We start from the raw sequence: 65101 nt of genomic DNA, 5'->3' as shown, positions 1-65101 counted from the left end.
AACAACACAGTTACACATGGAATAAACAATAAACAAGTCAATAACATAGTAGAGAAAAAAATAATCTATATACATTGTGTGCAAAAGGCATGAGGAGGTACGCAATAAATAGGCCATAGGAGTGAATAATTACAATTTAGCCGATTAACACTCGAGTGATAAATGATCTGATGAACATGTGCAGGTAGAGATACTGGTGTGCAAAAGAGCAGAAGAGTAAATAAAATAAAAACAGTATGGGGCTGAGGTAGGTCAATTGGGTCAATTGGGTAGGCTATATACCGATGGACAGCTGCAGCGATCGATTAGCTGCTCAGATAGCAGATGTTTAAAGTTGGTGAGGGAGATAAAAGTCTCCAACTGCAGAGATTTTTGCAATTCATTCGAGTTGCAGGCAGTAGAGAACTGGAAGGAAAGGCGGCCAAATTAAGTTTTGGCTTTATGGATGATCAGTGAGATACACCTGCTGGAGCGCGTGCTACAGGTGCGTGTTGCCATCGTGACCAGTGAACTGAGATAAGGCGGAGCTTTACCTAGCATAGACTTGTAGATGACCTGGAGCCAGTGGGTCTGGCAACGAACATGTAGCGAGGGCCAGCCGACTAGAGCATACAGGTCGCAATGGTGGGTGGTATAAGGTGCTTTAGTAACAAAACAGATGGCACTGTGATAGACTGCATCCAGTTTGCTGAGTAGAGTATTGGAAGCTATTTTGTAGATGACATCGCCGAAGTCGAGGATCGGTAGGATAGTCCGTTTTACTAGGGTAAGTTTTGCGGCGTGAGTGAAGGAGGCTTTGTTGCGAAATAGAAAGCTGACTCTAGATTTGATTTTGGATTGGAGATGTTTGATATGAGTCTGGAAGGAGAGTTTGCAGTCGAAAGCCTTGGCCAGGTCGATGAAGATGGCTGCACAGTACAGTCTTTTATCGATGGCGGTTATGATATCGTTTAGTACCTTGAGCGTGGCTGAGGAAACCGGATTGCACAGCGGAGAAGGTAGTGATCTGTTTGTTGACTTGGCTTTCAAAGACCTTAGATAGGCAGGGCAGGATGGATATAGGTCTGTAACAGTTTGGGTCCAGGGTGTCTCCCCCTTTGAAGAGGGGGATGACCACGGCAGCTTTCCAATCCTTGGGGATCTCAGATGATACGAAGGAGAGGTTGAACAGGCTGGTAATAGGGGTTGCGACAATGGCGGCGGACAGTTTCAGAAATAGAGGGTCCAGATTGTCAAGCCCAGCTGATTTGTATGGGTCCAGGTTTTGCAGCTCTTTCAGAACATCTGCTATCTGGATTTAGGTAAAGGAGAAGCTGGTGAGGCGTGGGCGAGTAGCTGCGGGGGGGGTGGGAGGGGGAGCTGTTGGCCGAGGTTGGAGTAGCCAGGAGGAAGGCATTGCCAGCCGTTGAGAAATGATTGTTGAAGTTTTCGATTATCACAGATTTATCGGTGGTGACCGTGTTACCTAGCCTCAGTGCAGTGGGCAGCTGGGAGGAGGGGCTCTTGTTCTCCATGGACTTTACAGTGTCCCAGAACTGTTTGGAGTTAGAGCTACAGGATGCAAATGTCTGCTTGAAAAAGCTGGCCTTTGCTTTCCTGACTGACTGCGTGTATTGGTTCTTGACTTCCCTGAACAGTTGCATATCGCGGGGACTATTTGATGCTATTGCAGTCTGTCACAGGAAGTTTTTGTGCTGGTCGAGGGCAGTCAGGTCTGGAGTGAACCAATGGCTATATCTGCTCTTAGTTCTGCATTTTTTGAACGGAGCATGCTTGTCTAAGATGGTGAGGAAGTTACTTTTAAAGAATGACCAGGCATCCTCAACTGAGGGGATGAGGTCAATATCCTTCCAGGATACCCGGGCCAGGTCGATTAGAAAGGCCTGCTCGAAGAAGTCTTTTAGGGGGCGTTTGACAGTGATGTCCCGTTTGACCGCGGGAGCAGATACAGGCAATGAGGCAGTGATCGCTGAGATTCTGATTGAAGACAGCAGAGGTGTATTTGGAGGGCAAGTTGGTCAGGATAATGTCAAACAGGGTGCCCATGTTTACGGATTTAGGGTTGTACCTGATGGGTTCCTTGATGATTTGTGTGAGATTGAGGGCATCTAGCTTAGATTGTAGGACTTTCGGCGTGTTAAGCATATCCCAGTTTAGGTCACCTAACAGAACTAACTCTGAAGCTAGATGGGGGCAATTAATTCACAGATGGTGTCCAGGGCAAAGCTGGGAGCTGAGGGGGGTCGGTAGCAGGCGGCAAGAGTGGGAGACTTATTTCTGGAGAGATTCATTTTTAAAATTAGAAGTTCGCATTGTTTTAGCATAGACCTGGAAAGTATGACAGAACTTTGCAGGCTATCTCTGCAGTAGATTGCAACTCCTCCCCCTTTGGCAGTTCTATCTTGACGGAAAGTGTTATAGTTGGGTATGGAAATCTCAGAATTTTTGGTGGCCTTCCTAAGCCAGGATTCAGACACGGCAAGGACATCAGGGTTGGCAGAGTGTGCTAAAGCAGTGAGTAAAACAAACTTAGGGAGGAGGCTTCTGATGTTGACATGCATGAAACCAAGGATTTTTCGATCACAGAAGTCAACAAATGAGGGTGCCTGGGGACATGCAGGGCCTGGGTTTACCTCCACATCACCCGAGGAACAGAGGAGGAGTAGGATGAGGGTGCAGCTAAAGACTATCAAAACTGGTTACCTAAAGCGTTGGGGACAAGGAATAAAAGGAGCAGATTTGTGGGCGTGGTAGAATATATTCAGGGCATAATGTGCAGACAGGGGTATGGTGGGGTGCGGGTACAGCGGAGGTAAGCCCAGGCACTGGGTGATGATAAGAGAGGTTGTATCTCTGGACATACTGGTTATAATGGGTGAGGTCACCGCATGTGTGGGAGGTGGGACAAAGGAGGTATCAGAGGTGTGAGGAGTGGAACTAGGGGCTCCATTGTAAACTAAAACAATGATAACTAACCTGAACAACAGTATACAAGGCATATTGATATTTGAGAGAGACAACCAGCAAGGCATAAAGTAATCGCAGGTCTTGATTGGGAGAGCTTGCTAAAACAACAGGTGAGACAACAACAGCTAGTCAGCTAACACAACAACAGCAGGTAAAATTGTGATGACCAGGCAGAGGGGGTCGGATTAACTACACACAGAGCCTGAGTTTGCGGCTGGGGCCGACAGATAAAAAATAAATAAACAGAATGGAGTACCGTGATTAATGGACAGTCCAGCAGGCATCAGCTATGTAGCCAAGTGATCATAGTGTCCAGGGGGCAGTAGTAGATGGAACAGGGAAGCCGCCACTACGCTAGCACGCGGGCAACAGTTTTACTGTGGATATACATACTTTTGTACCTGTTTCCTCTAGCATCTTCACAAGGTCCTTTGCTGTTGTTTTGGGATTGATTTGCACTTTCCGCACAAAAGTACATTCATGTCTAGGAGAGAGAACGTGTCTCCTCCCTGAGCGGTATGACGGCTGTGTGGTCCCATGGTGTTTATACTTGTGTGCTATTGTTTGTGCAGATGATCGTAGTACCTTCAGGCATTTGGAAATTGCACCCAAGGATGAACCATACTTGTGGAGGTCTACATTTTTTTTCCTGAGGTCTTGGCTGATTTCCTTTTATTTTCCCATCATGTCAAGCAGAGTTTGAAGGTAGGCCTTGAAATACATCCACAGGTACACCTCCAATTGACTCAAATTATGTCAAATAGCCTATCAGAAGCTTCTAAAGCCTTGACATAATTTTCTGGAATTTTCCAAGCTGTTTAAAGTGTTACAGGAATTGTATTCCTATATGTTCATCAAACAATTCAATTAAAACAAATTTCTAAGAATTTGTAAGATACTTATTTGCATAAAATGGACAGAGACCAGTCTCCAAATCAATCAATAGCGTTTATTCTCGAGAGTACTGATCATAATACAATGTACATTGGTTTATATCACATTTCCTCATAGCGTTTTGAATGCTGCTCCTCCTTCTCTCCGATACAATGGCAATATAGTCCACAAGCCTTCCCACATTGTCTGCCACTTGTTAAACAATCTACTACAAGCCCAAGGTCTCTCCCCTCTCTGGGTAGAGACAGGATGTCCTGTAAGGAACACAGCATTCCAGCCCGTCTGACAATAGCTCCATTTGTTTCTAACCAGGAACAGAAAGTCCTTCTAATTCTTGATGAAAACTACACACATTACATTCAGTATTATGATTATGATAAGATTCATACATCCATACAGTAACATAGTAGTATTCTGTTTAGTTATAGTTCTGATTGAAATGTATTCATAATTTAGTCATTATTCACAAAATCCCTTAACATAAAGGCACAGTCAATTTAGTGTATGTAAACTTCTGACCCACTGGAGTTGTGATACAATGAATTATAAATTAAATAATCTGTCTGTAAACATTTGTTGGAAAAATTACTTGCGTCATGCACAAAGTAGATGTCCTAACCGACTGGCCAAAACGAAAGTTTGCTAACAAGAAATTTGAGGAGTGGTTGAAAAACGAGTTTTAATTACTCCAACCTAAGTGTATGTAAATTTCTGAGTACAACTGTGTCAATTTAGGTGTAGGAATGCAGCTCGTGCTTTCAGAGTTTATAGTGGATATCAAGGCGGATTTAGGCGGTCCATAGCAACCTAGTGACCTGAGTTTTGCTGAGCGCATTATTTGACTGCAAATAGCCTTACATGACATATTATGGAATTTCTACATTTTGAATATGACTAGGCCTATAGTTAACTTTATTTCACATTCATTAATTTGCAAGTATGTATTTATGGTAGGCTATTTAAAGCTCTGAGTACATCATGGACACCAATAGAAAATGGCAGGAGATGACTTTCAGCAGAATGCCTACTACAACTATACTTGAAAGGGCACGCACCTCAAACTGTGACAGCAGCGCGCTAAATGAAACTATTTTGACAGGTACGTTTCTACTACATCTGAATTATCGAAGTGTGCCTATTCGAGATTATTAGACTATGCTACTTTAAATATGTACATTCCTTTTTGCGGCGTTCAATGTGTTTGCATCACATTTTCAACTCTACGGATAGTTTTTTAAAATTAATTAATTAATTATTTCATTAATAAACTGCATGGTTTCCCAAGTCGTAGAGGGAGGACCACACAATATATCATAGCGTGACCTCAATTTTACTTCGATATTATGGTTATTATATCAATATATGCTCATAAAGGCGTTTCCCCCGCCGTTGGTTGCATAATTAATTTTACCGATAGCAAAAGATCTCCGCATTTCGAACGAACAAACATAGTCGCAGCCGTCATGTTTTTTGTGTTTTTTTAACATATGGGATGACTTCACTCGCATAAAAACTGGATGGATAAGTGGTTATTGAGCCGATATTGGACAAAGAACTTTCTCTCCTGTCACACTGTAAGATAATACTTATTTTATTTTATTTTATCTTGATTAACAATTGATCAACTAAATTTGACCAGTTGTTTAAACATTGACAACGACTATTATTACAATAAGATTAAATTGCATGTTTTGTACCATTATGCCTATACGCGTGTGTTTGAGTGTAGATAGGCCAACATTTAAGTGTTATATTTGGGTGCATACTGACTCTCTTCTAGTCCACTATACAAACTACATGTCTTATCTGTAATAGCCTACGGCACAGCTCTCGTTTGAATCTTAATGTCACGTTGACACTGCCAATGTCATACTATATATGTAATTTCAAGTCCTATCATTCCCTGTAAAATATGATGACCCTTTCCCATTAGAAGTGACAACACCAGTGACATTTTATTTCTGATACAAATATTAGTGACCGTTAATGTCAGGTGTCATTATTTCTGAGAAGACAATGTCTGTGTAATCCACAGATCTTTATTCAGTCAAGCTCTAAGACAGAATATAATAACATAGCAAATTAACTGAACAGAGTGGGCACATGCAGGTAAAACAGTATTTAGGCTAAGCTCTATTTAAGCATTTAAGTAAGTAGCCTTGAGCCGGAACGGCTCATAGGTATGGGTACCAGTCTGTTTAGCTATCATGCCACTCCTTGCTACCCCTGTCACGCTAAACATCTTTGTTATGTGACAAAGAGTACAAGGAGTGGAATGTTAGCTATATCCTGTTTCTGTATGGTTGATTTTGCAAAGACGCGCACTTTTGGATGTTCAATGTTTTGTTCAATGTTCTATCTGAATATGTTATTTACTCTGTCCGGAAACAAGATCTAATAGTGGCTGAGACCATACTATTTAAGAATATCAAGATTTTTTATCGGTTTCCTCAAATACCTGAGGGGAAATGTCATTACCACCAAGTCATAAAATTAGCTTTTTTTTATTTTTAAAGGAAATTACAGAAATGTAACATTATATAACATTTAACATATTTTTTTTTACTATTTCGAATTTTTCTTAATTATATGCATTCATCATTGTCATGTCTAAATGTCCATAAATGCCTTGATGATGCTCAGAAACATGTATTTACCACATCAAAATCGTAATATGTTACATTACTTTAGACATTATCTTAAGAACTAGCATATAAGGTTCACATGGGAAAAATCATCAATATCAATTGTAATTTAATACACCTTTGCCTCAAAAATAAACATTTTAATGTCATTGTTGTACATGTTGAATTTTTATTGAAGATATAGAACAGACCATTCCTTCCAATTCATCCCAAAGGTGTTCAATGGGGTTGAGGTCATTGCTCTGTGCAGGCCAGTCATGTTCTTCCACACTGATCTCAACAAACCATTTCTGTATGGATCTGGCTTTGTGCATGGGGGTATTGTCATGCTGAAACAGTAAAGGGCCTTCCCCAAAACTGTTGCTACAAAGTTGGAAGCACAGAATCATCTAGAATGTCATTGTAAGCTGTAGCGTTAAGATTTCCCTACACTAGAACTAATAGGCCCGAACCATGAAATTACAGCCCCAGACCATTATTCCTTCTCTACGAAATGTAGGACAGATGATTTTTATGCACTACACACTTCAGCACTCAGCAGTTCCGTTCTGTGAACTTGTGTGGCCTACCACTTAGTGGATGAGCCGTTGTTGCTCCTAGACGTTTCCACTTCACAATAACAGCACTTACAGTTGACCGGGGCAGGTTTAGCAGGGCAGAAATTTGACGAACTGACTTTGGAAAGATGGCATCCTATGACGGTGCCACGTTGAAAGTCACTGAGCTTTTCAGTGTGGACCATTCTACTGCCAATGTTTCTCTATGGAGATTGCATAGCTGTGTGCTCGATTTTATACACCTTTCAGCAACGGTGTGGCTGAAATAGCCGAATCCGCTAATATGATCCACTAATTTGAAGGGGTATCCACATACTTTTGTATATGTAGTGTATATCCTTGTCCTCTCCTTGGTTGATTTATGGAGCATCTTATAGAAACATTTCAAATAAATAATTAAAGTCAGTACTAATCATTGTAAGTCACATAAATAGACATCAAAATCACTCAATCACCTGAACATAATACAACATTTAATGGTCTTATTTAGCAAATAAGTGTTCATTTTGTAATTTGTTTTCAGGTCCTAAGGTAAGTAAAAATGTATAAACTAATACATTTTGTCATTACCACCACATTCTGTCCTTAGCATTACAGTTCGTTATGTGGTGGTAATGATGTGTAGTGGGAATGACATTTTAACAGTATTTGGTCATAAATAGCAGGGATTATAGCATGCTAACTCCAGTTGAACAGCTAGAATACAATGTATCCTAAATACACACAATTAAACATAATTTTAAAAAATCGAATTATTATAGCCTATTTGGTATTGAAGTACAATAAATAAATAAATATTTGTTTTCTATCATTTCCTGACAAAATTGGAATTCCCCTCCATGTGCTCCACTGTCACTATTCATAGCCATGGTGACCAAGTACACTAACTTTTGAAAATGTTACTATTATGTCATTTGCTTGTCATGATGGTAAATACATTGAGACGGCTGTATTTTGTGTACAAAAAGTATCAAATAGAAAATGGCTTATGCACATCTAATATTTATATAGTTTCCATTTATTTGACTCTTTTTTTAAACAGGTGCATTCAACATTTTGTAATAATCAAGACTTTTGTAAGAAGATTGTCAAAAGTCTGGATGTGAGACAGGACAAAAACAGTGAAAAACAGTTCAATCCAGACATGAAATGCTTTAGACAATAACAAATAAAAACATTTTGAAAGCTGAAAAAACAATTTAAGGTTATTTTAGTCTCTACATAATGAAATAAAACATCTAAATTAAAATGTTATCTTAAAAATCTAACCCTGAGACACAAAAAGGCCCGTGTTCGCAAAATCTCCCATATACTGTGTGAAGAAAAATAAACTGAATGTCAAACCAATATCAAATCATGTGAAACAAGTGTAACATAGTAGCCTAAGGAAGTAAATATTATTATTATTATATATTTTTAATCACAGTAGATGAATATTGGAATGTAGGCTTATTTTGAAACACACTTAAAGTATTAGCATATATTTGAAAATACATTGCCTGTTTTGGTATTTGAAATAATCTATTTGAACATATTTTCAAATAGAAGGCCATCATAGGAAGTTATTTGAAAATACTTTCAAATACTTCCAATAGAAGCAGTGGTTTTGTGTCACATTATTTGAAATGACTCAAATACATAGAAAATAAGTATTTCAAAAGCTAATAATAATAAAATACCCATGTATTTGAACCCAGGTCTGAAACACATGGCTGACTAGTGTCTTATTGGTCCGATCTGTCCTTTAGTGCCATCGATCTGTGTCTGACTGTGTCCATGATGCGCTGCCTCGTTCAGAAGAAAACATACCTCGTCATTTTATCTCCACTGCTACTATTCGCCCTCCTCTGCTACTGGACTCGAAGGGCCACCACCACTGTTGACGTGGGACCAGGCCAGAGCTACAAGGCACAGAAGGTTCTGAAGGAGAGGCTGCAAAATGTCCAGAATGGTTATGACAATATCCCATATGTCCTGAAGGAAAGTGTGGCAGGGTGAGTTCATATGTGCAAATGGTATAACACATGTATAACACATTCATAAATGGAAAAAATGATAGTTACAAAGTAACAAATACAAAACAATGTTTGGAAGTGTGTCCTAAATCTAGGAGATAAGAGAACTCGGGAAATAAATACATAAATAAATATATATGCATTTTTAATTTTTTACACATATTTAACCAATTTTTGGGGGGTAGACAAAAAAAACTACATTCATACTTCCATTATTTGTTTTAAACGGGTACTGGTTTCCTTCAGAGTCGTGTGACACTTATGGGGGTCATAAAACGTTACAGACGTTTTCGCGAGAGGACTGATTTTCAAAAACCCTCTAGCGCTGCCACCTTTCATCGCAGACGCGGAGGTGTGACATTGGTGGATGTGGTAGATTGAGACGTATCCAATGCAAAGAATATAAAAACAGATATCTCTAGATAAAATGGATGTATTTTTGTACATATTCCATTTCGCAATTCCATTTGAATTCGGTCAAACTGAAATTCAAGGTCCAATTACAATTTTCTTCATTACGTTTCAAATTTCGAACTACTTCCTGATTCGACTCAATCAAATCAACCTGCATGGTTTTCATTGCACTAATAGTGACTTATTTTGTCCCATACTCTTACCAACCGTGCACAACGCTCTTCATTAATCTCATTCAGGCGTCTGGCAATGAACGTGTGTGTGTGTGAGGCAGATAAGAAGCCTGCCATCGACCTGCCTTTTGCCCAAGTGCTGTTCCCCCGTGTCTGGGCCCAGGATGACTTCCACACAGCCTTCCAGGAGGCAGAGCTGGCTCAGGTGAAAAGTCGCAGGCAGCAGGAGTACAACAGCTTCCAGCAGAGGTGACTGTACAGTACACTGAAGTGTTGTGCTGTGCTTTGCAGTGCATTGGAATTTAATGATTTGCTTTGCTGTGCACCTTGCAACTATATACTGCAACTCCCCACTGTTTTCAAGTTATGGGCCCACCCTTCTTTGCCTTCTCTCCTTCCATTGAAAATATGTGACGTACATGACATGTTTACAATGCTGCTTTTAGTTTTAATGCAGCATGATGCTGGAACAAAATTCAAAACACATTTCAACTTGATGTTCTCTCTCTCTGTGTGTGTGTGTGTGTGTGTGTGTGTGTGTGTGTGTGTGTGTGTGTGTGTGTGTGTGTGTGTGTGTGTGTGTGTGTGTGTGTGTGTGTGTGTGTGTGTGTGTGTGTGTGTGTGTGTGTGTGTGTGTGTGTGTGTGTGTATTTATGTTGTGTATACAGGGTGCATTTGTAAAAGAGACCTAGGTCTCAATATGTCTTCCTGTTAAAAATAAAAAAAAGTACATTACATCAACATACTTTAGCTTCAGCTTATTTCTAGTCTGCCTAACCTCTCCATGTTGGCTGCAGATACCAGACTCCCGCAGACCTCCTTGTTATAGCAGAAGCCAACAGTCCCCTACAGTACCCTACCCAGGGGGTGGAGGTTCGCCCTCTCAAGACTATCGTTATCCCTGGTAAGATCACTGAAAAGATTTACACTCTAGACAGAGGGGATTTTTGCAGCTTTGTTGTAAATATCTCCTTTGCCCCAACCATAACTGTAGAACAGTACAAACAAAACTAACCTGACCTTATGACTGAAGATGGAATTCTCTTCTCTTTTTTAAGGGTTGGGTCTGAAAGAAAAGCATAGACAGCTTTATACAGTAAGTTTATCTCCATTTATGATACTACATTGAACAAAAACATAAACGCAACATGCAAAAATTACAAAGATCTCACAGACTTACAGTTCATATAAGGAAATCAGTCAATTTGAATAAATACATTAGGCCCTAATCTATGGATCTCACATGACTGGGAATACAGATATGCAACAGTTAGTCACAGATACCTTGAAAAAAAGGTAGGGTGTGTGGAACAGAAAACCAGTCCGTATCTGATCAGACTACAATTGTGACTCACCACCTGGATGTGGTCCTATATAGCAACATTTGAAATGTTTATTTTTACATTGGATTAAATTAGGGACTCAGAGCTGCAAAATGGTATATCATACACTCCATTTTTAAGGAACAATGGGAAAGTAATTCTGCTTTGAAAGTTGATGAACTTGTGAACTCACTTTTGAGAAAATGGCCTTTGGATGTTTTGGTATCTAGTGAAGAGCTCTTCTATGTTCATACCCTATTAAGCTCTAGCCCCACTCATTACGTTTCTCTCTCGGAAGCTTAACCAGCTCTGCTGCCAACAATTTCATTATGCTTTTTTGCCAACGTTTATTGACACTGGCCATATTCAACAGGTGTTGTACACTTTATCTTAACTTCTTGCGACTAGCAATCCCGGATCCGGGAGCGTAATCATAGCCTCAAACGAATTAGCATAATGCAGCGGACCCCTAGAAACTTTTCCTATTCATGAAAATCGCAAATTAAATATATTCAAACACAAGTTTAGCCTTTTGTTAATCACACTGTCATCTCAGATTTTCAAAATAAGCGTTACAGCCAACGCTAGACAAGCATTTGTGTAAGTTTATCATGGCATAATGCTATGCTAGGCTCTGCTGGCAGCAGGCAACATTTTCACGAAAATAAGAAAAGCAACCAAAATAAATAATTTACTTTTGAAGAACTTCGGATGTTTTCACTTAGGAGACTCCCAGTTAGATAGCAAATGTTGCTTTTTTCCAAAAATATTATTTTTGTAGGCGAAATAGCTCCCGTTTGTTCATCATGCTTGGCTGAGAAATCGACCGGAAAATGAGCTAACCAACCAGGTTCAATGTTAACTAGCTAACATTAGGCTCTAACTAGCCAAGCAAACGGTTATGGGACACGAATAATAATGTCATACACATAACGTTAGCTAGGGAGCCAGTTAGCTTGAAATGAAACAACTTTCTGCCACAATTAGAAATGTGTAATATCTGAAAATGTAGCTAGGTTAGACTATCTTACCCGTATACATCATCATGCATGATGGACTCGTCTCCCTGTCACGGATGCCATGCCACTGATGCTTTTAGTTTGAAGATGTAATCCGGAGACAGGTGTTTTCTCCATCTCTTTAGCTATCAAACTCTAATTCCACTGATTTCGATCCTCCAGAAAGTGCAGAGCAACACTTATGCAGCTCCACTACACTATACATAAAAAAAACTGTGTTCTACAGGATTACCAACACAGACTGACCAACTCAAATAGACAGAAGCCTTCTTTATGGCAGACCAATCTGAACTCCTCTCTCGGCATATCTAGCCCACTGATTATCTCAGCCAATCATGGCTAGCGGGAAGGTTGCTGGCTTTTTCTGTGACTTAACCAATAAGGCTTGTAATTGAACACTATTATTTGTATTTTCAGATGGCATACAAGTTTGTTATTAAGGCACATGAAACTTCACATGTTCCAGAAGGCATGGTTTGCTAACTATCTGTATGATAGAACTCAGTGCACTCAATTTGATGGGCTTATGTCTGTTAAATTGTCTGTCTTGAATGGTGTGCCCCAAGGCTCTGTACTTGGTCCTCTCTTATTCACTATTTATATAAATGATTTAGACAAAAAGGTCCAAAATGCACAACTTAATTTTTATGCTGATGATACTGTTATTTACTGTTGTGCCTCGTCTCTTACAAAAGCTTTCCAGAACATGCAAACTGCTTTTTATACTGTTCAACATACCTTGTGTCAATTTAAGCTTATCCTCAATACTGACAAAACTAAACTAATGGTGTTTTCTAATGCAAGAAATATACCTCTGAACCTTTCACCTATTACTACCTGTCAGGGCAAGGAGATTGAGGTTGTAACCTCATATAAATATATTGGAATTTTAATTTATGACGGCCTCTCTTTTAAATTGCATATTCAACAACTTACAAAAAAATTGAAGCTGAAATTGGGATTTTATTTTAGGAATAAGGCCTGTTTTTCTTTTGAAGTCAGAAGGAGGCTAGTATCAGCTACATTTATGCCTTTACTAGACTATGGGGATATTTTAAATATGAATGCTTCATCTCAGTGTTTGAGATCAATTGACACTCTTTACCATGGCACTTTGAGATTTATTTTAAACTGCAAAACCCTTACGCACCACTGTACTTTGTATAGCAGGGTTGGCTGGTCTTTTCTAGTTACTCGTAGGCTCAGTCACTGGTATACTTTGATTTACATTTTGGGTTTACTACCTTTTTATCTGTGCGTTTTTATTGTTCAGAAATGTGGTGGGTCGTCTCTTCGTTCGCTGGACTTTATCCTGCTAACTGTTCCAAATGTCCAAACTGAATTTGGTAAAAGGGCTTTTATGTACTCTGCGCCATCGTCTTGGAACGCCTTACAAAATACTTTTAAACTGGAAGAACTTGTCCCGATTGGTGTTTTTAAATCTCTGATGAAGGATTTTGAGGCTGATTCCCTGATCTGTCAATGTTTTTAATTTGCTGATTTATACTATTGTGAATTCAATGTTTTTTACTAGATTACTTGTAGTTTTTCATGTTTACTTTTGTAATGACTTGGTGCTGCCTATCTTGGCCAGGGTGCTCTTGAAAAAGAGATTCTAATCTCAATGAGCCCTTCCTGGTTAAATAAAGGTTAATAAATAAAAATAAATACACATAAATACACATTTCTGCCAAAAAATCTATTTTGATAAAAAATAAACGTTCAAATGGCTCTCCTGGAAAATCGGGGCTTGCGACATATGCCTAGTTTCATGAAATTGGAAACAATTTGCCTCTTGCACCACGACACTTCTCCTTTACATAGAGTTGATCAATCTGTTGATTGTGGCCTGCGGAATGTTGCCCCACTTCTCTTCAATGTCTGTGCGAAGTTGCCGAATATTGGCGGGAACTGGAACATGCTGTCGTACATGTTGACCCAGAGCATCCCAAACATGCTCAATAGGTACCATCATGTCTGGTGAGTATTCAGGCCAATGAAGAACTGGGACATTTTCAGCTTCCACGACTTGTATACAGATCTTTTCTACATGTGGCCGTGCATTACCATGCTGAAACATGAGGTGAGAATGACACGACAATGTGCCTCAGGATATCGTTACGCTATCTCTGTGCATTCAAATTTACATCGATAAAATGAAACTTTGTCCACATGGAACATTTCTGGGATGTTTTATTTCAGCTCATGCAACACGGGACCAACACTTTACATGTTGCGTTTATGTGTTTGTTTCAGTATATGTTTGTTGTAGTGGCAGGTAATCTAGCGGTTAGAGCGTTTAGCCAGTAACCGAAAGGTTGTTTGCTCACCTTGTCGGCTCAGGGAGTTGAACCATTTGTCTATGTACCCTTGAGCAAGGCACTTAACCTATAAGTCGCTCTGAACAAGAGTGTCTGCTAAAATATAAAATGTTGATTCATGTTTAACATAAAGTGATCTACAGTCATGTTGTTACCGTTGTAATTGCCCCAAACAGACTAGTTATTTGAATTAAACTGAATCCTCCCTATCATGTCCTTTAGGTGAATCTGACTGCTACCCTGGGGACATTTGATGTGTTAGCCACCGTAGACGGGGTCTCCATTAGAGGACAGGGAGTGATGCACATGACTTTGTCCAGTAGACTCCTCTCCACTCTGAACAGACAGCTACAGTTTGTCACCTACACCAACACCTTGTTCCACCCTAGGACGGCTGATGCAGGTTGGTCAGACCCTCAGTGTGTGTCTAGTCCTGAGTTCTGATACTGCAATACAGGGTTTTGAAAACTAACTTTTTAGTGCCTGCAGCTGTACAGGAGCTGTATGCCATACTATACAATACGACTTTATTGTCCATTTAGTAACAGCAAACAACAGAAATGTGTCTTTTGTTCCGTTCTCAACTCCCACCACCCAATACCCCATTATCATGCTACTCCCTGTCATTCCACTCCCTGTCATTCCACTCCCTGTCATTCCACTCCCTGTCACTTTTTACTTCAGTACGACAACACAGAGATAGAAACACAACACATCATTTCCTGCATGTCTCAAATTCTTTATAAACCTGTCTATTGTTCCCTGGAAGGGGCACACAACTAGCCTACACTATAATTACACAGTCCGTGTTTAGGGAAGAGATCATTCCGCAACTGGAGAAAAAGCAGTTGATGTGGTATTTGACATTCCATGTTGCAATGTAGGTGTGGTAGACTATAGATTACAGCTTGTTTGCTGAACGAGACTTTGAGTGTAGAGAGCGATTCTAAGTGAGCTGTTTGGTGAAACAGATGTTAGAGAGAGACTAGGGGAAGCAGTGTTTTGTGTACAACAATAAATGTGTTGTGTACAACAATAAATGTCTTGTGTACAACAATAACTGTCTTGTGTACAACAATAACTGTGTTGTCACTAATCATTTCCATATGTTAACGTGGATGTTACAAATATAACAAGTATCTGTAGACCTACTGTTAAACAAGCTTGATCTCTTATTGACCATTAGGTATTGAATGTGAAGTGAAGTACATTTTTTGTTTTGTTCAATTGATTATATTTAACTACTAACAAACTATACTGTAATGTGATACACTTGAGATATTAGAGTGATGAGATATGTTTCTCTGCTCTATTCCAGTGCAGTTTGAGACTGATGGACACCAGTCCGTTTTTACCATAAAGGTTGGACATGCTGTTATTCCCAAGCTCTATCACTCAGGTTACACTGGAGGTATGTACTGTATGGGTTGTTCATTTGGCATTTGACCACTGTATAGTTATTTGTATCTGTACAGTTATCGTAGGGATCCAAGGTCCTAAATGTTGCAATGTTGTTTAAGGTCCAGTGAAGTCAAAATTCAGTTTTTCCTGTGTTTTGTATCAAATTGTATAACAGCTGATGAAAGTGTTAACGAATTTGATCAGTCTTATTTCTTGATAGTTGCTGGTTGAAAATGCAATCTACACAGGGCCATCTAGGAGTTTTAGGCTTTCCATGGTGACATCACCATGCTGTAAATTGGTTAAAAGAATTCCAAATCTTTCTACCAATGACAGATAGTGTTCAGTTTTGCTCTCCCCACTCAGACCACTCACAGACAGTTCTAGCAAAATTCTTGCTTGAGAATTTTTGTTGTTGTTGCTAAATAAGCTATTTTGGCCCATTTGATGGGAAATCTATTACATTAAAGTACTTATAGGACAATTCCACCCCAAAACTATCTTTTGGTTTTTGTTTTATTAGTCCATTGTTGACATAGTCCCAAAATGTTTTGCTTGTCAGCAATCAAGTTTTCAAGACATGTAACTTTCAAAATATAGACGTCATCACGTAGGTATCCCGAGTGGCGCAGCGGTCTAAGGCACTGCATCTCAGTGCTAGAGGCGTCACTACAAACCTTGGTGCAAGGCTGTATCATAACCGGCCATGATTGGGAGTTCCATAGGGCGGCGCACAATAGGCCCAGCATCGTCCAGGTTAGGGTTTGGTTGGGGTAGGCCGTCATTGTAAATAATAATTTGTTATTGACTGACTTGCCTAGTTAAATAAAACAATTATGCATTTTGCATCATATGGGGGATGATTTCTGTATTATGAAAATAACTGAAGATAAATATAAGTACGAATATTCATAATTTGGTACAAACACGCCTTTCCCTTTTCCTCAGAATACAACATAAGCTCACTTGTCACCATAGCTACCAAGACATTTCTGCGTTATGACAAACTGCAGGATCTGATTGACAGCATACGGGAGTTCTATCCCACTGTCACCATAGTGATAGCAGATGACAACGAGCACCCCCAGCCAGTGATGGGTCCACACATTGAACATTACATTATGCCGTTTGGGAAGGTAAGCAAACTTTATTTTGGGAAGTGTAGCTCCTGTTTCATCACAGCAATCTCTCAGTTATGGTCTTGTGGTACCCACAAGTTGTCCTTTTGTTCCAACCCAGTATTTAATGTACTTGTGATTCCCTCCTGGTACTCTGAGGGTCTCCATGTCCAGGATTTAAGAACAGCTTGGCTATCAAATGTTTGGCTATTGCCAAATTGGTAATTAAGTCTTTGTCCTGTCTGTCCACCTCTGTGCAGGGTTGGTTTGCAGGGAGAAATCTGGCTGTCTCTCAGGCGACCACCAAGTATGTGCTGTGGGTGGACGACGATTTCCTCTTCACCTCCAACACCAGACTGGAGAATATGGTGGAGATCCTGGAGAAGACCACCCTGGACATGGTGTGTGTTTGTGTGTGTTTGTGTGTGCGTGCTCATAGATCTGGACCTGGTGAGTAATGAGGGTGAGGCCTCTCTGAGATTAATGATTAAAACCAGGGTAGAACCATAGTAGAACCTGGGGTGGAATTGGGGAAGGGGGCGCGCATGGGAACCGAGTTCTCAAAGTGAAAGTCATATTGGCATGTACGTATGTTTTTTGGGCTGGATAAAACTGTTTGTGGTGAGTTCCCAAAGGGGTTTCATACAGTAGGTTAGGCTACGGGGTGACTTTCTATCCACTCCAAACCTGGAGCAAAACCACACCCACAAGTAACCTAGCAACATTCATAACTGCATGAGAGCTGAGAGCGGTGATTGGTTAGTCAAAGAGCCTCATCCTGGCAGGTGAAAATGTGATCGAAGTCCAAAGTTATTTATGATGTCTTAGCTTTGAATTTGGCCCAATATTACTGGATAAAGTACAAGCATAATTCATGTGTGGTAACTGTTGTTTACTGACTTGATTTTAGCAATACTAGTTTGAAAGGCTTGCATGCAAAACATGATTTTAGGAGATAAAATATCTACATTTTAAATTCAGGCTGTAACACAACAAAATAAGAAACAAATCTAAGGGTGTGAATTAATACTTTCTGAAGGTACTATTCTTTTAATAATTATTCAAGTTCTGTCAAATTGGTTGTTGATCATTGCTAGACAACCATTTTCAGGTGTTGCCATAGAATTAGATTTTAAGTCAAAACTGTAACTCGGCCACTCAGGAACATTCAGTGTCTTCTTTGTAAGAAACTCCAGTGTCGATTTGGCCTTGTGATTTAGATTATTGCCCTGCTGAAAGGTGAATTCATGTCCCAGTGTCTGGTGGAAAGCAGACTGAACAAGGTTTTTCTCTAAGATTTTGCCTGTGCTTAGCTACATTCCGTTTATTTTTTATCCTGAAAAACTCCCAAGTTCTTAACGATTACTAGCATACCCATAACATGAGGCAGCCACCACTTTGCTTGAAAATATTAAGAGTACTACTCAGTGATATGTTTGGGGCAAATCCAATAAAACAAACACTTTGTATTCAGGACAAAAAGTTGATTACTTTAGTTAATGGCTTGTTGCGAACAGGATGCATGTTTTAGAATATATTTTATTCTGTACAGATTTCTTCTTTTCACTCCGTCAATTACTTTTGTATTGTGGTGAAATCCCTGAGCAGTTTCCTTCCTCTCTGGCTATTGAGTTAGGAAGGATGCCTGTAACTTTGTAGTGACCTGGGTATATTGATACACCATACACAGTGTAATTAATAACTTCATCATGCTCAAAGGGACATTCAATGTCTGCTTTTTATTTTTTACCCATCTACCAATAGGTGCCCTTTGCGAGGCGTTGGAAAACCTCCCTGGGCTTTGTGGTTGAATCAATGTTTGTAATTCACTGCTCGACAGAGGGACCTTACAGATAAGTGTTTGTGTGGGATACAGAGATGATTGAATTGTTCAAAAATCATGTTAAACAGTCCATGCAACTTATTATGTGACATGTTAAGCACATTTTTACTCCTGAACTATTTAGACTGGCCATAACAAAGGGGTTGAATACTTATTGACTCAAGCTTTTCATTTTTTATTCATTTGTAAAAATGTTGCATAAAAACAAAACTCCACTTTGACATTATGGGGTATTGTGTGTTGGCCAGTGACAAAACAAAACTCCACTTTGACATTATGGGGTATTGTGTGTAGGCCAGGGACAAAACAAAACTCTACTTTGACATTATGGGGTATTGTGTGTAGGCCAGTGACAAAACAAAACTCCACTTTGACATTATGGGGTATTGTGTGTAGGCCAGGGACAAAACAAAACTCCACTTTGACATTATGGGGTATTGTGTGTAGGCCAGGGACAAAACAAAACTCCACTTTGACATTATGGGGTATTGTGTGTAGGCCAGGGACAAAACAAAACTCCACTTTGACATTATGGGGTATTGTGTGTAGGCCAGTAACAAAACAAAACTCCACTTTGACATTATGGGGTATTGTGTGTAGGCCAGTGACAAAACAAAACTCCACTTTGACATTATGGGGTATTGTGTGTAGGCCAGGGACAATATATTCAGGCTGTAACACAACAAAATGAGAAAACAGTCTCATGGCTGTAACTGTCATGCAGGTGAAAGAGGACCCAAAAGCGACTTGGCGAAAACAGAGTCTTTAATCCAGTAAAGTAAATACAAACAAAAAACACAACTTTCACTCGAAATGACGAGGACAAACTGGAGACTCGATCTTGAACAGCAGGTGAACAGCAGGTTGCCTCGGGAAGGCACTTGAACCAGACAGACTCAGACACCTGCTCACCACGCAGCATCTGAGGAAAACACGACACGACAGGGCGATACACAAACACAGCACGGTGAATTCTAGACAAGGAACCGACAGGACAGGAACGGAACACAAAGGAAGAAATAGGGACTCTAATCAGGGGAAAGGATCGGGAACAGGTGTGGGAAGACTAAATGATTGATTAGGGGAATAGGAACAGCTGGGAGCAGGAACGGAACGATAGAGAGAAGAGAGAGCGAGAGAGTGAGAGAGGGAGGGGAGAGAGAGGGATAGAAAAAGGGAAAGAACCTAATAAGACCAGCAGAGGGAAACGAATAGAATGGGAAGCACAGGGACAAGACAAGATAATAAATGACAAAACATGACAGTACCCCCCACTCACCGAGCGCCTCCTGGCGCACTCGAGGAGGAATCCTGGCGGCAACGGAGGAAATCATCAATGAGTGAACGGTCCAGCACGTCCCGAGACGGAACCCAACTCCTCTCCTCAGGACCGTAACCCTCCCAATCCACTAAGTATTGGTGACCCCGTCCCCGAGAACGCATGTCCATGATCTTATGTACCTTGTAAATAGGTGCGCTCTCGACAAGGACGGGGGGGGAGGGAAGACGAACGGGGTGCGAAGAAAGGGCTTGACACAGGAGACATGGAAGACAGGATGGACGCGACGAAGATGTCGCGGAAGAAGCAGTCGCACAGCGACAGGATTGACGACCTGGGAGACACGGAACGGACCAATGAACCGCGGAGTCAACTTACGAGAAGCTGTCGTAAGAGGAAGGTTGCGAGTGGAAAGCCACACTCTCTGGCCGCAACAATACCTTGGACTCTTTATCCTGCGTTTATTGGCGGCTCTCACAGTCTGTGCCCTGTAACGGCAAAGTGCAGACCTCACCCTCCTCCAGGTGCGCTCACAACGTTGGACAAACGCTTGAGCGGAGGGAACGCTGGACTCGGCAAGCTGGGATGAGAACAGAGGAGGCTGGTAACCCAGACTACTCTGAAACGGAGATAACCCGGTAGCAGACGAAGGAAGCGAATTGTGAGCGTATTCTGCCCAGGGGAGCTGTTCTGCCCAAGACGCAGGGTTTCTGAAAGAAAGGCTGCGTAGTATGCGACCAATCGTCTGATTGGCCCTCTCTGCTTGACCGTTAGACTGGGGATGAAACCCGGAAGAGAGACTGACGGACGCACCAATCAAACGACAGAACTCCCTCCAAAACTGTGACGTGAATTGCGGGCCTCTGTCTGAAACGGCGTCTAACGGGAGGCCATGAATTCTGAATACATTCTCGATAATGATTTGTGCCGTCTCCTTAGCGGAAGGAAGTTTAGCGAGGGGAATGAAATGTGCCGCCTTAGAGAACCTATCGACAACCGTAAGAATCACAGTCTTCCCCGCAGACAAAGGCAGACCGGTAATGAAGTCTAGGGCGATGTGAGACCATGGTCGAGAAGGAATGGGGAGCGGTCTGAGACGACCGGCAGGAGGAGAGTTACCCGACTTAGTCTGCGCGCAGTCCGAACAAGCAGCCACGAAACGGCGCGTGTCACGCTCCTGAGTCGGCCACCAAAAGCGCTGGCGAATAGACGCAAGAGTGCCTCGAACACCGGGATGACCAGCTAACTTGGCAGAGTGAGCCCACTGAAGAACAGCCAGACGAGTGGAAACAGGAACGAAAAGGAGGTTACTAGGACAAGCGCGCGGCGGACGCAGTGTGCGTGAGTGCTTGCTTAACCTGTCTTTCAATTCCCCAGACTGTTAACCCGACAACACGCCCATAAGGAAGAATCCCCTCGGGATCAGTAGAAGCCACAGAAGAACTAAACAGACGGGATAAGGCATCAGGCTTGGTGTTCTTGCTACCCGGACGGTAAGAAATCACAAACTCGAAACGAGCGAAAAACAACGCCCAACGAGCTTGACGGGCATTAAGTCGTTTGGCAGAACGGATGTACTCAAGGTTCTTATGGTCTGTCCAAACGACAAAAGGAACGGTCGCCCCCTCCAACCACTGTCGCCATTCGCCTAGGGCTAAGCGGATGGCGAGCAGTTCACGGTTACCCACATCATAGTTGCGCTCAGATGGCGACAGGCGATGAGAAAAATAAGCGCAAGGATGAACCTTATCGTCAGACTGGAAGCGCTGGGATAGAATGGCTCCCACGCCTACCTCTGAAGCGTCAACCTCGACAATGAATTGTCTAGTGACGTCAGGAGTAACGAGGATAGGAGCGGACGTAAAACGTTCTTTTAGAAGATCAAAAGCTCCCTGGGCGGAACCGGACCACTTAAAACACGTCTTGACAGAAGTAAGAGCTGTGAGAGGGGCAGCAACTTGACCGAAATTACGAATGAAACGCCGATAGAAATTAGCGAAACCTAAAAAGCGCTGCAACTCGACACGTGACCTTGGAACGGGCCAATCACTGACAGCTTGGACCTTAGCGGAATCCATCTGAATGCCTTCAGCGGAAATAACGGAACCGAGAAAAGTAACGGAGGAGACATGAAAAGAGCACTTCTCAGACTTTACGTAGAGACAATTCTCTAAAGGCGCTGTAGAACACGTCGAACGTGCTGAACATGAATCTCGAGTGACGGAGAAAAAATCAGGATATCGTCAAGATAGACAAAAACAAAGATGTTCAGCATGTCTCTCAGAACATCATTAACTAATGCCTGAAAAACAGCTGGCGCATTGGCGAGACCAAACGGCAGAACCCGGTACTCAAAATGCCCTAACGGAGTGTTAAACGCCGTTTTCCACTCGTCCCCCTCTCTGATGCGCACGAGATGGTAAGCGTTACGAAGGTCCAACTTAGTAAAGCACCTGGCTCCCTGCAGAATCTCGAAGGCTGATGACATAAGGGGAAGCGGATAACGATTCTTAACCGTTATGTCATTCAGCCCTCGATAATCCACGCAGGGGCGCAGAGTACCGTCCTTCTTCTTAACAAAAAGAACCCCGCCCCGGCCGGAGAGGAAGAAGGCACTATGGTACCGGCGTCAAGAGACACAGACAAATAATCCTCGAGAGCCTTACGTTCGGGAGCCGACAGAGAGTATAGTCTACCCCGAGGAGGAATGGTCCCCGGAAGGAGATCAATACTACAATCATACGACCGGTGAGGAGGAAGGGAGTTGGCTCGGGACCGACTGAAGACCGTGCGCAGATCATGATATTCCTCCGGCACTCCTGTCAAATCGCCAGGTTCCTCCTGAGAAGTAGGGACAGAAGAAACGGGAGGGATGGCAGACATTAAACACTTCACATGACAAGAAACGTTCCAGGATAGGATAGAATTACTAGACCAATTAATAGAAGGATTATGACATACTAGCCAGGGATGACCCAAAACAACAGGTGTAAACGGTGAACGAAAAATCAAAAAAGAAATAGTCTCACTGTGGTTACCAGATACTGTGAGGGTTAAAGGTAGTGTCTCAAATCTGATACTGGGAAGATGACTACCATCTAAGGCGAACATGGGCGTAGGCTTCTCTAACTCTCTGAAAGGAATGTCATGTTTCCGAACCCATGCTTCGTCCATGAAACAACCCTCAGCCCCAGAGTCTATCAAGGCACTACATGTAGCACCCGAACCGGTCCAGCGTAGATGGACCGACAAAGTAGTACAGGATCTTGATGGAGAGACTTGAGTAGTTGCGCTCACCTGTAGCCCTCCGCTTACAGATGAGCTCTGGCTTTTACTGGACATGAATTAACAAAATGTCCAGCAACTCCGCAATAGAGGCACAGGCGGTTGGTGATCCTCCGTTCCCTCTCCTTAGTCGAGATGCGAATCCCTCCCAGCTGCATGGGCTCAGACTCTGAGCCAGAGGAGGGAGATGGTTGCGATGCGGAGCAGGGAAACACCGTTGATGCGAGCTCTCTTCCACGAGCCCGGTGACGAAGATCTACCCGTCGTTCTATGCGGATGGCGAGAGCAATCAAAGAGTCCACATCTGAAGGAACCTCCCGGGAGAGAATCTCATCCTTAACCACTGCGTGGAGTCCCTCCAGAAAACGAGCGAGCAGCGCCGGCTCGTTCCACTCACTAGAGGCAGCAAGAGTGCGAAACTCAATAGAATAATCCGTTATGGACCGTTCACCTTGGCATAAGGAAGCCAGGGCCCTAGAAGCCTCCCTACCAAAAACTGAACGGTCAAAAACCCGAATCATCTCCTCTTTAAAGTTCTGGAACTTGTTAGAGCAATCAGCCCTTGCCTCCCAGATAGCTGTGCCCCATTCTCGAGCCCGGCCAGTAAGGAGTGAAATGACGTAAGCAACCCGAGCTCTCTCTCTAGAGTATGTGTTGGGTTGGAGAGAGAACACAATCTCACACTGCGTGAGAAAGGAGCGGCACTCAGTGGGCTGCCCGGAGTAGCAAGGTGGGTTATTAACCCTAGGTTCTGGAGGCTCGGCAGGCCAGGAAGTAACAGGTGGCACGAGACGTAGACTCTGGAACTGTCCAGAGAGGTCGGAAACCTGAGCGGCCAGGTTCTCCACGGCATGGCGAGCAGCAGACAATTCCTGCTCGTGTCTGCCGAGCATGGCTCCTTGGATCTTGACGGCAGTGTAACGAGCGTCTGAAGTCGCTGGGTCCATTCCTTGGTCGGTTCCTTCTGTCATGCAGGTGAAAGAGGACCCAAAAGCGACTTGGCGAAAACAGAGTCTTTAATCCAGTAAAGTAAATACAAACAAAAAACACAACTTTCACTCGAAATGACGAGGACAAACTGGAGACTCGATCTTGAACAGCAGGTGAACAGCAGGTTGCCTCGGGAAGGCACTTGAACCAGACAGACTCAGACACCTGCTCACCACGCAGCATCTGAGGAAAACACGACACGACAGGGCGATACACAAACACAGCACGGTGAATTCTAGACAAGGAACCGACAGGACAGGAACGGAACACAAAGGAAGAAATAGGGACTCTAATCAGGGGAAAGGATCGGGAACAGGTGTGGGAAGACTAAATGATTGATTAGGGGAATAGGAACAGCTGGGAGCAGGAACGGAACGATAGAGAGAAGAGAGAGCGAGAGAGTGAGAGAGGGAGGGGGAGAGAGAGGGATAGAAAAAAGGGAAAGAACCTAATAAGACCAGCAGAGGGAAACGAATAGAATGGGAAGCACAGGGACAAGACAAGATAATAAATGACAAAACATGACAGTAACACAACAAAATGAGAAAACAGTCTCATGGCTGTAACACAACAAAATGAGAAAACAGTCTCATGGCTGTAACACAACAAAATGAGAAAACAGTCTCACGGCTGTAACACAACAAAATGAGAAAACAGTCTCATGGCTGTAACACAACAAAATGAGAAAACAGTCTCATGGCTGTAACACAACAAAATGAGAAAAAAATCTAAGGTTGTGAAAACTTTCTGAAAGATCAGTTTGTCAGGAAATACTGCTTTTGAGCCGGAAGTGTTGTAATGAAATAGAGCTGTGCTAACCTAAGTGACTTGTTTTGTCTGTTTTTTGACAACTTGCCAGTTGTGGTTTAGTTTTCCACTGTGACATTAAAAGAGGGTTTGCTACCGACTCAGTACCTGTACCTGTGGAATGTACATCCTCTGGTTTTGAAGTGGTTATACAAACTAAGAGTTCTGCTTGGTTATATCAGGTCAACGGTCTATGATGGGTGTACCGGCTGTGTGTGTGTGTGTGTGTGTGTGTGTGTGTGTGTGTGTGTGTGTGTGTGTGTGTGTGTGTGTGTGTGTGTGTGTGTGTGTGTGTGTGTGTGTGTGTGTGTGTGTGTGTGTGTGTGTGTGTGTGTGTGTGTGTGTGTGTGTGTGTGTGTGATCACAGGTGTCTGGTGCTGTGAGGGAAGCTTGTGGCAACTCATTTGTGGTGACTCGTATTATCTTTCCACTCATTTTGTTATTTTTGTGTCTGTTACCCCAGGTGGGTGGTGCTGTGAGAGAAGCTACAGGCTACACTGCTACTTACCGCCACACCATCTCAGTGGAGGAAGGGGGTGAGGAGGGGGACTGTATACACATCAGAAATGGATACCATCATGTCATTGAGGGCTTTCCTAACTGTGTCCTAGCCGACGCTGTTATCAACTTCTTCATGGGGAGGACAGACAAGATGCAGCAAGTGGGATTCGATCCTCGTCTGAACCGTGTGGCTCATCTAGGTGAGTGTCTTTGTCTCATCACTAGAGCCCAGAGGTTTTCCTTATTTCTGATCAAAATATTGCCTTTATTTTAATTGTGTTAACACAAATCAAAAGGAACAGCAAAAGACCAACATACTTTGGGTGTAATACCCCCAGGGGTGTGTGCTTAGTCCCCTCCTGTGCTCCCTGTTCACCTATAACATCCTGGCCACGCACAACTCCAACACCATCATTATGTTTGCTGAAAACAAAACTGCATTAGGCCTGATCACAGACGACGATGAAACCACCTATAGAGAGGAGGTCAGAGACCTGTCAGTGTGGTGCCAGGACAACAATCTCTCCCTCAATGTCAGCAAGACAATGGAGCTTTTCGTGGACTACAGGAAAAAGAGGGCCGAGCACTCCCCCATCCACATCAACAGGTCTGTAGTGGAACGGGTCGAGAGCTTCATGTTCCTCAGTTTCCACATCACTGAAGAATTAACATGGTCCACACACAGACACACACCAACACTGTCGTGAAAGAAGGCACGACAACAACTCTGCCCCCTCAGAAATCTGAAAAGATTTGGAATGGGCCCTCTTATCATCAAAAAGTTCTACAGCTGCACCATTGAGAACACCTTGACTGCCTGCATCACCACTAGGTATATATCAATGATGTCGCTCTTGCTGCTGGTAATTCTCTGATCCACCTCTACGCAGACGACACCATTCTGTTACATCTGGCCCTTCTTTGGACACTGTGTTAACAAACATCCAAACGAGCTTCAATGCCATACAACACATCCTTCCGTGGCCTCCAACTGCTCTTAAATGCTAGTAAAACTAAATGCATGCTCTTCAACTGATCGCTGCCCGCACCCACATGCCCGACAAGCATCACTGCTCTGGACGGTTCCGACTTAGAATATGTGGACAACTACAAATACCTAGGTGTCTGGTTAGACTTTAACCTCTCCTTCCAGACTCACATTAAGAATCTCCCATTCAAAATGAAATCTAGAATCGGCTTCCTATTTTACAACAAAGCCTCCTTCACTCATGCTGCCAAACATACCGTTGTAAAACTGACTATCCTACCGATCCTTGACTTCGGCGATGTCATTTACAAAATAGCCTCCAACACTACTCAGCAAATTGGATGTAGTCTATCACAGTGCCATCTGTTTTGTCACTAAAGCACCAAATACAAAATGTCAGAATAATAGTAGAGAGAATAATAAAAAGCTTGAACACGCTTTTTCAGTTCTGCCCACAAATGTTCTATAGGGTTAGTGGTCATCAGCAAACTTGATGATGGTGTTGGAGTCGTGTGTGGCCGAGCAGTCGTGGGTGAACAGGGAGTACTGGGGCCGAGCTCCCTGCCATCCAGGACCTCTATACCAGGCGGTGTCAGAAGGCCCTAAAAATTGTCAAAGACTCCAGCCATAGACTGTTCTCTCTGCTACCGCACTACAAGCGGTACCGATGGAAGCAATAGAACCCTGAACAGGTTCTATCCCCAAACCATAAATCTACTAAATAGATAACCAAATAACTACCCGGACTATCTACATTGACCCTCTTTGCACTAACTCTTTTCACTTATCCCATACAGTGCCTTCAAAAAGTGTTCACTCACACCCCTTCACTTTCCCACATTATATTGTGTTACAGCCAGAATTTAAAATGTATTCAATTTAGATTTTGTGTCACTGATCTACACACAATACTCCATAATGTCAAAGTGGCATTTGTTTTGAGAACATTTTCTAAATTAATAAAAAATTAAAAGCTCAAATTTGGTGGTGGAAAAAGTACCCAATTGTCATACTTGAGTAAAAGTATAGATACCTTAATAGAAAGTTGCTCATGTGAAAGTCAGCCAGTAAAATACTGTTTGAGTAAATGTCTCAAAGTATTTGGTTTTATATATACTTAAGTATCAAAAGTAAATGTAATTACCTTTTTCAAACCTCGCCCTTTTCTTTTCCCAAAGTTTTTTTCAAACAACTTAATAGGAAGGTTTCTTCATTTCTGTGGAAAGGGAAACTCTCAAGAGTGAAACTCATAACTTTATGCAAACCATACTCAGGAGGACTTACTCTACCTGACTTCCTGTTGTATTACTGGCCATCTCAGTTAAAGGCTGTGTGGGTATGGCAAAATACAACAACAAGTTCACCCTCTTGGAGACAGATGGAGGAGTGTCTGACCCCTGTTACATTGGCATCTATACCTTATATTAGTCCACCTAAAGCTTTGCTAGGTCTCATAAACAACCCCTTCATTAAAAACACTTTAAATATATGGATGGAAGTCTGTAAACAAACAGAAGGGCTTAGATCTATATATGAACAAACACCTTTCTATAATAACCCCATCTTGCAACAACTGGCATCTCATTTTCAGTTACCTCAAACTCATTTCTTCAAGTACCTACAGGTTAGGCATTATATTGCCACTCAGCAGGGAGGTAGGATTCAGCCCATGAGTAAATCTATAACTGATAAACTGTGGCTGGAGAGGAAAGAGGTAAAAGGTTTCATTTTCTACATGTACTCTGGTCTTCAAGCTCTGTTGGGGAACGATGAACCTCTGAAAGCTTGCATGAAGTGGCATGATGACCTTGGTCTCATTGTTGAGGATGAGAAATGGGGAAAACTATTTTTAGATGTTCAGCGTCTTTCATCTAACACAAGGCACAAGTTGATGCAATTCAATATTTTACATAGGGTCTACTTCATACCAGAGAGACTGGATAAGATCAATTGTAAATATTCAGCATTTTGCCCAAGGTGTGAAACGGGGGTGGGTATACTGATGCATATGTTTTTGAGCTGCCCTGAACTAAGCAATTATTGGAAAGACATTATTCAGATCTTATCACAGGTCACTAATATGACGGTACCACTAGATCCTTCCCTTATTCTTCTTGGAGATGACTCTGTTCTACCAGTTGATATTGGTAGCAAAACCAGATTCATTAAATTGGCAGTCATTGCAGCCAATAAATGCACAGCTATTATATGGAAGAGTGACACTCTGCCAAGCAAGCAGATGTGGCTAAAAGATCTAACTTCCTATATTCCATCTGAAAAAAATAACATACAATTTACAAAATAAACCCTTTGAATTTCCTGATGTCTGGGGGGACTTTCAGCAAATCAAATCAAATCAAATCACATTTTATTTGTCACATACACATGGTTAGCAGATGTTAATGCGAGTTTAGCGAAATGCTTGTGCTTCTAGTTCCGACAATGCAGTGATAACCAACAAGTAATCTAACTAACAATTCCAAAACTACTGTCTTATACACAGTGTAAGGGGATAAAGAATATGTACATAAGGATATATGAATGAGTGATGGTACAGAGCAGCATACAGTAGATGGTATCGAGTACAGTATATACATATGAGATGAGTATGTAGACAAAGTAAACAAAGTGGCATAGTTAAAGTGGCTAGTGATACATGTATTACATAAGGATGTAGAGTAGAGTATATACGTATGCATATGAGATGAATAATGTAGGGTAAGTAACATTATATAAGGTAGCATTGTTTAAAGTGGCTAGTGATATATTTACATAATTTCCCATCAATTCCCATTATTAGAGTGGCTGGAGTTGGGTCAGTGTCAATGACAGTGTGTTGGCAGCAGCCACTCAATGTTAATGGTGGCTGTTTAACAGTCTGATGGCCTTGAGATAGAAGCTGTTTTTCAGTCTCTGGGTCCCAGCTTTGATGCACCTGTACTGACCTCGCCTTCTGGATGATAGCGGGGTGAACAGGCAGTGGCTCGGGTGGTTGATGTCCTTGATGATCTTTATGGCCTTCCTGTAACATCGGGTGGTGTAGGTGTCCTGGAGGGCAGGTAGTTTGCCCCCGGTGATGCGTTGTGCAGACCTCACTACCCTCTGGAGAGCCTTACGGTTGAGGGCGGAGCAGTTGCCGTACCAGGCGGTGATACAGCCCGCCAGGATGCCCTCGATTGTGCATCTGTAGAAGTTTGTGAGTGCTTTTGGTGCCAAGCCAAATTTCTTCAGCCTCCTGAGGTTGAAGAGGCGCTGCTGCGCCTTCTTCACGACGCTGTCAGTGTGAGTGGACCAATTCAGTTTGTCTGTGATGTGTATGCCGAGGAACTTAAAACTTGCTACCCTCTCCACTACTGTTCCATCGATGTGGATAGGGGGGTGTTCCCTCTGCTGTTTCCTGAAGTCCACAATCATCTCCTTAGTTTTGTTGACGTTGAGTGTGAGGTTATTTTCCTGACACCACACTCCGAGGGCCCTCACCTCCTCCCTGTAGGCCGTCTCGTCGTTGTTGGTAATCAAGCCTACCACTGTTGTGTCGTCCGCAAACTTGATGATTGAGTTGGAGGCGTGCGTGGCCACGCAGTCGTGGGTGAACAGGGAGTACAGGAGAGGGCTCAGAACGCACCCTTGTGGGGCCCCCGTGTTGAGGATCAGCGGAGAGGAGATGTTGTTGCCTACCCTCACCACCTGGGGGTGGCCCGTAAGGAAGTCCAGTACCCAGTTGCACAGGGCGGGGTCGAGACCCAGGGTCTCGAGCTTGATGACGAGCTTGGAGGGTACTATGGTGTTGAATGCCGAGCTGTAGTCGATGAACAGCATTCTCACATAGGTATTCCTCTTGTCCAGGTGGGTTAGGGCAGTGTGCAGTGTGGTTGAGATTGCATCGTCTGTGGACCTATTTGGGCGGTAAGCAAATTGGAGTGGGTCTAGGGTGTCAGGTAGGGTGGAGGTGATATGGTCCTTGACTAGTCTTTCAAAGCAGTTTCTATAGACGTCACCTTCGCTGCCTCATTACTACTTTCTTCATTAATCTATTATTATTATTAGTTGTTTTATGAATAGTTTATTTTCTAGCATGGAATGTGAAGGTCATTCGGTGTCTTTTTGTTGTTGTTAATCAGTGAAGCTAATACCAGGAGTGGGTAGTTTATGTGTTGGTGAGGGAAGCGTTTTGTGTCCCCATGTAGCATGGTGTTTTGAGTAGGTGGAAGGAATAATGCGGCACAATCTGTGTCATATTTTGCTGGTTGTAAAATTGTTTAAAAAAATAATTTAAAAGCCAATAAATATATTGTAAAAAAAAATAAAAAATGTAATTGCTGAAATATACACAACTGGTCAAAATGTTTAGAACACCTACTCGTTCAAGGGTTTTTCTATATTTTTACTATTTTCTACATTGCAGAATAATAGTGAAGACATCAAAACTATGAGGTAACACATATGGAATCATGTAGTAACCAAAAAAGTGTTAAACAATTCAAAATATATTTTAGATTTGTAAGGACAGACGCTGGAGACGAGAAGCAAGTACAGGGAGTGAACATTTGATGAAACAGCGGACATATAACAAAACAAGAACAGCGCCAGGGCAGACAGAACCATTTTCATCTTTTTAAAATGTATGGATAGTATGGATTATTTACCTATAGCCAGGGGCACACTCCAACACTCAGACATTATTTACCTATAACCAGGGGCACACTCCAACACTCAGACATTATTTACCTATAGCCAGGGGCACACTCCAACACTCAGACATTATTTACCTATAGCCAGGGGCACACTCCAACACTCAGACATTATTTACCTATAGCCAGGGGCACACTCCAACACTCAGACATTATTTACCTATAGCCAGGGGCACACTCCAACACTCAGACATTATTTACAAAAGATACATCTGTGTTTAGTGAGACCACCAGGACAGAGGCAGTAAGGATGACCACGTGTTCTGTTGATACGTGGGTGAATTTGACAATTTCCCTGTCCTGCTAAGCATTCAAATGTAACGAGTACTTTGTATGGAGTAAAAAATACAATATTTTATTTAGGAATGTAGAGAGGTAAAATATGTCAAAAATATAAATAGTAAAGTAAATTACAGATACCCAAAAAACGACTTAAGTAGTACTTTAATGTATTTTTACTTAAGTACTTTACACTACTGCTAAAATGTCAATAAGTGATGGACCCCTTTGTCATGGTAAGCCTAAATAAGTTCAGGAGTGTGCTTAACAAATCGTATTAGTTGCATGGACTCATTCTCTACTTAATAACAGTGGTAAACTTGAATTTTCAATGACTACTTCATCTCTGTACCCCACTCATACTAGTATCTGTAAGGTCCCTCAATCTAGTAGTGAATTTCAAGGACAGGTTCAACCACAAAGACCAGGGAGGTTTGTCAATGCCTCGTAAAGGGCACAGTTTGGTAGATGTGTTAAAAAATAGTGAAGTTATTCATTAGGCTTTGGATAGTGTGTCAATACACCCCATCGCTACAAAGATATAAGTATCCTTCCTAACTCAGTTGCCAAAGAGGAAGGAAACTTCTCTGGGATTTCACCATGAGGTCAATGGGGATTTTTAAATGTTTACATTGTTTAATGGTTGTTGTGATATGAGAACTGAGGATGGATTAAAAAAAAGAATTGTAGTTACTCCACAATACTAACCTAATTGACAGAGTAAAAAGAAGGAAGCCTCTACAGAATACAAATATTCCAAAACATGTTTGCAACAAGGCACTAAAGTAATACTGCAAAATAAATGTGGCAAAGCAATTGAGTTTTTGTCCTGAATACAATGTTTTATGTTTGGACAAATCCAATCCGATACATTACTGAGTACCACTCTCCATATTTTCAAGCATGGTGGTGGCTGCATCATGTTATGGGTATGCTTGTAATCATTAAGGGCTGGGGAGTTTTATTATAAAAATGAAATTGGATGGAGCTAAGCACAATCCGATTGGAAAACTAGGTTCAGTCTGCCTTCCAACAGACACTGGGAGATTAATTCACCTTGGACAATGACCTAAAACACAAGGCCAAATCTAAGCATTTCACTTTTAGTCTACACCTGTTGTTTACGAACCATGTGACAAATACAATTTGATTTATTAAGTGAAACCTTCTAGACTGAGAACATAAACTGTGACTTGTCACTGAAAGTCTGCAACAAGAAAACAAGACATTCCTTTTGTGATCAAATTGTAAAAATATTTTATTGCATCCTCAGAGTTCTTCATCGACGGGCTTGGGATCCTCCACATAGCTTCCTGTGATGACATCATCATAAACCATGCATCTAAGATCAAGTTGCCATGGGGCAAGTCGCCCAGTGAGAAGGCCTACGCCAAGTTCCGCTACTCCTCATCGGATGCTGTCCAAATCAAAAATTCCCTTTTTTACTTCAAGAACAGACTCAAATGCATGTCTAGTAACTGAAACAGGTTCTACAAGCTATCACTTGAGGTTTTAAAACTGAGGTTTTTATTTTTGTTACACTGAGCAGCCATTTTTTGTCATCACCAACAGAGGTGTCATGCCCATAGGGGGCATAGGGGCATGTTCCCCCCTCGGATTATATTTTGTGAATGTAATTGTTGTTTCTCTGTAATACTACTAGCCACCAATGATTTTTATGAGGTTGGCTTTAGCTAATTCAGATTGAGAACCTCTCCCCCAACCTTATAACTAGCTAACAATGAGAAGCCATTTCAGGATATCAATCAAGCTAGAGTAGCTGGCATGCCTGCTGACAAGGTTCGTATACTTTAGAAAAGAACGCAATAACTAAATGCACTGAATACGACTCATATTCCTTTCAATCTTTTACCCGGGTTTTAGCAGAGATTCGGAGAATAATATGTATCACCAGGATACAGAGGCTCAAGAGGGTTTGATAAGTAACCAGTAAAATATACATATGTTTTAGATATATGAAGCGTAATGATTATAGATGGCAGGAAAAAGCTGTTTCGGGTTTTAAGAACAACTGTAAAATCTCCAACTCCCGGACGAGGGACATAAACCCTCCCCCAGCCATCCTCATGTACTTTGTGCCCCCTCTGATTTTTGGTCACCACCACAGCATTTTTTGTGGACACAGTGAATGTTTGGAAACAAACATTGAAAGTGAAGAACCAAGCCAATGAGCATCTCCTTTGTCTGTGCTCCTTTGTCAGGCTTTGGTCACGGTGTGTTACCACCGTAGAGAATGATAGAGACGTGATCTTTCTATGTGTCCCATTATGACATCTGTGAGCACACAAAAACTAGAACATTTGCTTTGCTTAATATAAGGAATTTGAAATTATTTATACTTTTTCTTTTACTTTATTTTAGCAATTACATTTACTTTTGATAACTAAGTATATTTTAAACCAAATACTTTGACTTTTACTCAAGTATAATTTTACTGTGTGTCTTTTACTTGAGTCATTTTGTATTAAGCTATCATTACTTTTAGTAACGTATTGGGTACTTTTTCCACCACTGCAAACAGAAAGGGTGCATACTGCGAATGAATGTTTTGCTCACAAGTATAATTCATTGGCTCAGCCCTCCTGGTGACCTGGGTTTAATTATGAGAGCCTTCCTTAACCCTTTAGAAGTCCCACCTAGTTGACTGCTTTTAAAATGGAGGAAGCACTCAAGGGCAAAGTCCATGCCAAAACAGGTTTTATCAATCTAGAGTCCTCTAACTAACTATGGTATTAACAGACTGTGCCAAAGTGTGAGTCATGACATAGTACTGAAGTGTAAGGTCTTCTCCCTCCTGATTACTTTAATTACCTGACTTAAACCCTCTTGCTCTTTGAGGAGCATATGATATCCTCCCACTCTACTACTCTCGACAAAGTTATCACTGTTCAATGTTTACGTGGCAAACCTGTCTATCATGGGGTTTGCCAAATTAATGGGGCGGCAGGTAGCCTAGTGGTTAGAGTCTAGTGTTTAGAGCGTCGGACCAGTAACTGAAAGGTTGCTAGATTGAATCCCGAGGTGGCAAGGTAAAAAGAAAACTGTCGTTCTGCCCCCGAACAAGGCAGTTAACCCACTGTTCCTAGGCCATCATTGTAAATAAGAATTTGTTCTTAACTGACTTCCCTAGTTTAATAAAACATCATGGTCTGTTTATGGCTCCCTATATAGTGCACTGCTTTTGTATAGGAAACACTGTGCTATTTGGGACACATCCATGGTCTGAGATCACAATATGAACTTTACTTTATGGAGACTGACATTCTGAATATTGTCCTGAATTCACGCCATCCAAACATCTTTTCATCTAGCTGCAGCTCTTCCAACCAATCAAAGACTTACTTCCTTTGAAATGAAATGTAGGTTTACCTATAATATGCTTTTCTATTTTTGCACTCTTCATGAAAAGCATTTTGATTGATGAATTTCATTAACTTGCTGTCTTTTTTATACAAAGAACTGTAATGATCTGTTTGTATTGCATAATCATGGACACCTACCAGAGCATGATGTCCTGCCAATGTAATAATGATAAAGCCAGGCAGGTCACCCATGATACAAGTATTCAACGTGATATAGATTAATGTATTCTCTTCATGATGAATTCAAGCAGTCATACTTTTTGTATTATTTTGCATGAATGTTAGTGAGACTGTGTGATATCTCGTTACATGCTGCCATTATACTATTTACTATTTACTATATATATATTTCTACATATATATTTGCCGTTATACTATTTACTATATATACTATTTGACCACAAGGTGGAACCAGAGACCTGAATAATGATTGTCTATAGAAATCTAGTACTGTTTTGTCCCTAATGTCAAGTTCAGTTTTCTACAGTTAAATCATGAAAATGTATTTTTTTTTATTATTAAAATGTAATGGTTAAGTTTATGGATCTGATTTTGAGGAATTGCATTTTCCGTTTCTCATTTTATACTGTAGGCTGCAAACTGTATGAATTCTTCCCGACTAAGTAGAGTAATGACCAAGAGGTGCATGGTTTCTATTCACTTTTAGAAAACCAAAAACCTCCATCAAAAACAACCAAACACACCATTGATCACACTCAATATTCTAGCTAAGTACTGGAATCATCTACTGCTGTGGGGAATAGTTGTAGCCGTAGTAGGGTTATTTTAACCACGAGAGAATATGGCTAGTACGTAAATGCTGAAATCCGAGATTGATTTGAGTCTGTCTGTTATTATAAACTGGGTGGTTCCAGCCCTGAATGCTGATTGGCTGACAGCCGTGGTATATCAGACCGTATACCACAGGTATGACAAAGCCATTAATTGTTCTGCTCTAATTACGTTGGTAACTAGTATAAACTAGCAATAAGGCACCTTTGGTTTGTGGTATATGGCCGATATACCACGGCTAAGGGCTGTATCCAGGCACTCGGCTTTGTGTCGTACATAAGAACAGCCCTTATCTGTGGTATATTGGCCATATACCACACCCCCTCTGGCCTTGTTGTTTAATTGTATATCATGTCACAAGTCTATACGCTGTACCATTAGCAAAATAGTACAGCGACCAATCAGGCCTTTATGGTAGAGTGGCCAGACGGAAGCCACTCCTCAGTAAAAGGCACATGAAAGCCTGCTTGGAGTTTGCCAAAAGGCACTTAATGACTCTCAGACCATAAGAAACAAGATTCTCTGGTCTGATGAAACCAAGATGGAACTCTTTGGTCTGAATGCCAAGAGTCACATCTGGAGTAAACCTGGCACCATCCCTAAGGTTAACCATGAGGTGGCAGCATCATACTGTGGGGATCATCTCCTAGAGATGAACCTAATTTGGTGCAAAAGGAGCAAATCAATCCCAAAACTTTTTGTGAATAAATAAAACGAAAACAAAAAAACTAAGATGAGTAACTTTGGCTTTAGCTCAGGTGGCTAACACAGTCTTATGGGCGGAGGTGTCAGGCATATGTGTATAGGTGGCAGGGAAGTCAGGCGCAGGAGAGTCAAACGGAGTGTAAATGGAGTCTTTTAATAATGTCCTAGTAACATGCTCCATAACACTAAACAGGAAAAGAACATAAACAAATATGGGTACGAAAACCTGTCGCGCACCTATACAACAAACACACTACACTGACAATAAACCATCTCTGACAAAGACATGAGGGGAAACAGAGGGTTAAATACACAACAGGTAATGAATGGGATTGAAAACAGGTGTGTGGGAAGACAAAACCAATGGAAAATGAAAAATGGATCAATGATGGCTAGAAGACCGGTGACATCGAACGCCGAGCACCGCCCGAACAAGGAGAGGCAACGACTTCGGCAGAAGTCGTGACAGGAGGAGACCCGGATTCAAAGCCAGTCTCACAAAGCCGCCCTGTGTGTTTTATCCATATACATTTTTCAGGCTCCAGTCTTGGATGAACCATATCAGTGTATATTACCAGTGGAGACATGTCTTCCTGTGCCAAACAGCATGTAGAGGACAACAGGAAGGTGTAGAGGACAACAGGAAGGTGTAGAGGACAACAGGAAGGTGTAGAGGACAACAGGAAGGTGTAGAGGGCGTAGATAGACACCATTGACATCAGTTAGGCAAAGGGGCTACAACAGGTTGCCATCACATAGGCTTATACCTGCAGCTACATTTGTAATTGTTGACATTTTCAGATAAAATGGCTTTGATATTGTTGCAAGTAATTCTGCCAATTTTACTACTGGTTTACTACTACTGCATTCAATGCTGCTATTTTCTTGACCCCATTATCTGAGAAGCCTGGGGGTGTTACATCCATCAAGATGAATTGTTTGCTGTCAAACTCAGCTGAGAATACATTGTTCATTATGTGAATGGCATATTCACAGAGGGTAAAATATATATTCAAGCTCAACAATTATCTGTAGTGGACAAAAAGTCCATATTTAAAGGTCATCAAAAAGAAAGGAGGACCAAGGCACTCTTCCTATAATTAATTTATATGTCTTTATTTGTTATGGCATGTTCAATGGGAACAAAGTTTAAAAACGCATGGCCTTCGTCGGGGTGTACAAAGAAATTATAGTACAATGTCCTCTTTTAAACAAGTTTTTCCAATCAGCCCTGATAAATGGGAGGCTATTCTCAACAAGTGTTCTTTTGACCTAATGCTACTTTTAAATAGAGCACAAGTAGTCCAAACAGAAATGTAAGAATTAAAAAGGAAAATCACAGAACACAGTGATAATTCTAACAAAGTACAATGTGATGAGATCTTGAAAGAGAAAGTAGACACATTCACTCTGACATTGAAGCCAGACAAGCTAAGAACATTTAGAAGAGATGAAGTAGACTATAGAGATGGCAAGGTCTTTGCCTTAAGCAAACCAACCTGCAAGAGTTCAGAATCACATCCGCAGAGGACGAAGCCTAGATCTGTCTCTTTCAACTTTACAAGCAGTGACGATGAGGGTCACCCTAAAGCGTCAGAGGCCGGCTACTCCCAAGATTTTTTAGATCAGGATGAGGAGCCACGCAGGTTCCCCAACAAGAGAGGGAGATGATGCAGAAGAGACCAACGCGGAGGGGGAGGATGAAATCAAGACTATCCAACCACAGAGCAGGATCAGAACAAGGCTGTGATCAACATTTCTGGAGAACCCTTTTCTGATGATTGTGTAAGGGTCTTGTCTAAAGGACTGTCCTTTGCCCCCACATACTCAACTAATGAGTTCAATAAGAATATTGACCTATTTCGTTTCGACAGGAATCTACATCTGAAGGCCTGGTACAAGCAAAACATCTCTCCAACTACAGACGCCAGTGTCTCAGGTCAGGCAGTTTCTGTGCCCTCAAAACACCTTTTAAGCCCAAGTCCAACTTTTGTCCCATCGTCCAGAATGCCACACTAAATACATTTACCAAGAAGGTGAATTTTATAGTGGAGAATCTGTTTAAGTGTAAATTGACCAAACACGACATTACCTTTCTAAGAAAGAGAAGGATGCAGTTGAATCATTGTATCATTGTACAAAGATGGCGGGATTGTGGTTAAAAACAAAGCAGACAGGTGGCGCTACAGTAGTGTGGAGTAAAGACAAATATGTGACAGAAGCCTACCGTCAGTAGACAATGAGGAACAGAATGGAAAGGGATCCTCACTGTAGCTTAAGGAGAATGGTTACATTTCAGACAATGATTTCAAATTTCAGTCTGGCTTCTTTTTATCTTCTTTCAAAAGTCCACAAGAATCTTGAAAATCCCCCAGACAGACCAGTCATTAGTGGTAATGAAAGTCTGACAGAACACATCTCTAAGTACATTGATTACTTTATTAAGCCTTTTGTCACTTCCAGCCTGTCTTCAAGATACCACAGATGTGTTGAACAAAATGAAGGAATTGAACAATATACGTATAAGCTTCCGTTTTAGTCAGCATGGATGTGGAGTCTCTATACACCACCATCGAACATGAACAAGGAGCAGCTATGCACCATTTCTTGAGTACCCAACCTGCGCCATTGTGAATACATTTATTTTGCCCCACTACACCAAACGCAGGTTCAAATATGTGCAAACTAACAAGCTAACTACCTAAATTGCCATACATGTTTAAGGTTTGTTTTGATATTTTAACCTGCGTGTTGTGATCGCGTTTTGTGTGTGTGTGTGTGTGTGTGGGGGGGGGGGGGGGGGCTACTGTATGTGCCACGATGGCGCACGATGGCGCATGCTGGCGCACGATGGAGCACGCTCGCAGCCGGTTTGGGTTCCATGTTCTATTTTAGTCCTTGGCGTCGCAGACGCTCGTTGCCGTGCGCGAGCAGAGTGGGTGCAATAATTGAATAACATGGATTTCTACGCATGATGGAGCACGCTCGCAGCCGGTTTGGGTTCCATGTTCTATTTTAGTCCTTGGCGTCGCAGACGCTCGTTGCCGTGCGCGAGCAGAGTGGGTAAAATTGAATAACATGGATTTCTACATTTATTTTGCGACACTCGCGCACGCGATGTGTCCGGTCTGGTCAGCAAGACTGAGATGCCTCCCACATAATTAATTGTCTCCCTGACTGAATGGACTCTTAATAATGACATCTTTGTCTTTCAGGACTACTATATTGATGATGTTTGCCTGTTCTGGTCTGGCTCAGAAGATGAACTTATTTCCTTCCACCAATACCTTAACAGCATTAACCGTAAATTCAAACTAACTATGGAGTACAGCAAGGATGAAAATATTTTTGGGGACATTGACATCAGTAAAAATGACAAACGTATTTTGCACACATCAATCTTTAGGAAGCCTACAGATGGGGACACCATTCTGAGGGCAGACAGCTTTCACCCCAGAAGGATAAAAGAGAACATTCCATATGGCCAATTCCAGTCCGCAGAATTTGCATTCAGGAAACAGACAACAGTGTCAAATCTGCTGAATTGGAGAATCGCTTCTTGAATAGGGGCTACATCGCTCAGGTCCTGAAAGATGAAGGTATAAGGGCTGGATTACTTGACAGAGAGAACTTGTTGCGAAGGGGAGAGCTTCGTGATACATCAGAGAGTGTACTTTGTTACATAATACAGCACTGAAGCATAGAACATTAAAATAATAATGTAAAAGACTTGGGGAATCATCCAAAGCGATACGCTCCTACTCCAAGTCGTCCCAGAGCCGTCCCATAAGCTCAATTAGAAAAGGGGACTGTCTTAAACAGCTAAACCACAGGGAAAGTTTGGGGATTTACAAAAAACAGGCCACTAAGTAGCCAGGTTTAAATGAAGATATGGATTTACAAACTACAGGCCACAAAATACCCTGGTTTAAATGAAGATATGGATTTACAAACTACAGGCCACTAAGTAGCCAGGTTTAAATTAAGATATGGATTTTCAAACTACAGGCCACTAAGTACCCTGGTTTTAATGAAGATATGGATTTACAAACTACAGGCCACTAAATACCCTGGTTTAAATGAAGATATGGATTTACAAACTACAGGCCACTAAGTAGCCTGGTTTAAATGAAGATATGGATTTACAAACTACAGGCCACTAAGTACCCTGGTTTAAATGAAGATATGGATTTTCAAACTACATGCCACTAAGTACCCTGGTTTAAATGAAGATATGGATTTACAAACTACAGGCCACTAAGTACCCTGGTTTAAATGAAGATATGGATTTACAAACTACAGGCCACTAAGTACCCTGGTTTAAATGAAGATATGGATTTACAAACTACAGGCCACTAAGTACCCTGGTTTAAATGAAGATATGGATTTACAAACTACAGGCCACTAAGTACCCTGGTTTAAATGAAGATATGGATTTACAAACTACAGGCCACTAAGTACCCTGGTTTAAATGAAGATATGGATTTACAAACTACAGGCCACTAAGTACCCTGGTTTTAATGAAGATATGGATTTACAAACTACAGGCCACTAAGTACCCTGGTTTAAATGAAGATATGGATTTACAAACTACAGGCCACTAAGTACCCTGGTTTAAATGAAGATATGAATTTACAAACTACAGGCCACTAAGTACCCTGGTTTAAATGAAGATATGGATTTCTCACCCTTCCTGTAGGGTCGAGATGGGTCCATTTGCTGTCATCTAGTGGAGATTTTGCTCTATTGCCCTCAGCTATGTTTAGACTATTGTTGTTCATGTTTTGCTGTGTTCTAGTGTATTATGGAATATATTGCTCTCCTATTCTTGGCAATTTGCCCAGTCATATTTAAGGTTAGATCTACCTTTCTAGGTGTTCTGATGCTTCAAGTTTTGTGTTCAATTTCTTGATAACATATCTACAGTATTTCACTTTTTAATGTGTACAGTAGGTGTTGTCCAACGAATTATGTAACCACTCCCTCTTCAAATCAGGGCTGATTGGAAAAAGCTGTTCAAAAGAGAAGATTGTATTATTATTTCTTTGTATACCCTGACGAAGGCCATGCAGCTGAAACGAGTCGGAGTTTTGAACATGAACATTGAACATGCCATACAAATAAAGGCATTTTAATTCATGATGACCAATTCACCCCTGATGATGACCAATTCACCCCTGATGATGACCAATTCACCCCTGATGATGACCAATTCACCCCTGATGATGACCAATTCACCCTTGATGATGACCAATTCACCCCTGATGATGACCAATTCACCCCTGATGATGACCAATTCACCCCTTTTACCAGAGAGCACCTTCTCTCTACCAAAATCTACCATTGTGTACCTTAGCACCCTTCTCTCTACCAAAATCTACCATTGTGTACCTTAGCTGCTTCTGTCTACCAAAATCTACTATTGTGTACCTTAGCAGCTTCTGTCTACCAAAATCTACTATTGTGTACCTTAGCAGCTTCTGTCTACCAAAATCTACTATTGTGTACCTTAGCTGCTTCTGTCTACCAAAATCTACTATTGTGTACCTTAGCAGCTTCTGTCTACCAAAATCTACTATTGTGTACCTTAGCAGCTTCTGTCAACCAAAATCTACTATTGTGTACCTTAGCAGCTTCTGTCAACCAAAATCTACTATTGTGTACCTTAGCAGCTTCTGTCTACCAAAATCTACTATTGTGTACCTTAGCAGCTTCTGTCAACCAAAATCTACTATTGTGTACCTTAGCAGCTTCTGTCAACCAAAATCTACTATTGTGTACCTTAGCAGCTTCTGTCAACCAAAATCTACTATTGTGTACCTTAGCAGCTTCTGTCAACCAACATCTACTATTGTGTACCTTAGCAGCTTCTGTCAACCAACATCTACTATTGTGTACCTTAGCAGCTTCAGTCAACCAAAATCTACTATTGTGTACCTTAGCAGCTTCAGTCAACCAACATCTACTATTGTGTACCTTAGCAGCTTCTGTCAACCAACATCTACTATTGTGTACCTTAGCAGCTTCAGTCAACCAACATCTACTATTGTGTACCTTAGCAGCTTCTGTCAACCAACATCTACTATTGTGTACCTTAGCAGCTTCAGTCAACCAAAATCTACTATTGTGAACCTTATCAGCTTCAGTCAACCAACATCTACTATTGTGTACCTTATCAGCTTCAGTCAACCAACATCTACTATTGTGTACCTTAGAAGCGCTTCCCTTCCTCCTCTTTTCTTCCATCTTTAAAGGTCTTTATTTTGTTAACGTTACCAAAGCAATTTGACACTTATCTTCTTCAGCTCAATCAATTACATGATTGGTTAGTAGGCTACATGTGAGAAATAAAATGTCCTCACCATAGCCACAGGAAGTAGGGGTACTGAAGGTGCTACAGCAACCCCTGAAAAAATCCCACCATATTATAGGCTACTCTATTCAATACAGAGCGGGGGCCTGTAAAATCCCATCATATTATAGGCTACTCTATTCAATACAGAGCGGGGGCCTGTAAAATCCCATCATATTATAGGCTACTCTATTCAATACAGAGCGGGGGCCTGTAAAATCCCATCATATTATAGGCTACTCTATTCAATACAGAGCGGGGGCCTGTAAAATCCCACCATATTATAGGCTACTCTATTCAATACAGAGCGGGGGCCTGTAAAATCCCACCATATTATAGGCTACTCTATTCAATACCGAGCGGGGGCCTGTAAAATCCCACCATATTATAGATCCTCCTCTCCACCCTCTCCGAGTTGGGCATCTCTGGCGCGGCCCACGCTTGGATTGCGTCCTACCTGACAGGTCGCTCCTACCAGGTGGCGTGGCGAGAATCTGTCTCCTCACCACGCGCTCTCACCACTGGTGTCCCCCAGGGCTCTGTTCTAGGCCCTCTCCTATTCTCGCTATACACCAAGTCACTTGGCTCTGTCATAACCTCACATGGTCTCTCCTATCATTGCTATGCAGACGACACACAATTAATCTTCTCCTTTCCCCCTTCTGATGACCAGGTGGCGAATCGCATCTCTGCATGTCTAGCAGACATATCAGTGTGGATGACGGATCACCATCTCAAGCTGAACTTCGGCAAGACGGAGCTGCTCTTCCTCCCGGGAAGGACTGCCCGTTCCATGATCTCGCCATCACGGTTGACAACTCCATTGTGTCCTCCTCCCAGAGTGCTAAGAACCTTGGCGTGATCCTGGACAACACCCTGTCGTTCTCAACTAACATCAAGGCGGTGGCCCGTTCCTGTAGGTTCATGCTCTACAACATCCGCAGAGTACGACCTTGCCTCACACAGGAAGCGGCGCAGGTCCTAATCCAGGCACTTGTCATCTCCCGTCTGGATTACTGCAACTCGCTGTTGGCTGGGCTCCCTGCCTGTGCCATTAAACCCCTACAACTCATCCAGAACGCCGCAGCCCGTCTAGTGTTCAACCTTCCCAAGTTCTCTCACGTCACCCCGCTCCTCCGCTCTCTCCACTGGCTTTCAGTTGAAGCTCGCATCCGCTACAAGACCATGGTGCTTGCCTACGGAGCTGTGAGGGGAACGGCACCTCAGTACCTCCAGGCTCTGATCAGGCCCTACACCCAAATAAGGGCACTGCGTTCATCCACCTCTGGCCTGCTCGTCTCCCTACCACTGAGGAAGTACAGTTCCCGCTCAGCCCAGTCAAAACTGTTCGCTGCTCTGGCTCCCCAATGGTGGAACAAACTCCCTCACGACGCCAGGACAGCGGAGTCAATCACCACCTTCCGGAGACACCTGAAACCCCACCTCTTTAAGGAATACTTAGGATAGGATAAAGTAATCCTTCTCACCCCCCCCCCCTTAAAATATTTAGATGCACTATTGTAAAGTGGCTGTTCCACTGGATGTCATAAGGTGAATGCACCAATTTGTAAGTCGCTCTGGATAAGAGCGTCTGCTAAATGACTTAAATGTAAATGTAATTATAGGCTACTCTATTCAATACCGAGCGGGGGCCTGTAAAATCCCACCATATTATAGGCTACTCTATTCAATACAGAGCGGGGGCCCCGCCTTATCTCAGCTCACTGGTCACCTTAGCAACTCCCACCCGTAGCATGCGCTCCAGCAGGTATATTTCACTGGTCATCCCCAAAGCCAACACCTCCTTTGGCCGCCTTTCCTTCCAGTTCTCTGCTGCCAATGACTGGAACGAATTGCAAAAGTCAATGAAGCTGGAGACTAGATATCCCTCTAGTGGTGTGGGGGCTGTGCTTTGGCAATGTGGGTGGGCTTATGTCCTGCCTGTTTGGCCCTGTCTAGGGGTATTATCAGATGGGGCCACAGAGCCCTAGGACCATGCCTCAGGATTACCTGGCCTGATGACTCCTTGCTGTCCCCAGTCCACTTGGCCATGCTGCTGCTCCAGTTTCAACTGTTCTGCCTGCGGCTATGGAACCCTGACCTGTTCACAGGACGTGCTACCTGTCCCAGACCTGCTGTTTTCAAATCTCTAGAGACAGCAGGAGCTGTAGAGATACTCTTAACGATCGGCTATGAAAAGCCAACTGACATTTACTCCTGAGGTGCTGACTTGTTGCACCCTCAACAACTACTGTGATTATTATTGTTTGATCATGCTGGTCATTTATGAACATTTGAACATCTTGGCCATGTTCTGTTATAATCTCCACCCGGCACAGCCAGAAGAGGACGGGCCATCCTTCATAGCCTGGTTCCTCTCTAGGTTCATCTTCTGCACATCTATCACTCCAGTGTTAATGCTAAAATTGTATTATTTTGCCACTATGGCCTATTTATTGCCTTACTTACCTAATCTTACAATATTTACACACACTTTATATAGATTTTTCTATTGTGTTATTAACTGTACGTTTGTTTATCCCATGTGTGACTCTGTGTGGTTGTTTTTGTCACACTGCTTTGCTTTATATTGGCCAGGTCACAGTTGTAAATGAGAACTTGTTCTCAACTGGCCTATCTATGGCTGCAATCCAGTTAACGGGTGTTATATGACAAAAACCAGTGAAAGTACAGGGTGCCATATAAAAAAAACAGAAATCTCATAATTAAAATTCCTCAAACATACATGTATTTTATATCGTTTTCAAGGTAGTCTTGTTGTTAATCCCACCACATTGTCCGATTTCGAATAGGATTTACGGCGAAAGCACCACAAACGATTATGTTAGGTCACCAACAACTCACTAAAATACACAGCCAATTATACCAGCCATAGAGAGAGAGAAAAAAGCACAAATAGAGATAAAATTAATCACTAACCTTTGATAATCGTCATCACATGACACTCATAGGACTTCATGTTACACAATACATGCATGTTTTGTTTGATAAAGTTCAAATCTGAGTTTACATTGGCGCGTTACATTCACTAGTTCCAAAAACATCCAGTGATTTTGCATCGCCACATCGATTCAACAGAAATACTCATCATAAATGTAGATGATAATACAAGTTATACACATGGAATTATAGATATACCTCTCCTTAATGCAACCGCTGTGTCAGATTTCAAAAAAACTTTACGGAAAAAGAAACCCATGCAATAATCTGACACGGCGCTCAGAAGTAAAAATCACCACAGCCTCAACATAAACAAGAAATTACATGATAAATATTCCCTTACCTTTGATGATCTACATCAGAAAGCAGTCCAGGAATCCCAGGTCCACAATAAATGTTTGTTTTGTTCGATAATATCCGTTATTTATGTCCAAATACCTTCTCTTGTTAGCGTGTATGGTATGCATATCCAAACGCTCATTCTGGTCAGCGTTACATTGGACAAAAACTTCAAAAAGTTATATTACAAGTCGAAGAAACATTTCAAACTAAGTACAGAATCAATCATTAGGATGTTTTTAACATACAGCTTCAATAAAGTTCCAACCGGAGTATTCCTTCTGGTCTTCATGGGCAATGGAACGCAAGTGGGTACCATGATCAAAAAATGGCTGCTTGATGGACACCTGATACATTCTGCTCTCATTCACTCCCACAACACCATAGATGTCTCATTACAATTTATATTATTGGTAGAATAGAATAGCAGCTGGTCGTGCAGGTGCCTCCTTCTATAGAATAGCAACTGGCCGTGCAGGTGCCTCCTTCTATAGAATAGCAGCTGGCTGTGCAGGTGTCTCTTTCTATAGAATAGCAGTTGGCCGTGCAGGTGCCTCCTTCATATAGAATAGCAGCTGGCCGTGCAGGTGTCTCCTTCTATAGAATAGCAGCTGGCCATGCAGGTGTCTCCTTCCTATAGAATAGCAGCTGGTCAGTGCAGCTGCATCCTTCCTATAGAATAGCAGCTGGTCGTGCAGGTGCGTGCTTCCTGTAGTATAGGAGCTGGTTGTGCAGGTGTCCCCTTGCTGTAGTATAGGAGCTGGTCATGCAGGTGTCTCCTTCCTATAGAATAACAGCTGGTCTTGCAGGTGTCTCCTTCCTGTAGTATAGGAGCTGGTCGTGCAGGTGTCTCCTTCCTGTAGTATAGAAGCTGGTCGTGCAGGTGTCTCCTTCCTATTGAATAGCAGCTGGCCGTGCAGGTGCCTCCTTCCTATTGAATAGCAGCTGGCCGTGCAGGTGCCTCCTTCCTATTGAATAGCAGCTGGCCATGCAGGTGCTTCCTTCCTATAGAATAACAGCTGGCCGTGCAGGTGCCTCCTTCTATAGAATAGCAGCTGGCCGTGCAGGTGCCTCCTTCTATAGAATAGCAGCTGGCCGTGCAGGTGCCTCCTTCTATAGAATAGCAGCTGGCCGTGCAGGTGCCTCCTTCCTATAGAATAACAGCTGGTCATGCAGGTGCCTCCTTCTATAGAATAGCAGCTGGCCGTGCAGGTGCCTCCTATCCTATTGAATAGCAGCTGGCCGTGCAGGTGCCTCCTTTCTGTTGAATAGCAGCTGGCCGTGCAGGTGCCTCCTTCCTATAGAATAACAGCTGGTCTTGCATGTGTCTCCTTCTATTGAATAGCAGCTGGCCGTGCAGGTGCCTCCTTCCTATTGAATAGCAGCTGGCCGTGCAGGTGCCTCCTTCCTATAGAATAGCAGCTGGCCGTGCAGGTGCCTCCTTCCTATTGAATAGCAGCTGGCCATGCAGGTCCCTCCTTCCTATTGAATAGCAGCTGGTCGTGCAGGTGCCTCCTTCCTATAGAACAGCAGCTGGCCGTGCAGGTGCCTCCTTCCTATTGAATAGCAGCTGGCCGTGCAGGTGCCTACTTCTATAGAATAGCAGCTGGCCGTGCAGGTGCCTCCTTCCTATAGAATAGCAGCTGGCCGTGCAGGTGTCTCCTTCTATAGAATAGCAGCTGGCCATGCAGGTGTCTCCTTCCTATAGAATAGCAGCTGGTCGTGCAGCTGCATCCTTCCTAATGAATAGCAGCTGGTCGTGCAGGTGCGTGCTTCCTGTAGTATAGGAGCTGGTTGTGCAGGTGTCTCCTTGCTGTAGTATAGGAGCTGGTCATGCAGGTGTCTCCTTCCTATAGAATAACAGCTGGTCTTGCAGGTGTCTCCTTCCTGTAGTATAGGAGCTGGTCGTGCAGGTGTCTCCTTCCTGTAGTATAGAAGCTGGTCGTGCAGGTGTCTCCTTCCTATTGAATAGCAGCTGGCCGTGCAGGTGCCTCCTTCCTATTGAATAGCAGCTGGCCATGCAGGTGCCTCCTTCCTATTGAATATCAGCTGGCCATGCAGGTGCGTCCTTCCTATAGAATAACAGCTGGCCGTGCAGGTGCCTCCTTCTATAGAATAGCAGCTGGCCGTGCAGGTGCCTCCTTCTATAGAATAGCAGCTGGCCGTGCAGGTGCCTCCTTCTATAGAATAGCAGCTGGCCGTGCAGGTGCCTCCTTCCTATAGAATAACAGCTGGTCATGCAGGTGCCTCCTTCTATAGAATAGCAGCTGGCCGTGCAGGTGCCTCCTATCCTATTGAATAGCAGCTGGCCGTGCAGGTGCCTCCTTTCTGTTGAATAGCAGCTGGCCATGCAGGTCCCTCCTTCCTATTGAATAGCAGCTGGTCGTGCAGGTGCCTCCTTCCTATAGAACAGCAGCTGGCCGTGCAGGTGCTTCCTTCCTATTGAATAGCAGCTGGCCGTGCAGGTGCCTACTTCTATAGAATAGCAGCTGGTCGTGCAGGTGTCTCCTTCCTATAGAATATCACCTGGCCGTGCAGGTGCCTCCTTCTATAGAATAGCAGCTGGTCGTGCAGGTGCCTCCTTCCTATTGAATAGCAGCTGGCCGTGCAGGTGCCTCCTTCTATAGAATAGCAGCTGGTCGTGCAGGTGTCTCCTTCCTATAGAATATCACCTGGCCGTGCAGATGCCTCCTTCCTATAGAATAGCAGCTGGCCGTGCAGGTGCCTCCTTCCTATTGAATAGCAGCTGGCCATGCTGGTGCCTCCTTCCTATTGAATAGCAGCTGGTCGTGCAGGTGCCTCCTTCCTATAGAACAGCAGCTGGCCGTGCAGGTGCCTCCTTCCTATTGAATAGCAGCTGGCCGTGCAGGTGCCTCCTTCTATAGAATAGCAGCTGGTCATGCAGGTGTCTCCTTCCTATAGAATATCACCTGGCCGTGCAGGTGCCTCCTTCTATAGAATAGCAGCTGGTCGTGCAGGTGCCTCTTTCCTATTGAATAGCAGCTGGTCGTGCAGGTGCCTCCTTCCTATTGAATAGCAGCTGGTCATGCAGGTGCCTCCTTCCTATAGAATAGCAGCTGGACGTGCAGGTGCCTCCTTCCTATAGAATAACAGCTGGTCGTGCAGGTGCCTCCTTCTATAGAATAACAGCTGGCCGTGCAGGTGCCTCCTTCTATAGAATAGCAGCTGGTCGTGCAGGTGCCTCCTTCCTATAGAATAACAGCTGGTCGTGCAGGTGCCTCCTTCTATAGAATAACAGCTGGCCGTGCAGGTGCCTCCTTCCTATAGAATAGCAGCTGGTCGTGCAGGTGCCTCCTTCCTATTGAATAGCAGCTGGTCGTGCAGGTGCCTCCTTCCTATAGAATTGCAGCTGGTCGTGCAGGTGCCTCCTTCCTATAGAATAGCAGTTGGCCGTGCAGGTGCCTCCTTCCTATTGAATAGAAGCTGGCCGTGCAGGTGCCTCCTTCCAATTGAATAGCAGCTGGTCGTGCAGGTGCCTCCTTCCTATAGAATAGCAGCTGGCCGTGCAGGTGCCTCCTTCTATAGAATCGCAGCTGGTTGTGCAGGTGTCTCCTTCCTATTGAATAGCAGCTGGCCATGCAGGTGCCTCCTTCTATAGAATAGTAGCTGGTCGTGCAGGTGTCTCCTTCCTATAGAATAGCAGCTGGTCGTGCAGGTGCCTCCTTCCTATAGAATAACAGCTGGCCGTGCAGGTGCCTCCTTCCTATAGAATAACAGCTGGTCTTGCAGGTGCCTCCTTCTATAGAATAGCAGCTGGCCGTGCAGGTGCCTCCTTCCTATTGAATAGCAGCTGGCCGTGCAGGTGCCTCCTTCTATAGAATAGCAGCTGGTCGTGCAGGTGTCTCCTTCCTATAGAATAACAGCTGGTCATGCAGGTGCCTCCTTCTATAGAATAGCAGCTGGCTGTGCAGGTGCCTCCTTCATATAGAATAACAGCTGGTCATGCAGGTGCCTCCTTCTATAGAATAGCAGCTGGCCGTGCAGGTGCCTCCTTCCTATTGAATAGCAGCTGGCCGTGCAGGTGCCTCCTTCCTATTGAATAGCAGCTGGCCGTGCAGGTGCCTCCTTCTATAGAATAGCAGCTGGCCGTGCAGGTGCCTCCTTCCTATTGAATAGCAGCTGGTCGTGCAGGTGCCTCCTTCTATAGAATAGCAGCTGGTCGTGCAGGTGCCTCCTTCCTATTGAATAGCAGCTGGTCGTGCAGGTGCCTCCTTCTATATAATAGCAGCTGGCCGTGCAGGTGCCTCCTTCCTATTGAATAGCAGCTGGTCGTGCAGGTGCCTCCTTCTATAGAATAGCAGCTGGCCGTGCAGGTGCCTCCTTCTATAGAATAGCAGCTGGCCGTGCAGGTGCCTCCTTCTATAGAATAGCAGCTGGCCGTGCAGGTGCCTCCTTCCTAGTGAATAGCAGCTGTTCATGCAGGTGCCTCCTTCTATCGAATAGCAGCTGGCCGTGCAGGTGCCTCAATTCCTATTGAATAGCAGCTGGTCATTCAGGTGCCTCCTTCTATAGAATAACAGCTGGCCGTGCAGGTGCCTCCTTCCTATAGAATAACAGCTGGCCGTGCAGGTGCCTCCTTCTATAGAATAGCAGCTGGCCGTGCAGGTGCCTCCTTCCTATTGAATAGCAGCTGGCCGTGCAGGTGCCTCCTTCTATAGAATAGCAGCTGGTCGTACAGGTGTCTCCTTCCTATAGTATAACATCTGGTCATGCAGGTGCCTCCTTCTATAGAATAGCAGCTAGCTGTGCAGGTTCCTCCTTCCTATAGAATAACAGCTGGTCATGCAGGTGCCTCCTTCTATAGAATAGCAGCTGGCCGTGCAGGTGCCTCCTTCCTATTGAATAACAGCTGGTCTTGCAGGTGTCTCCTTCTATTGAATAGCAGGTGGCCGTGCAGGTGCCTCCTTCCTATTGAATAGCATCTGGCCGTGCAGATGTCTCCTTCCTATAGAATAGCAGCTGGCCGTGCAGGTGCCTCCTTCCTATTGAATAGCAGCTGGCCGTGCTGGTGCCTCCTTCCTATTGAATAGCAGCTGGTCGTGCAGGTGCCTCCTTCCTATAGAACAGCAGCTGGCCGTGCAGGTGCCTCCTTCCTATTGAATAGCAGCTGGCCGTGCAGGTGCCTCCTTCTATAGAATAGCAGCTGGTCGTGCAGGTGTCTCCTTCCTATAGAATATCACCTGGCCGTGCAGGTGCCTCCTTCTATAGAATAGCAGCTGGTCGTGCAGGTGCCTCTTTCCTATTGAATAGCAGCTGGTCGTGCAGGTGCCTCCTTCCTATTGAATAGCAGCTGGTCGTGCAGGTGCCTCCTTCCTATAGAATAGCAGCTGGACGTGCAGGTGCCTCCTTCCTATAGAATAACAGCTGGTCGTGCAGGTGCCTCCTTCTATAGAATAACAGCTGGCCGTGCAGGTGCCTCCTTCTATAGAATAGCAGCTGGTCGTGCAGGTGCCTCCTTCCTATTGAATAGCATCTGGCCGTGCAGATGTCTCCTTCCTATAGAATAGCAGCTGGCCGTGCAGGTGCCTCCTTCCAATTGAATAGCAGCTGGTCGTGCAGGTGCCTCTTTCCTATAGAATAGCAGCTGGCCGTGCAGGTGCCTCCTTCTATAGAATCGCAGCTGGTTGTGCAGGTGTCTCCTTCCTATTGAATAGCAGCTGGCCATGCAGGTGCCTCCTTCTATAGAATAGTAGCTGGTCGTGCAGGTGTCTCCTTCCTATAGAATAGCAGCTGGTCGTGCAGGTGCCTCCTTCCTATAGAATAACAGCTGGCCGTGCAGGTGCCTCCTTCCTATAGAATAACAGCTGGTCTTGCAGTTGCCTCCTTCTATAGAATAGCAGCTGGCCGTGCAGGTGCCTCCTTCCTATTGAATAGCAGCTGGCCGTGCAGGTGCCTCCTTCTATAGAATAGCAGCTGGTCGTGCAGGTGTCTCCTTCCTATAGAATAACAGCTGGTCATGCAGGTGCCTCCTTCTATAGAATAGCAGCTGGCTGTGCAGGTGCCTCCTTCCTATAGAATAACAGCTGGTCATGCAGGTGCCTCCTTCTATAGAATAGCAGCTGGCCGTGCAGGTGCCTCCTTCCTATTGAATAGCAGCTGGCCGTGCAGGTGCCTCCTTCCTATTGAATAGCAGCTGGCCGTGCATGTGCCTCCTTTCTATTGAATAGCAGCTGGCCGTGCAGTTGCCTCCTTCCTATAGAATAACAGCTGGTCTTGCAGGTGTCTCCTTCTATTGAATATCAGCTGGCCGTGCAGGTGCCTCCTTCCTAATGAATAGCAGCTGGCCGTGCAGGTGCCTCCTTCCTATAGAATAGCAGCTGGCCGTGCAGGTGTCTCCTTCCTATTGAATAGCAGCTGGCCATGCAGGTCCCTCCTTCCTATTGAATAGCAGCTTGCCGTGCAGGTGCCTCCTTCTATAGAATAGCAGCTGGCCGTGCAGGTGCCTCCTTCCTATTGAATAGCAGCTGGTCGTGCAGGTGCCTCCTTCTATAGAATAGCAGCTGGCCATGCAGGTGCTTCCTTCCTATTGAATAGCAGCTGGTCGTGCAGGTGCCTCCTTCTATAGAATAGCATCTGGCCGTGCAGGTGCCTCCTTCTATAGAATAGCAGCTGGCCGTGCAGGTGCCTCCTTCTATAGAATCGCAGTTGGCCGTGCAGGTGCCTCCTTCCTAGTGAATAGCAGCTGTTCATTCAGGTGCCTCCTTCTATAGAATAGCAGCTGGCCATGCAGGTGCCTCAATTCCTATTGAATAGCAGCTGGCCATGCAGGTGCCTCCTTCTATAGAATAGCAGCTGGCCGTGCAGGTGTCTCCTTCCTATAGAATAACAGCTGGTCATGCAGGTGCCTCCTTCTATAGAATAGCAGCTGGCTGTGCAGGTGCCTCCTTCCTATAGAATAACAGCTGGTCATGCAGGTGCCTCCTTCTATAGAATAGCAGCTGGCCGTGCAGGTGCCTCCTTCCTATTGAATAGCAGCTGGCCGTGCAGGTGCCTCCTTCTATAGAATAGCAGCTGGCCGTGCAGGTGCCTCCTTCCTATTGAATAGCAGCTGGCCGTGCAGGTGCCTCCTTCCTATTGAATAGCAGCTGGCCGTGCATGTGCCTCCTTTCTATTGAATAGCAGCTGGCCGTGCAGTTGCCTCCTTCCTATAGAATAACAGCTGGTCTTGCAGGTGTCTCCTTCTATTGAATATCAGCTGGCCGTGCAGGTGCCTCCTTCCTAATGAATAGCAGCTGGCCGTGCAGGTGCCTCCTTCCTATAGAATAGCAGCTGGCCGTGCAGGTGTCTCCTTCCTATTGAATAGCAGCTGGCCATGCAGGTCCCTCCTTCCTATTGAATAGCAGCTTGCCGTGCAGGTGCCTCCTTCTATAGAATAGCAGCTGGCCGTGCAGGTGCCTCCTTCCTATTGAATAGCAGCTGGTCGTGCAGGTGCCTCCTTCTATAGAATAGCAGCTGGCCATGCAGGTGCTTCCTTCCTATTGAATAGCAGCTGGTCGTGCAGGTGCCTCCTTCTATAGAATAGCATCTGGCCGTGCAGGTGCCTCCTTCTATAGAATAGCAGCTGGCCGTGCAGGTGCCTCCTTCTATAGAATCGCAGTTGGCCGTGCAGGTGCCTCCTTCCTAGTGAATAGCAGCTGTTCATTCAGGTGCCTCCTTCTATAGAATAGCAGCTGGCCATGCAGGTGCCTCAATTCCTATTGAATAGCAGCTGGCCATGCAGGTGCCTCCTTCTATAGAATAGCAGCTGGCCGTGCAGGTGTCTCCTTCCTATAGAATAACAGCTGGTCATGCAGGTGCCTCCTTCTATAGAATAGCAGCTGGCTGTGCAGGTGCCTCCTTCCTATAGAATAACAGCTGGTCATGCAGGTGCCTCCTTCTATAGAATAGCAGCTGGCCGTGCAGGTGCCTCCTTCCTATTGAATAGCAGCTGGCCGTGCAGGTGCCTCCTTCCTATTGAATAGCAGCTGGCCGTGCAGGTGCCTCCTTCCTATAGAATAACAGCTGGTCTTGCAGGTGTCTCCTTCTATTGAATAGCAGCTGGCCGTGCAGGTGCCTCCTTCCTATTGAATAGCAGCTGGCCGTGCAGGTGCCTCCTTCCTATAGAATAGCAGCTGGCCGTGCAGGTGCCTCCTTCCTATAGAATAGCAGCTGGCCGTGCAGGTGTCTCCTTCCTATAGAATAGCAGCTGGCCGTGCAGGTGCCTCCTTCCTATAGAATAGCAGCTGGTCGTGCAGGTGCCTCCTTCCTATAGAATAACAGCTGGTCGTGCAGGTGCCTCCTTCTATAGAATAACAGCTGGCCGTGCAGGTGCCTCCTTCCTATAGAATAGCAGCTGGTCGTGCAGGTGCCTCCTTCCTATTGAATAGCAGCTGGTCGTGCAGGTGCCTCCTTCCTATAGAATAGCAGCTGGTCGTGCAGGTGCCTCCTTCCTATAGAATAGCAGCTGGCCGTGCAGGTGCCTCCTTCCTATTGAATAGCAGCTGGCCGTGCAGGTGCCTCCTTCCAATTTAATAGCAGCTGGTCGTGCAGGTGCCTCCTTCCTATAGAATAGCAGCTGGCCGTGCAGGTGCCTCCTTCTATAGAATCGCAGCTGGTTGTGCAGGTGTCTCCTTCCTATTGAATAGCAGCTGGCCATGCAGGTGCCTCCTTCTATAGAATAGTAGCTGGTCGTGCAGGTGTCTCCTTCCTATAGAATAGCAGCTGGCCGTGCAGGTGCCTCCTTCTATAGAATAGCAGCTGGTCGTGCAGGTGCCTCCTTCCTATTGAATAGCAGCTGGTCGTGCAGGTGCCTCCTTCCTATAGAATAACAGCTGGTCATGCAGGTGCCTCCTTCTATAGAATAGCAGCTGGTCGTGCAGGTGCCTCCTTCCTATAGAATAACAGCTGGTCATGTAGGTGCCTCCTTCTATAGAATAGCAGCTGGCCGTGCAGGTGCCTCCTTCCTATTGAATAGCAGCTGGCCGTGCAGGTGCCTCCTTCTATAGAATAGCAGCTGGTCGTGCAGGTGTCTCCTTCCTATAGAATAACAGCTGGTCATGCAGGTGCCTCCTTCTATAGAATAGCAGCTGGCTGTGCAGGTGCCTCCTTCCTATAGAATAACAGCTGGTCATGCAGGTGCCTCCTTCTATAGAATAGCAGCTGGCCGTGCAGGTGCCTCCTTCCTATTGAATAGCAGCTGGCCGTGCAGGTGCTTCCTTCCTATTGAATAGCAGCTGGCCGTGCAGGTGCCTCCTTCCCATTGAATAACAGCTGGTCTTGCAGGTGTCTCCTTCTATTGAATAGCAGGTGGCCGTGCAGGTGCCTCCTTCCTATTGAATAGCAGCTGGCCGTGCAGATGCCTCCTTCCTATAGAATAGCAGCTGGCCGTGCAGGTGCCTCCTTCCTATTGAATAGCAGCTGGCCGTGCTGGTGCCTCCTTCCTATTGAATAGCAGCTGGTCGTGCAGGTGCCTCCTTCCTATAGAACAGCAGCTGGCCGTGCAGGTGCCTCCTTCCTATTGAATAGCAGCTGGCCGTGCAGGTGCCTCCTTCTATAGAATAGCAGTTGGTCGTGCAGATGCCTCCTTCCTATAGAATAGCAGCTGGTCGTGCAGGTGCCTCCTTCCTATAGAATAACAGCTGGTCGTGCAGGTGCCTCCTTCTATAGAATAACAGCTGGCCGTGCAGGTGCCTCCTTCCTATTGAATAGCAGCTGGCCTTGCAGGTGCCTCTTTCTATAGAATAGCAGCTGGTCGTGCAGGTGTCTCCTTCTATAGAATAACAGCTGGTCGTGCAGGTGCCTCCTTCTATAGAATAGCAGCTGGTCGTGCAGGTGTCTCCTTCCTATAGAATAGCAGCTGGCCGTGCAGGTGCCTCCTTCCTATAGAATAGCAGCTGGCCGTGCAGATGTCTCCTTCCTATTGAATAGCAGCTGGCCGTGCAGGTGCCTCCTTCCTATTGAATAGCAGCTGGCCGTGCAGGTGCCTCCTTCCTATTGAATAACAGCTGGTCTTGCAGGTGTCTCCTTCTATTGAATAGCAGGTGGCCGTGCAGGTGCCTCCTTCCTATTGAATAGCAGCTGGCCGTGCAGATGCCTCCTTCCTATAGAATAGCAGCTGGCCGTGCAGGTGCCTCCTTCCTATTGAATAGCAGCTGGCCGTGCTGGTGCCTCCTTCCTATTGAATAGCAGCTGGTCGTGCAGGTGCCTCCTTCCTATAGAACAGCAGCTGGCCGTGCAGGTGCCTCCTTCCTATTGAATAGCAGCTGGCCGTGCAGGTGCCTCCTTCTATAGAACAGCAGCTGGTCGTGCAGGTGTCTCCTTCCTATAGAATATCAGCTGGCCGTGCAGGTGCCTCCTTCTATAGAATAGCAGTTGGTCGTGCAGATGCCTCCTTCCTATAGAATAGCAGCTGGTCGTGCAGGTGCCTCCTTCCTATAGAATAACAGCTGGTCGTGCAGGTGCCTCCTTCTATAGAATAACAGCTAGCCGTGCAGGTGCCTCCTTCCTATTGAATAGCAGCTGGCCTTGCAGGTGCCTCTTTCTATAGAATAGCAGCTGGTCGTGCAGGTGTCTCCTTCTATAGAATAACAGCTGGTCGTGCAGGTGCCTCCTTCTATAGAATAGCAGCTGGTCGTGCAGGTGTCTCCTTCCTATAGAATAGCAGCTGGCCGTGCAGGTGCCTCCTTCCTATAGAATAGCAGCTGGCCGTGCAGGTGTCTCCTTCCTATAGCATAGCAGCTGGCCGTGCAGGTGCCTCCTTCCTATTGAATAGCAGCTGGCCGTGCAGGTGCCTCCTTCCTATTGAATAACAGCTGGTCTTGCAGGTGTCTCCTTCTATTGAATAGCAGGTAGGCAGCTGGTGCAGGTGCCTCCTTCCTATTGAATAGCAGCTGGTCGTGCAAGTGCCTCCTTCCAGATGCCTCCTTCCTATAGAATAGCAGCTGGCCGTGCAGGTGCCTCCTTCCTATTGAATAGCAGCTGGCCGTGCTGTGCCTCCTTCCAATTGAATAGCAGCTGGTTGTGCAGGTGTCTCCTTCCTATTGAATAGCAGCTGGCCATGCAGGTGCCTCCTTCTATAGAACAGCAGCTGGCCGTGCAGGTGCCTCCTTCCTATTGAATAGCAGCTGGCCGTGCAGGTGCCTCCTTCTATAGAATAGCAGTTGCAGGTGCCTCCTTCCTATTGAATAGCAGCTGGTCGTGCAGGTGCCTCCTTCCTATAGAATAACAGCTGGTCATGCAGGTGCCTCCTTCTATAGAATAGCATGCAGGTGCCTCCTTCCTATTGAATAACAGCTGGTCATGCAGGTGCCTCCTTCTATAGAATAGCAGCTGGCCGTGCAGGTGCCTCCTTCCTATTGAATAGCAGCTGGCCGTGCAGGTGCCTCCTTCTATAGAATAGCAGCTGGTTTTGCAGGTGTCTCCTTCTATAGAATAACAGCTGGTCGTGCAGGTGCCTCCTTCTATAGAATAGCAGCTGGCTGTGCAGGTGTCTCCTTCCTATAGAATAACAGCTGGTCATGCAGGTGCCTCCTTCTATAGAATAGCAGCTGGCCGTGCAGGTGTCTCCTTCCTATTGAATAGCAGCTGGCCGTGCAGGTGCCTCCTTCCTATTGAATAGCAGCTGGCCGTGCAGGTGCCTCCTTCCTATTGAATAACAGCTGGTCTTGCAGGTGTCTCCTTCTATTGAATAGCAGGTGGCCGTGCAGGTGCCTCCTTCCTATTGAATAGCAGCTGGCCGTGCAGATGCCTCCTTCCTATTGAATAGCAGCTGGCCGTGCAGGTGCCTCCTTCCTATTGAATAGCAGCTGGTCGTGCAGGTGCCTCCTTCCTATTGAATAGCAGCTGGTCGTGCAGGTGCCTCCTTCCTATAGAACAGCAGCTGGTCGTGCAGGTGTCTCCTTCCTATAGAATAGCAGCTGGCCGTGCAGGTGCCTCCTTCTATAGAATAGCAGCTGGTCGTGCAGGTGTCTCCTTCCTATAGAATATCAGCTGGCCGTGCAGGTGCCTCTTTCTATAGAATAGCAGCTGGTCGTGCAGGTGTCTCCTTCTATAGAATAACAGCTGGTCGTGCAGGTGCCTCCTTCTATAGAATAGCAGCTGGTCGTGCAGGTGTCTCCTTCCTATAGAATAGCAGCTGGCCGTGCAGGTGCCTCCTTCCTATAGAATAGCAGCTGGCCGTGCAGGTGTCTCCTTCCTATAGCATAGCAGCTGGCCGTGCAGGTGCCTCCTTCCTATAGAATAGCAGCTGGTCGTGCAGGTGCCTCCTTCCTATAGAATAACAGCTGGTCGTGCAGGTGCCTCCTTCTATAGAATAACAGCTGGCCGTGCAGGTGCCTCCTTCCTATAGAATAGCAGCTGGTCGTGCAGGTGCCTCCTTCCTATTGAATAGCAGCTGGTCGTGCAAGTGCCTCCTTCCTATAGAATTGCAGCTGGTCGTGCAGGTGCCTCCTTCCTATAGAATTGCAGCTGGCCGTGCAGGTGCCTCCTTCCTATTGAATAGCAGCTGGCCGTGCAGGTGCCTCCTTCCAATTGAATAGCAGCTGGTTGTGCAGGTGTCTCCTTCCTATTGAATAGCAGCTGGCCATGCAGGTGCCTCCTTCTATAGAATAGTAGCTGGTCGTGCAGGTGTCTCCTTCCTGTAGAATAGCAGCTGGCCGTGCAGGTGCCTCCTTCTATAGAATAGCAGCTGGTCGTGCAGGTGCCTCCTTCCTATTGAATAGCAGCTGGTCGTGCAGGTGCCTCCTTCCTATAGAATAACAGCTGGTCATGCAGGTGCCTCCTTCTATAGAATAGCAGCTGGCCGTGCAGGTGCCTCCTTCCTATTGAATAACAGCTGGTCATGCAGGTGCCTCCTTCTATAGAATAGCAGCTGGCCGTGCAGGTGCCTCCTTCCTATTGAATAGCAGCTGGCCGTGCAGGTGCCTCCTTCTATAGAATAGCAGCTGGTTTTGCAGGTGTCTCCTTCCTATAGAATAACAGCTGGTCGTGCAGGTGCCTCCTTCTATAGAATAGCAGCTGGCTGTGCAGGTGCCTCCTTCCTATAGAATAACAGCTGGTCATGCAGGTGCCTCCTTCTATAGAATAGCAGCTGGCCGTGCAGGTGCCTCCTTCCTATTGAATAGCAGCTGGCCGTGCAGGTGCCTCCTTCCTATTGAATAGCAGCTGGCCGTGCAGGTGCCTCCTTCCTATAGAATAACAGCTGGTCTTGCAGGTGTCTCCTTCTATTGAATAGCAGTTAGCCGTGCAGATGCCTCGTTCCTATAGAATAGCAGCTGGCCGTGCAGGTGCCTCCTTCTTATTGAATAGCAGCTGGCCGTGCAGGTGCCTCCTTCTATAGAATAGCAGCTGGTCGTGCAGGTGTCTCCTTCCTATTGAATAGCAGCTGGCCGTGCAGGTGCCTCCTTCTATAGAATAGCAGCTGGTCGTGCAGGTGTCTCCTTCCTATAGAATATCAGCTGGCCGTGCAGGTGCCTCCTTCTATAGAATAGCAGCTGGTCGTGCAGGTGCCTCCTTCCTATAGAATAGCAGCTGGTCGTGCAGGTGCCTCCTTCTATAGAATAACAGCTGGCTGTGCAGGTGCCTCCTTCTATAGAATAGCAGCTGGTCGTGCAGGTGTCTCCTTCCTATTGAATAGCAGCTGACCATGCAGGTGCCTCTTTCTATAGAATAGCAGCTGGTCTTGCAGGTGTCTCCTTCCTATAGAATAGCAGCTGGCCGTGCAGGTGCCTCCTTCCTATAGAATAGCAGCTGGCCGTGCAGGTGTCTCCTTCCTATATAATAGCAGCTGGCCGTGCAGGTGCCTCCTTCCTATAGAATAGCAGCTGGTCGTGCAGGTGCCTCCTTCCTATAGAATAACAGCTGGTCGTGCAGGTGCCTCCTTCTATAGAATAACAGCTGGCCGTGCAGGTGCCTCCTTCCTATAGAATAGCAGCTGGTCGTGCAGGTGCCTCCTTCCTATTGAATAGCAGCTGGTCGTGCAGGTGCCTCCTTCCTTAGAATTGCAGCTGGTCGTGCAGGTGCCTCCTTCCTATAGAATAGCAGCTGGCCGTGCAGGTGCCTCCTTCCTATTGAATAGCAGCTGGCCGTGCAGGTGCCTCCTTCCAATTGAATAGCAGCTGGTCGTGCAGGTCCCTCCTTCCTATAGAATAGCAGCTGGCCGTTCAGGTGCCTCCTTCTATAGAATCGCAGCTGGTTGTGCAGGTGTCTCCTTCCTATTGAATAGCAGCTGGCCATGCAGGTGCCTCCTTCTATAGAATAGTAGCTGGTCGTGCAGGTGTCTCCTTCCTATAGAATAGCAGCTGGCCGTGCAGGTGCCTCCTTCCTATAGAATAGCAGCTGGCCGTGCAGGTGTCTCCTTCCTATATAATAGCAGCTGGCCGTGCAGGTGCCTCCTTCCTATAGAATAGCAGCTGGTCGTGCAGGTGCCTCCTTCCTATAGAATAACAGCTGGTCGTGCAGGTGCTTCCTTCTATAGAATAACAGCTGGCCCTGCAGGTGCCTCCTTCCTATAGAATAGCAGCTGGTCGTGCAGGTGCCTCCTTCCTATTGAATAGCAGCTGGTCGTGCAGGTGCCTCCTTCCTTTAGAATTGCAGCTGGTCGTGCAGGTGCCTCCTTCCTATAGAATAGCAGCTGGCCGTGCAGGTGCCTCCTTCCTATTGAATAGCAGCTGGCCGTGCAGGTGCCTCCTTCCAATTGAATAGCAGCTGGTCGTGCAGGTGCCTCCTTCCTATAGAATAGCAGCTGGCCGTGCACGTGCCTCCTTCTATAGAATCGCAGCTGGTTGTGCAGGTGTCTCCTTCCTATTGAATAGCAGCTGGCCATGCAGGTGCCTCCTTCTATAGAATAGTAGCTGGTCGTGCAGGTGTCTCCTTCCTATAGAATAGCAGCTGGTCGTGCAGGTGCCTCCTTCCTATTGAATAGCAGCTGGTCGTGCAGGTGCCTCCTTCCTATAGAATAACAGCTGGTCATGCAGGTGCCTCCTTCTATAGAATAGCAGCTGGTTGTGCAGGTGTCTCCTTCCTATTGAATAGCAGCTGGCCATGCAGGTGCCTCTTTCTATAGAATAGCAGCTGGTCTTGCAGGTGTCTCCTTCCTATAGAATAGCAGCTGGCCGTGCAGGTGCCTCCTTCCTATAGAATAGCAGCTGGCCGTGCAGGTGTCTCCTTCCTATATAATAGCAGCTGGCCGTGCAGGTTCCTTCTTCTATAGAATCGCAGCTGGTTGTGCAGGTGTCTCCTTCCTATTGAATAGCAGCTGGCCATGCAGGTGCCTCCTTCTATAGAATAGTAGCTGGTCGTGCAGGTGTCTCCTTCCTATAGAATAGCAGCTGGCCGTGCAGGTGCCTCCTTGTATAGAATAGCAGCTGGTTGTGCAGGTGTCTCCTTCCTATTTAATAGCAGCTGGCCATGCAGGTGCCTCTTTCTATAGAATAGCAGCTGGTCTTGCAGGTGTCTACTTCCTATAGAATAGCAGCTGGCCGTGCAGGTGCCTCCTTCCTATAGAATAGCAGCTGGCTGTGCAGGTGTCTCCTTCTATAGAATAGCAGCTGGCCGTGCAGGTGCCTCCTTCCTATTGAATAGCAGCTGGTCCTGCAGGTGCCTCCTTCTATAGAATAGCAGCTGGCCGTGCAGGTGCATCCTTCCTATTGAATAGCAGCTGGCCGTGCAGGTGCCTCCTTCTATAGAATAGCAGCTGGCCGTGCAGGTGTCTCCTTCTATAGAATAGCAGCTGGCCGTGCAGGTGCCTCCTTCCTATTGAATAGCAGCTGGTCATGCAGGTGCCTCCTTCTATAGAATAGCAGCTGGCCGTGCAGGTGCATCCTTCCTATTGAATAGCAGCTGGTCGTGCAGGTGCCTCCTTCTATAGAATAGCAGCTGGCCGTGCAGGTGCCTCCTTCTATAGAATAGCAGCTGGCCGTGCAGGTGCCTCCTTCCTATTGAATAGCAGCTGGTTGTGCATGTGCCTCCTTCTATAGAATAGCAGCTGGCTGTGCAGGTGCCTCCTTCCTATTGAATAGCAGCTGGCCGTGCAGGTGCCTCCTTCCTATTGAATAGCAGCGGGTCGTGCAGGTGCCTCCTTCCTATTGAATAGCAGCTGGTCGTGCAGGTGCCTCCTTCTATAGAATAGCAGCTGGCCGTGCAGGTGCCTCCTTCCTATTGAATAGCAGCTGGTCGTGCAGGTGCCTCCTTCTATAGAATAGCAGCTGGCCGTGCAGGTGCCTCCTTCTATAGAATAGCAGCTGGCCGTGCAGGTGCCTCCTTCCTATTGAATAGCAGCTGGTCGTGCAGGTGCCTCCTTCTATAGAATAGCAGCTGGCCGTGCAGGTGCCTCCTTCCTATTGAATAGCAGCTGGTCGTGCAAGTGCCTCCTTCTATAGAATAGCAGCTGGCCGTGCAGGTGCCTCCTTCTATAGAATAGCAGCTGGCCGTGCAGGTGCCTCCTTCCTATTGAATAGCAGCTGGTCGTGCAGGTGCCTCCTTCTATAGAATAGCAGCTGGCCGTGCAGGTTCCTCCTTCCTATTGAATAGCAGCTAGCTGTGCACGTGTTTCCTTCTATAGAATAGCAGCTGGCCGTGCAGGTGTCTCCTTCTATAGAATAGCAGCTGGCCGTGCAGGTGTCTCCTTCTATAGAATAGCAGCTGGTCGTGCAGGTGCCTCCTTCCTATTGAATAGCAGCTGGTCGTGCAGGTGCCTCCTTCCTATAGAATAACAGCTGGTCATGCAGGTGCCTCCTTCTATAGAATAGCAGCTGGTTGTGCAGGTGTCTCCTTCCTATTGAATAGCAGCTGGCCATGCAGGTGCCTCTTTCTATAGAATAGCAGCTGGTCTTGCAGGTGTCTCCTTCCTATAGAATAGCAGCTGGCCGTGCAGGTGCCTCCTTCCTATAGAATAGCAGCTGGCCGTGCAGGTGTCTCCTTCCTATATAATAGCAGCTGGCCGTGCAGGTGCCTCCTTCTATAGAATCGCAGCTGGTTGTGCAGGTGTCTCCTTCCTATTGAATAGCAGCTGGCCATGCAGGTGCCTCCTTCTATAGAATAGTAGCTGGTCGTGCAGGTGTCTCCTTCCTATAGAATAGCAGCTGGCCGTGCAGGTGCCTCCTTGTATAGAATAGCAGCTGGTTGTGCAGGTGTCTCCTTCCTATTTAATAGCAGCTGGCCATGCAGGTGCCTCTTTCTATAGAATAGCAGCTGGTCTTGCAGGTGTCTACTTCCTATAGAATAGCAGCTGGCCGTGCAGGTGCCTCCTTCCTATAGAATAGCAGCTGGCCGTGCAGGTGTCTCCTTCTATAGAATAGCAGCTGGCCGTGCAGGTGCCTCCTTCCTATTGAATAGCAGCTGGTCCTGCAGGTGCCTCCTTCTATAGAATAGCAGCTGGCCGTGCAGGTGCATCCTTCCTATTGAATAGCAGCTGGCCATGCAGGTGCCTCCTTCTATAGAATAGCAGCTGGCCGTGCAGGTGTCTCCTTCTATAGAATAGCAGCTGGCCGTGCAGGTGCCTCCTTCCTATTGAATAGCAGCTGGTCATGCAGGTGCCTCCTTCTATAGAATAGCAGCTGGCCGTGCAGGTGCATCCTTCCTATTGAATAGCAGCTGGTCGTGCAGGTGCCTCCTTCTATAGAATAGCAGCTGGCCGTGCAGGTGCCTCCTTCCTATTGAATAGCAGCTGGTTGTGCATGTGCCTCCTTCTATAGAATAGCAGCTGGCTGTGCAGGTGCCTCCTTCCTATTGAATAGCAGCTGGCCGTGCAGGTGCCTCCTTCCTATTGAATAGCAGCGGGTCGTGCAGGTGCCTCCTTCCTATTGAATAGCAGCTGGTCGTGCAGGTGCCTCCTTCTATAGAATAGCAGCTGGCCGTGCAGGTGCCTCCTTCCTATTGAATAGCAGCTGGTCGTGCAGGTGCCTCCTTCTATAGAATAGCAGCTGGCCGTGCAGGTGCCTCCTTCTATAGAATAGCAGCTGGCCGTGCAGGTGCCTCCTTCCTATTGAATAGCAGCTGGTCGTGCAGGTGCCTCCTTCTATAGAATAGCAGCTGGCCGTGCAGGTGCCTCCTTCCTATTGAATAGCAGCTGGTCGTGCAAGTGCCTCCTTCTATAGAATAGCAGCTGGCCGTGCAGGTGCCTCCTTCTATAGAATAGCAGCTGGCCGTGCAGGTGCCTCCTTCCTATTGAATAGCAGCTGGTCGTGCAGGTGCCTCCTTCTATAGAATAGCAGCTGGCCGTGCAGGTTCCTCCTTCCTATTGAATAGCAGCTAGCCGTGCACGTGTTTCCTTCTATAGAATAGCAGCTGGCCGTGCAGGTGTCTCCTTCTATAGAATAGCAGCTGGCCGTGCAGGTGTCTCCTTCTATAGAATAGCAGCTGGCCGTGCGGGTGTCTCCTTCTGTAGAATAGCAGCTGGCCGTGCAGGTGCCTCCTTCCTATTGAATAGCAGCTGGTCGTGCAGGTGCCTCCTTCCTATTGAATAGCAGCTGGCCGTGCAGGTGTCTCCTTCTATAGAATAGCAGCTGGCCGTGCAGGTGTCTCCTTCTATAGAATAGCAGCTGGTCGTGCAGGTGCCTCCTTCTATAGAATAGCAGCTGGCCGTGCAGGTCTCTCCTTCTATAGAATAGCAGCTGGCCGTGCAGGTGCCTCCTTCTATAGAATATCAGCTGGCCGTGCAGGTGCCTCCTTCCTATTGAATAGCAGCTGGTCGTGCAGGTGCCTCCTTCTATAGAATAGCAGCTGGCCGTGCAGGTGCCTCCTTCCTATTGAATAGCAGCTGGCCGTGCAGGTGCCTCCTTCTATAGAATAGCAGCTGGCCGTGCAGGTGTCTCCTTCTATAGAATAGCAGCTGGCCGTGCAGGTGCCTCCTTCCTATTGAATAGCAGCTGGTCATGCAGGTGCCTCCTTCTATAAAATAGCAGCTGGCCGTGCAGGTGCATCCTTCCTATTGAATAGCAGCTGGTCGTGCAGGTGCCTCCTTCTATAGAATAGCAGCTGGCCGTGCAGGTGCCTCCTTCTATAGAATAGCAGCTGGCCGTGCAGGTGCCTCCTTCCTATTGAATAGCAGCTGGTTGTGCATGTG

The 65101-nt window shown here is 45.1% G+C and overlaps 1 protein-coding gene across 2 annotated transcripts; it reads left to right on the top strand.

The window, feature by feature from the left end:
* Positions 1–4596: 4596 nt before the first annotated feature.
* On the top strand, positions 4597–35433 carry LOC124032285 (beta-1,4 N-acetylgalactosaminyltransferase 1-like). Of its 2 annotated transcripts, none has more exons than XM_046344555.1 (11): positions 4597–4960; positions 8812–9057; positions 9732–9914; positions 10463–10569; positions 10724–10761; positions 14550–14730; positions 15646–15738; positions 16677–16864; positions 17107–17247; positions 25514–25751; positions 32783–35433. In XM_046344555.1, exons 2-11 carry the CDS (start codon positions 8840–8842, stop codon positions 32989–32991), a joined length of 1596 nt encoding a protein of 531 aa, XP_046200511.1. In that variant the 5' UTR covers positions 4597–4960; positions 8812–8839; the 3' UTR covers positions 32992–35433. The 2 variants fall into 2 exon arrangements, with proteins under 2 accessions (XP_046200511.1, XP_046200512.1); XM_046344556.1 differs by lacking the exon at positions 4597–4960 and adding an exon at positions 5008–5435.
* The last annotated feature ends 29668 nt before the right edge of the window (positions 35434–65101 follow it).

Source organism: Oncorhynchus gorbuscha, linkage group LG03, assembly GCF_021184085.1.
Source record: "Oncorhynchus gorbuscha isolate QuinsamMale2020 ecotype Even-year linkage group LG03, OgorEven_v1.0, whole genome shotgun sequence".
Taxonomy (NCBI): Eukaryota; Metazoa; Chordata; class Actinopteri; order Salmoniformes; family Salmonidae; genus Oncorhynchus; species Oncorhynchus gorbuscha.
Note: the sequence above shows the minus strand (reverse complement) of the source record. Positions and strands in the feature narration are given on the sequence as shown.

Bases quoted from the DNA above. Each gene is read 5' to 3' on its own strand.
- LOC124032285 (XM_046344555.1), top strand. From the start codon at position 8,840: ATGATGCGCTGCCTCGTTCAGAAGAAAACATACCTCGTCATTTTATCT. The intron at 9,058-9,731 runs GTGAGTTCATAT...AATCTCATTCAG, and splicing joins CTGAAGGAAAGTGTGGCAGG to GCGTCTGGCAATGAACGTGT. The intron at 14,731-15,645 runs GTTGGTCAGACC...GCTCTATTCCAG, and splicing joins CCCTAGGACGGCTGATGCAG to TGCAGTTTGAGACTGATGGA.